The sequence below is a fragment of the Drosophila tropicalis genome, unplaced genomic scaffold, assembly GCF_018151085.1.
Source record: "Drosophila tropicalis isolate 14030-0801.00 unplaced genomic scaffold, ASM1815108v1 contig_632, whole genome shotgun sequence".
Lineage (NCBI taxonomy): Eukaryota > Metazoa > Arthropoda > Insecta > Diptera > Drosophilidae > Drosophila > Drosophila tropicalis.
Window position 1 is genome coordinate 102175 of NW_027173112.1, and position 72089 is coordinate 174263.

Below are 72089 nucleotides of genomic sequence, written 5' to 3' on the forward strand. Positions count from 1 at the left end.
CCCTACGTAATTTCTTTCGTTACAGTTCGTTCAGCTCGCCCCTTCATAGCGACATGGCCCCCACGCGTCTGCCGCACCACCGCAGCAAACGAGCTCCACAGGGCACGAACGTGTACTGATGCCGGGTCTGTCGGGGGGTTCATGCACTCCGGCAGTGTCAGCGCTTCCTGAACCTCCGAGGGGAAAAGCGGCTTCGGGCGGTGCTCATCAATAAGTATTGTCCCAATTGCTTGGCACACGAGCATTCATCCGACGCGTGCCGGACTCGCCATGGTTGCCGACGATGCGGGCAAAGGCACCATACCCTGCTCCACATGGCCGACCAACCGCCGAGACAACGTGCCTCCGCCCGGCGTCGCAGCCAATCACCCCCTACGGGCGTGCTGCACCCCCGCTACAACCCCGTTCCCGATCATCGTCCGACCGCTCCGCTTCCCCAGAAGGCGCACCCGAGATTTCTCTATCCTCCCTGCTCCACGCCAGGACGACGACTGTCCTGCCAACCGCAGTCCTCCGGTTGGGCAATGGCTCGAAATAATTCGAGACCCGCGTCCTTCTCGATGCGTGTGCGGCTGAGAGCCGCATCAATCTCTCCTTTGCCCGGTCCCTGGGGTTAGCTGTGACCAAGGTCGGGGCCGACCAAGCCTGTACGGCAGTCCTCGAGTCGAGGTCCGACAAGACGTTCCGACGGAACATTATATTCCGGGTCGAAGAGGACTTGTTCATCCGCACTCCCATCCGGGAAGTGGCGGCGCCGGTCCGGGAGAAGTTCGCCACCCTGATCCTGGCCGACCCCTATTTCTATCGGCCGGCGTCGGTATCCGTGGTGCTCGGGGCAGACCTCTATCCTGAGGTCATCCAACCAGGCTGTGTGCCCGGTCTTAGCGGTACTCCTGCAGCCCAGAGCACCGTGTTCGGATGGGTCGTCTCCGGCTCCTGTGGGATCCAGGCGCTCCAGGACGTTGCCGTCCCCCATCCTTTATATGTCCAGGGTGGCAATTGCATCATTTTGCAAGGGGGGGCGGTATGTTCACGCCACCGGGTGAACAGCAGTCAGCGGCGAAGAGCAGTGAGCGGTGAGGGAGTGAGGGGTTTTTTTAATCCTCGGCATCTACGGTCACACCAGGAGGAGTGACTTGGTTTTTCCAATGGGCATCACCATTTATTCTGAATCGAGCTTTTCACCCGAACACCCGTTCTTTTTCCTGATTCTTTTTCTTTTACGATTTGTCATTTTTTTTCAACCCGAACCATTTCGTGTGTGTCGGGCTCCCTGTGAATATTTAATAAAGCATAAGTTTTGTTTAACCGAAGTTATCGCGCGTTATTAATTCACCACTCGCTCACCATATCCAGAAGAAATTGGCACCCGCCAACTACTTGTATATTATTTGGGTCCTTCCGCGAACAATTACGAAGAAAATAGTGTAACATTATCAAATCACAAATTCTATTTCAAATACACCAATAAAGAAGAAAAAGAAGAATCAATACCTTATCCTCCCCCAGAGTTCGAATATGAAGCATTCGCACATGAAATAAATAACGGTATCGAGGTAAGAAACGAATTTAGACTTGATCATTTAAATTCAGAAGAAATAGAAATGTTAAAGAAATTATTGCATGAATTTAGCGATATCCAGTATAGGAAAGGTGAAAATTTGACCTTTACCAGTACAATAAAACACAACTGTAATACGTCCGCTGTTGTATCATTCAAGATGTAATATTTTGAGTTTGCAAAAGAAAGACACAAGCAGGTCTTTTCAGTTTGAGTATGGTTTATTGAATAATTCTTAATTCTATTACAATTGTTCTCTATAGCTAAAACCGCGTAGCTGCGCTGCTGGCAATGCAGGCAGAGGAGCGGTATGCTTATGTATAAACATATTTATGTATAAATGTATGATTGTATAAATGTATAATGTTTACATAAGAGCATGCATGTATATATGTCGCCGCAGCGAGAGAGTGAGGATGTATCATATTGCATATTGGGCCTGAGTGGCCGCGCGTGTTATATTTGCCGACGCAGCAATTGTCCAGCACCATGCACTCATGGGTGGTTATGTTGCTTAAGAGGCAAATGTACTTGAATGTTGCGCACATAAATATTCTTACTAATTGACACAATATATTTGTATACATTGTAGTGTTGTTATTCTAGAACATGCTAAATCCCCCTCTTTAGAAAAATAACGGAATTATATGGAGTTATTTTCTAATGGGAATTTATTTATGTATTAATGGTAAAAATTTTTTTTTTTTTTTTTTTTTTTTTTTTAGTTTCAATTTGAATGTTTGATTTTCTGTTGATGATATATATTTTGTATATAAAGGGTGTTTTTTTAAGCGTTTGGTTTTTAAAATTGAAATGAAACACACAAAATTTGAATATTACTGTTAAATTTTTATTTGAGATGATAAAACAATCTCTGACAATTACTTTTTAAAAATGACTTCATGTAAATGTTGGCCGCCACTGCGTTTCAAGTGATCAACACGGAAGGTCCAATTTTGCACCACTTTTTCCAGCATGTCTAAGGGAATTTCGCCAATAACACGACTGATATTGTCTTCCAATGCACCAATTGACGCTGGTTTGTCCTGGTAAACCAATGACTTTAAATATCCCCACAAAAAAAATTCCATCGATGGTTGAATGTCCAATAAAGTAAAATGTGTGCGAAATTTGTTCACAATTGCCTTTATGGCTTGCTCGGTTGGTCGGTTGTGTCGACCATAATATGGACGTAATTTGCGAAACTTTTCACAGAACACGAATTTTGATAATAAATTTCAATGATTTGTAAACGTTGTTCGGGCGTAAGTCTTTCCATGATGAAATGGCAAACTAAACTGAGCATTTTTCACTTTCACAGCTGTCATGAACATCATGCGGTATGTCAGTGTTGCCAACGTGAAAAACCAAACGCTTCAAAAAACACACTTTATGTATAGTGTCATTAAATGCAGATAAAAATGTTTGTTTTGTTTTATTATTATTTTGTTCTTTATGCACTAATTGTTTCTTATGCTTTGTATCCTTAATTGTCTGGACGTTGACGCGTACAATGCGAAGTACGTTCAAGTGGCCCATACGACACCAGGACATAGCCTGTTCGCGCGAGCCCAAACAGAGCGCTGTCCACCTCCCGCCCGACCGACCGTGGGGCGCAGCCGCATATCGGACGGCACGATCGCGTGGACAAATACAAATAAAACGGACAAACAATTAAAAATATGATTAACTACAGCTAATTACGAGCTAAATGTGCTAAAATAGAAGTTTTCACAAGGGAATGAGAGGCTTCTGATCTAATTACGGGATACAGAAGATTGTAATCAGAACATAGGACTCGAAAAGGTTCATGCAAAGAATAGTTAGAGCTACAGTGTTTTAAGGATAGAGGAATAAAATTTCTAGTAGGTCTACGGGGTACAGATAGGTTTAACTGGTTCAATAGCTCAGGACAGTCTATTTCACCTATTAAAAGTTTATGAATAAAGATAGCACCAAGCATTACTCTACGATTAATTAAATAAGGAAGATTGATTAAAAGAAGCCTGCTGGAGTATGATGGCAAATTGACATTGCGATCCCAATTTAGACCGCGAAGAGCAAAAAGCAGAAATTGCTTTTGAACAGATTCAATTTTACTTTGGTGCATCTCATATTGAGGTGACCATATGCAAGATCCGTACTCTAAGATAGGACGGATTAAAGAAGTATACAGAATTTTGGTTGTGTACAGATATGACTACCCTGAGGTACTCCAGAGGTCACTTGGATGGTCTTAGAAAATGAAGACTTAAAGAGGACCTTTTGTGTACGCTTAGAAAGATATTGAGGAATCCAATATAGCAAAAGGCTGGGGATGCCAAGTGCGTTTAATTTATATAGAAGCAGAGTATGATTAACGGAGTCAAAGGCCTTGCTGAAGTCAGTATAAATGACGTCAGTTTGCACGGCAGTCTTAAACCCTTTGATTGAGTGAGATGTGAATTCTAATAGGTTAGTAGTTGTCGATCTACGTTTTTAAACCCATGTTGGGATGACGAAATGATTGAACTACAGAAATGCTGCAATTGAGATGTTATTATTTTCTCAAATGCTTTGGGTATGGCAGACAATTTAGAAATACCCCTATAATTGGAGGCTTCGGACTTCTTCCCCTTTTTATGAAGAGGAATAATATATGATTCCTTCCAGATAGGCGGGAAGGCGGAAGATGTGACGGACAATGTAAACAACTTAAGTATTGGCTTACATAGGGCCTCCGCGCAGAACCTTAATACGCAGCCTGGTATTCCATCAGGGCCAGGTGCATATATTGGTTTGACGGAACTGAGCACGCTAAGAACCGAACTTTCATTAAACACAGGGTCTAAAATGCAATTAGACGATTGCAAGTGATGAGGATAAGGAGGATTTGCTTGATAAATCGAAGAACAATAAGTTGTTTTGAAAAAATCAGCAAACATGTCGGCAATTGCCTGATCATTGTCAGCTTTATTGTTTTCGAAAGACAAGTAAGACGGGTGCACCGATGTCTTACGTTTAACATTTACAAATTTATAAAATTGCTTAGGATCGCGAGAAAACCTGAGCTTACATCGCTGAAGATAATCCTTATAGCACTGTGAATTCAGCACCATAAAATATGATCGAGCAACTACATATAGGGAAAAATCCGATGCTTTACCGGATTTTTTAAATCTTTTATAACATCTCGATTTTACGTTCTTCAAGTTACATAACTCACGTGAGAACCAAGCAGGTCTATCAGACCATCCTAGAGTCACACGCGGGACACAAACATCAAAGAACGACTCAAGAGTTTTATAGAAGACAGAAATGGCCGAGTCCATATCCGTGCAAGTATACAGATATGTCCAATCATTAGTTAATAAAAGTTTTTTAAGTTTAGTAAAGTTTGTCTTTCGAAAACATCGGGTTGGAGGCATCGAGTTATTATGTCGAGACATAACACCAAAAGGAAGGTCAATGGTTATATCCAGAGTTGGATGAAAGTTGTCTTCGGGGATAACTAAGGGATCAGTCCTGGAAATATCGCAGTTGGAAGAATCCAACACAAATACCAGATCTAGTGATCTGTTACGACTATTCCGGACAGGATTTATTTGAGTTAGGGACAACTCAAGCAGACCATCTATGAAACAATGTGACAATGAGGGCAACAGTAATAAAGAATCAAATGAGAGGGTCCAGGCAATCTCAGGTAAATTAAAATCTCCCAGAACAACGAGCAAGTCTTTGTCAGAGAGATATGAGGATATAAGTTGAATAGCTTCCAAATGGTGAGTGTATACTGCCAAGTCGGACTGTGGTGGAATATACCAACAAGTAATATAGGCAGAAAAAGAATTAAACGAAATTTTAACACAAACAAATTCAATCTCCTGATTGGAGGACTGGACAATTTGAGACGAGAACGCCGAGTCAACAGCAATCAAAACGCCACCACCATTACGGATAGTCCGATCATGTCTATATATTAAATATTTTGAGGGGAAAATCGAAGCATCAGCAATATCAGGCTTCAGCCAAGTCTCAGTAAAGGCAAGAATATGAAAGTCAAAGGCTATACTATCTACATAGAGTCTAGACAGTTTAGACTTTAGTCCCCGTACGTTCTGATAGGCCAGAGTTAGGGACGAAATTAGTTTTTTGACTCGCCAACAGGTGCAGACGACCCGGAAGGAACATTATTCACAGAGGCAGGTAGCAAACTAATCGGAGGCCGATTCTTCTTTTTATTGTATACTCTTTTACAACAAGGTGTTCCGGCCAAAAATCTTTATGACATATTTGGCCAAAAAGATCTGGGGAGACACCTATTTTAAAGGACGAGATGTCCCGAGTATATGAGAAACGGAACTTTTCCACCGCAATGTTTGGTGCTTGAACTTTGCCCTGGATGTAGGCTATGACTTCTTCAGAAGTAGTATTGGGATCAAGCCTCGAAATAAAAATTTGCTTTTTGGGTGGAACTACAACAAGGGAACTAGTAATACTAGGCACAGCTGTAGCGGCTACAGCAGACGCGGCAGCAGCAGAAGCAGCCAGCACTTTACTAGCTCCTCTTGTAACTACTTTATTGGCAATATTCCTGGAAACGGATGTTTGCCCGGACGGTTCGGAAACTACAACCGATATCGTGTTAGTAGGTGGGATACTGTCTCCAGGGGAAATGGGAATAGACTCCACACCTGCCAAAGCCGGACTCCTAAACGACATCAGCTGCTGTACATTTGGTGACATAGGGTCAATGTCGAAAGCCGGAACTGGTAGAGACGAAAGTGCCGACGGACTGAGGGACGCGCCCTGAAACCTGGCCCTCTTGCGCGTCGGAGATTCAATCAAAAGTTTAGAACTTCTGAATTGATCCTCCATCGCCAAAAGCTCCTCTTGACGCCAGCTGACAGGGTTTTAAACGCTTCCCCAGTCCGTTTCATAAAACTTCGCATCTCGAGCTCCAAACCACGACACGAATCACAGCCCCATTTAAGGCCGCCACCCTGTGCAATACTGTCCCACACCTTGACTGTGTAACCAGCACATTTAAAGTGCATTACATTGTCACACAGCCAACAGTAAAGAAAGTCTTCACTGGTCTTGCTGGGATTATTGCAATTATATTTGCAACAGACAGACATTATTAAATAATTGATTTATACAAAAACAAATTATAAATCAATATGTAAATAAAAAGAAAACTGTATATGTATGTATGTAAAGAGAGACGTATACAAACCAAGGCAAAAGCTAACTGCAATATGCAAATTAGAAAGAGAAAACAAAAAGAGAGAATATTTGTACTTATCTGTATTAAAACACACAACAACAAAAACTTGTCACAAGCGCGAAGTTAACGGACGCGAGCGCGATCAAAAGAGAAAACAAAAGAAGAGAGCACCAACACCACACAAACAAAAGCAAACTATGAACTGTAAATTGAGAGCGCGGGTGGGAGCAAAAGATAGAACGAAATCAAAAACTAAGTAGCGCAACAGCGTTTGTTAAAGTTTTGATTATAAATTTATATAAATGTTTGTAAATTTAACGCAAACTTCGCGATGAGTATAGCGATTTATTAAGAATTAGTAAGGCAATGAATTTAAATTGAATATTATAAATTAGCTTCACGAAAGAATGAAAAACAAAAATTAAGCGAGAGCGCAAAAAAAAACACGACCGACTTCGATGAGTGACAATATTATAATATTATACAATATTATATATTAAAATGTTATCCCTATCTTTTATTTCTTCTATAATGTATGGGCCTAAATACTTAGGTTCTAACTTATAACCCGTATCATTACGTAATAAAACTTTACCTCTTATTTCTAATTCGATATCTTTTAACTTTCTATCATATATTTTCTTATTCTTTGCCTTATGCTGTTCTAACATAATTCTGGCTCTTTTATAAGCCTGTTCTAATATAAATTTTGATTCCTTAGCATAATCTTCTATGTTATATAGCGGATTTATATTATCAACACTATTAAAATGTTTGGGTAAGTTCGCAGTTTTACTAAATACCAACTCATGTGGACAATAATCATGTGCCATAGAGGGTGTTGTATTAAAACAATATGTGAAGTACCGTATCCATACATCCCAGTCAGTTTTGTCAACTGAAATGTATCATCGTAAATATTCATTGAGTGTTCGGTGGCTATGAAATGAAATGGTCAAAGATAGCTTTCGCTACTGCTTTTGCACTTTTGTCTTTTATTGGTATTATTACAAGGTATTTAGTTAGATCGCAGATTAAGGTTACTGCGTATTCATTTCCTTGTTCTGATTTTGGAAGTGGACCGATCGTATCCACAATTACCCTGTCGAAAGCCAGTTGCGGCGCACAGTGGGGCCTTCTGGCATTTAGCATTGCAAAAATCATAGCGTTTAAACCAATAAATCGATTTCAAAAATTTAAAAAGCATATGATAAAGAATACCTTAAGCTTCAAAATGAATGTTTGTCAAAAGTGCTGGGTGTTCGTGGTGCTGTAATATTCAAGGTCAAAGTCAGAAAATATTTCCAAGTATGTTTTTCCTTTAAAAATGGATCGAAACCCGATTTTTTTCAATCACAAATGGAATTTTTCATTGTTTTAGACGACTATGTAACATTTTTTAATGTTTTAATTTGATTTTTTAACATAATTACAAAAAGAAAAAAAAATTTTTTTGTATTTTTTTTTAGGTTAATTTTGAAAATTTGCTATTGATTTCTGATTTTCTTCAAAATAATTTTCAATATATACATCAGTATCTAATAAACTCAACATTTCGGGACTATAGTTGCTATTTTCCAAATCCTTTCGTGATCGCACGTGTCTCAGTGATGCAATAAGTGGGTCCGAAGAGGCTGCTAGCATGTTAAAAAGGTCTTCATTTTGTCTAACACGATAAGTTTTTAATGTATTAGTGTATCTGAACCTTTTGTAGTCCTTGTTTTTACATTCCTGTGCTTCTTCGGATAGCTCTCCAAGTGGTAAACACTGATATTCTATTAAATCCTTTCCGTGAGCCAAAATCCTATGTACCGTTGGGGTAAGTTTTTTTGCGGATACAATTCAGTCAAAAGATGAGCAGTCTTTGAAGTATATTCGGCAAATTTTTCACCATTTACCATTTCCTTGCAATTTATAACATTTAAGATAACAGCCAACCGTTTAATGATCTCTTGACTAACACCTGTTATAAAAGATGTCACTTCATCATTTTCAAAAAATCTCCTTGAAAGATTTCCATCATTCGTGTTTCGGTATTACCCTTTTTGTATTAATTAGGTAAACAACTTAATATTTACATCCAATTAGGTAAACGGAAATAAAAACGACCAACCCACAAATAGGACAAACTTTTCATCAACTTAAATAACAAGTCTTGTCAATAATAAGTCTTGTCATTTTTTCCAAAGCAGGTAATTAGCAATTTATCATTGTAGAAAGGCATATATGTAAGGTAGTATTTGCAAAACAGCATTACGCAATGTTATCATTTAAATACAAAGAAGCTACAGGCCAATACGCATGCGCTCTTCTTCTTCCTTAAACCTGCAGCGCATTTTTTAGGCGAGGTTGCCTTAGTTTTATGGCTTACGCATCGCTGTCGCAGGTCTCCGCATATTGGGACTATATACATCTGATAGGTAAATATTTCACCTACCTAGTGTATATAGTCCGGTAGTGATACTAGTTGAGTCTTGCTAGTTTTATTCCATCAAAGTTCAAAAAATGCCAATATTTAGTACATTTTTTAAACGCTTCTAATTCAATAACTATTTAAGTAATTATTAAAATTTATGAAACATGCTATTAATAAAGAACATACTTTTCAGATAAAACCAAAAAATCCAAGATCGATTGTTGAAATCGCCCAATATTCAGTTTTAAAGTTGCGATTTTTTTTAAAAATTATCATTTTTTCCTTTTCACTAAAAAAGTCTCAACTTTGGGCGCCTCTAGCACCCATGAATCTCAACCGATTTCAAAAATTTTTCGGATTCATAATCTCTGAAGTATTTCCTATCGATTGCATATATCATTTTTGCCAAACGCGATTATGAAAAAACGTATTTTTGCAACGCTATCCGAGCAGAGGCCCAACTGTGCGGCGTTTCAGTTATGATTAATGGAGTTTTTTGTGTGCTTTGTTATTTTTGCTTGTTGACACTTATTACATTTTTTTATATATTGAGATATATCTCGTGTCATATTCCTCCAATAGTAATGCCTTTTTATTTTGGCCATAGTTCTTAATATTCCAGTATGACCTCCTTGTATGGGGTCATCGTGGAACGTAAACAGTATTGCTTCTTTTTCTTTATCTTTATTTGATAATAGGGTCACCGGCTTGATTAGCGCTACTCTTAATGATTGTAAAATTTTATTGCCCATATTTTTAAAAGATTCTATTGAGATAGTTTCAAAGATCTTTTCGCTCGGTGCCACTTTGACTTGACTTATGTTGAGTATACCGGCTTCCTTTTCGAGCCTTTGAAAAAATTGACCTAAGTCGAGAATTCCATTGGTATACATATCGCAAATGTAAATTCTTGCTATAACTTTCTTGCCATGTTTGAACGTGGTTAAAGAATCGGTTATTCGCAAGGTCACTACTTTTTGTACTTCGTCGTTTACAATGACGTCATACACATTGGGCTTAGAAGCATTAAGAGATTGCTTTTGCAACTGTTTTATATTATTTTCTTTTTCTTTTCCTGCGCAGGAATTTGACTGTTTACTTTGATTTCTGGTAGTGACTCTCAGAATTTTGTGACTGTTTAGTATATTTTGTAAGTCCTGTATAGGTATTCTCGATAGCGCGGGAATTATCTTTTCCCTTTAGATATTCTACCGTAAAATTATATTCCTCTAATTCAAGTCGCATTCTGGTTAGCTTGGAACTTGGGTTTGCCATTGAAAACAAATAAGTTAATGCTCTGTGATCTGTTTTAACAGTAAAATGTCTATCATAGATGTATGGTCTGAAATGCGTGATTGCCCAGTGAATTGCAGCTAACTCTTGTTCAGTTGTACTCTTATTACTCTCACCTTAGTTGAAAGATCTAGACGCGTATGTAGTCCATTTTTGTTTTGCGTGAGGACTGCTCCACATGCATATTTACTTGCGTCTGTGATTATGCAAAATTCTTTGCTAAAATCTGGGTACTGTAACAGAGTTGGGTTCATTAATGCTGATTTTAAATGCTCGAACGCATTTTGACAATCACTAGTCCATTCGAATTCTTTAACATTTTTCTTACATAATCTTTTTATGTGACGAGAATATTCGGCGAAATATTGTATAAATCTTCGATAATAATTGCAAAATGCAATGAATCTTCTAGCGCTGTCCGCATCATGTGGGACTGGATAATTTTGAATGACATCATACTTTGTGTCATCAGGCAAGATTCCTTTATCTGTGCATTTATGTCCCAAAAAGGTGATTTCATGCATAAAGAATTAACATTTTTCAGGATGTAACTTAAGGTTGTGTTGCCTACACTTCTCAAAAACATCTGTTAAATTATTGAGCATATGTTTTTCGGAACAACCTATGACTATTAAGTCATCCATGTAAAGGAAAGCTTGCGAAGGTTCAAGGCCAGTGAATGCTATAGTCATCATTCTCTGGAACGAATTTGGCGCTATTTTCAAACCGAATGGTAATCGCGTGAAGCGATATGAGCCATTACATGTGGAAAAGGATGTTATGTCTAGTGACTTTTCTTCGAGTTCAATTTGATGAAAACCTGACATTAGGTCGAGGCATGAAAAATACTTTGCTCTACCTAGTTGATCTAAAATGTCATCAATTCTAGGTAACGGAAATTTATCGGACAACAATTTTTTATTAATTTGACGATTGTCAATTACTAATCGCCATTTTCTATTTTCGGAATTTGGATGATGATTTTTTCGATACTAATAAAATCGGGCTATTGTAAGGTGATACAGAGGGCTCGACTATTTCGTCTTTTATAAGTTTTTGGACTTGTTTTTGGATTTCGTCTTTCTGACTATGAGGATTTCTATAATTTTTGATATATATTGGTTCATCGTCCACCAGTCTTAATTTTTGTTTATAAAAGTTATTTGTTGTTATTGATTCGGTTTCTAGTCCGAATACATCACTATATTTCTTGCACAACTTCGTAAGTTGGCTGTGAAACTGTGGGGGAAATTTTTTGATAACGTAGTTAGTACTGCGTTTTCACGCTGTTCTTTATTTGTTTCTATTATTTCGTGCCCGGAAAGCGGTTCATATTTCAAACTTGATATGTTTACTATTTGGTCTATGTTTGTAGTGTTTAGCAATCGTATGACTGCGTTTTGGGGGTTAGTTATGTTATTTGCTAAATAAATACCATTATGAAATTCCTGATTTGGGATCAATACACTGTCTTCTTGTGAACTTATTTCGATTTTTCGGACAACTTGGGATCTTGCTGGCAATACTATTGAATCGTTACCAGAACTGTACGATATTGGTACATATATTGGATATTTTAGGTTGTTTGGTCTAATTATTAACCAGTCTTCGGACGGATTCAAATCTAATTGACAGTTGTATTTCCTTATGAAATCGATTCCTAGTATTCCATCACACGGAATAGCGAATTGGTTATTTACGATGTAAAAGTCGTGTGGGATTATATATTTTGAAAATTGGATTTTAACAGAAGTAAACCCTATGGATTTAGTTACTTCTTGACTGATTCCCTGTATGTTTATAATAATATTGGTTTGAATATTTCCGCTCCTGTGTCTATTAAGAATTAGTATTCTTGATTCCATTAATAATTGGATATGGACTTTTGGTGTGACCTACCATGGAATTTACTGCAACTTTGGTAGTATATTTTACTGCTTCCTCACTTGGAAGACCATCGGACATATATGCGCTTTTAAGGGCGTCAGTCAAGTCAGTATTTGGAATGGCTGGTTTTTTATGACTTATTATTGATTAATCAGAGCTCACTGATAGTTCCTCTTGACCTATTTCTTCATCAGCCATTGGTTTCGTTACTTCTTCCAGCGATATTGAAAAGTTAGTACTTTTTTCCCGTTGCCACATTCGTGAAGGTAACAAACGTATTTTGATTTAAACTGATGGCGTGAATCTTATTACTCATTACTGCTGAGTATCTAAAGGTGCCTGGGAGTTTCCCGAAGCATTCTGTGCTACCATAACATTATTATTGGTGTAACCGTTTTGTCGGTTATTTCCTCGGTTACCTCTATTATTCTTGTTGTAACCTCTGTTGTTTCCTCTGTTATTATTATTCCTGTTTTGCTGGGAATTTTGGCCATTATTGTTATTATTATAGTTGTTATAATAACCACGACCATTGGCTCTACCGCGATAATTATATTTGTTATTATAATTACCACGGTTTCTTTGAGCATAATAGATGGCATTATTTTGGAAGCTATCTGTGGATCCCGACTCTACTGAAAGAGTGGTAAATCTAGTGATTGCTTCTTTAGCTGATTGAAAGTGTCCTGATTCCATTAATAATTGGATATGGACTTTTGGTGTGACCTACCATGGAATTTACTGCCACTTTGGTAGTATATTTTACTGCTTTCTCACTTGGAAGACCATCGGACATATATGCGCTTTTAAGGGCGTCAGTCAAGTCAGTATTTGGAATGGCTGGTTTTTTATGACTTATTATTGATTAATCAGAGCTCACTGATAGTTCCTCTTGACCTATTTCTTCATCAGCCATTGGTTTCGTTACTTCTTCCAGCGATATTGAACCTTCCAAATCAATTGTTTGTTTATATTCAATATTGTATTTTTTCAATACGGACTTTGCCTTTTGTTTGCATTCATCATAGAATGCATCTGCGGCTGTTTTTCGTCCCGCACTTAGTTTACTGTAGTGTTCTTTTAACGCTGCCGTCCGTCCGTCTGGATCAACGCAAACTCCTCCTAGACCGTAAGAGCTACAGAGCTGAAATTTTCTCGGTTTCAGCCGGATCGCACCACTATATCATATAGCTCCCATACAGACCCCAAAGTCACGAACAGTGACTTTTCTCGATAACTTCGTTATTTTCTGTGTTATTATCGTGAAACTTAATATTAGAGAGTTTATTACGCTTATAAACGACTGTGCCAAATTTGATCAAGATCGGATGACTATATCATATAGCTTCCATAAGAACGATCAGTCGAAAACAGTGACTTTTGTAAATAACTTCGTTACTTTTACCGCGATTGCTTTCAAATTAAACATTTGTTAGTTTAATATATCTGTTAATGAATGTGTCGAATTTAATAAAGATCGACTATATCATATAGCTCCCATAGGAACGATCGGTGGAAAACAGTGACTTTGATCAATATCTTCGTTATTTCCTACGATTGTAGGCCATTCTTTCGCAAAAATAAATAGGTAAGGAAAGAGTTACCAAAAAGTTGCAAGGGTATACAAACTTTGACGCGGTCAAAGTTAGCCCCGGCCCTCTGGGTTTTACCTATTTCTACTACATCGAAGGGTCCTAAATACACTGAATCAAGCTTATGACTAGTTTCGTTTTTTAAGAAAACCTTGTCTCCTATTTCTATTTTAAAATCTGATACTTTTTTATCATTTATTTCTTTTTGCTTAATTTTATTGTTTTCTAAAAGTATTCTAGCTCTTTTATACGCGTTTTCTAATCTAAACTTAACTTCCTTAGAATAGTCTTCTATATTATATATTGGATCTATAGTATTAACGCTATTAAATTGAATTGGTAGGTTGCTTTGTCTACCAAATACAAGTTCATATGGACAATAATTATGTGTTACTGATGGTGTTGTGTTAAAACAATACACGAAATACTGTAACCATATGTCCCAATCAGTTTTATCTACGTACTAATATATGAACGAATGTACTCGTTGAAGGTCCTATGACTTCTTTCAACGGTACCTAATGTCTGGTGATGGTGTGCTGTAGATGCTATGTTATCTATTTCTTTTTCGAGCCTTTGAAAAAACTGACCTAAGTCGAGAATTTCATTGGTATACATATCGCAAATGTCAATTCTTGCTATAACTTTCTTGCCATGTTTGAATGTGGTCGAGGAATCAGTTATTCGCAAGGTCACTACTTTTCGTACTTCGTCATTTACAATAACGTGATATACGTTGGGCTCGGAAGCTTTTTTCAAGATTTTGCCTTGGCAATAGTTCTTGTTTATTTTCTGCGCAGAAATTGTTTTGTCTACTTTGGTACCTGGTAGTGACTTTCAGGATTTTTTTGTTCATGTCAATTAGATCGTATATTGTTATCCTTGATAGGGCGTCTGCCACAAAGTTATCTTTACCTCTCAAATACTCTACTGTAAAGTCGTACTCTTCCAATTCTAGCCGCATGCGTGTTAGTTTTGAACTCGGGTTGACCATGGAGAACAAATATGTTAATGGTCTATGGTCTGTTCGCACTGTGAAATGTTTTCCATATATAGTAATATATCCGCCACTCCATCCACTCACACCCCCCTTTAGTCTAGAAAACAGCGGATGTTTACTGCAACCGAGACTAAACAAAAATCCTATAAACAAATGTCCCCAAAAAATCTTCCAAGCGTGAGAACGCTTAGTTAGCAAAAATCAATAAGCCAATCAAAATCCAGATCCCTTGTCACCAGATAAAAAGCTCCCAATACTAATATCAAAAGCTTTTTAACCGAACTTTAATCATAAGTTAGTTCTTAAGACGCTTTGTTTGAAACAAGATCGTTTTTGAGTCTCACCAATCCAAATTTTTTTAATCAATGAAAGAATTGGATTTATAACTATATATATGGTCGAAAATATGTTATTGCCCAGTGTACTGCTTTAGTGAATGCTCTTGATGCATATGAAACTGGAAGCTGGAGTCCATTATAGTTTTGTGTTAAAGCTGCTGTGATTATGCAAAATTCTTTGCTAAAATCCGGGTACTGCAATAGATTAGGTTGAACGAGCTTTTCTTTTAAGTATTGGAATGCATTTTCGCATTCTGCTGTCCATTCGAATGGAACATTCTTTTTACATAATCTTGTTATGTGCCGGGAATATTCGGCGAAATTTTTTATGAAACGTCTATAGTAATTGCAAAATGCAACGAAACGTCTAGCACTATCTGCATCATGTGGAACTGGATAATTCTTGATGACGTCAAATTTTGTGTCGTCTGGCAAGATTCCTTTATCTGTGCATTTGTGACCTAGGAATGTCACCTCATGCATAATGAATGAGCATTTTTCTGGATGCAGTTTTAGATTATTTTTTCTGCAGAGTTTAAAAACATCTAAAGTTTTAATCATATGTTGTTCAGAACAACCAATAACGATTAAATCATCCATATAGATGAAAGCTTGACTTGGCTCAAGCCCCGAGAATGCTATTGTCATCATTCTCTGAAATGAATTAGGTGCTATTTTTAGACCGAAAGGTAATCGTGAAAAAGACGTTATATCTCTTGATTTTTCTTCTAGTTCAATTTGATGAAAACCTGACATTAAATCAAGGCAAGAAAAATATTTTGCTCTTCCCAATTGATCAAGAATATCATCAATTCTGGGGAGCGGAATCTTACCTGACAGCAATTTTTTGTTTATTTGACGATAGTCAATTACTAATCGAAAGTTTTTTTCTTTAGATCCCGAAAGTGTTTTCTTTGGGACTAGCAAGAATAGGCTATTATAAGGCGAAACAGACGGTTCAACAATACCCTGTTCGATTAACTTTCCAACTTGTCGCTGGATCTCGTTTATTTGGCTATGCGGACTCCGGTAATTTTTCACATATACCGGTTCATCATCCTTAAGTCTTAATTTTTGTTTATAAAAATTATTTGTTGTGATCGGTTCGGTGTCAAGTCCGAACACATCACTATACTCAGTGCATAACTTTTCGAGTTTGTCTTTGAATAGTATTGGGAAATTTTTCTTCAATTTATGAATTACAGATTCTTTTCTTATATCTTTGGTATTTTGAACTATATCGAAAGTGATTCAAATTTTATATTGTTAACGCCTACCATTTGGCATTTATGTGTGGTATTTAAGAATCGGACAAAAGTACTTTGGGCTGTTGCAATAGTGTTTGCAACATAAACGCCCGGTTTAATTTCCTGATTCGGAATTAAAATGTTATCCTCTGCTGAAGATAGTTCTATTTTGCGTACCACTTGGGATCTTGCTGGTAGAAGTGTTGAGTTATTACCAGAATTGAATGTTATTGGAACATAAATTGGGTACGTTAATTTTTGTGGTCTAAGTATAAACCAATCTTCTGAATTGCTGTAATCTAATTTGCAATTAAAAGTTATGAAATCTAATCCTATTATTCCATCGCATGGGATTGCGAAATCTGAATGAAGCATGTGAAATTCGTATGGAATAATATATTTATCTGTCTGCAATTCTATTGAGACTAGGCCTTTGGAGTTTATTACTTCTTCTCCTATACCTCGAATGTCTACAGTTTTGTTTACTTGGATGTCGTGAAATACATCAGAATTTTCTTTTATTATTGAAATGTCTGCACCGGTATCAATTAAGAATGTTATTTTCTTATTTGTTTTAACATTCTTAAATGTAACGAAATTATTAAGACTTAAGTTAATCGAATAGACTTTATTTTTTTAATTTTGAGCATTTGGAGGATCTTGTCCGTTTTGTGTTTTTTCTATTATTATTGTGTCCACCTCCACGGCCGCCTCTTCGGTAGCGTGAATAATTTCATCAAATTTATTAATGCTATTATCGAACATACGTATGGGATTTTTGTTTTTATTTATTACAAGTATACAAAAATATGAAATAAAGTTCATAAAGACAGGTTAAAAACTTTTGTTTAGCAATTACTTTAATTTTTTTTTTCATACATATTTGTATGAATTTGATTTCTATTTGAATTATTAATATTAAATTGTTATGGATTCATGCATATTTTTTTTATTTAAATTATTCGTGAAGAAAAAAAAAAGTAAGAGAGAAATAAAATTTATCTCAACTGTGTCTTGCACAGCAAGCCAGAGATGTGGAAAAATTATAGAAAATGTGGTTGGCTCACAATTCAGGTATACATTTCATTTGTTTTACTGTTTTAAAAAAAAAAAAATCTCCAACCACATTGTTAGTAAAAGCCTATCAGACAGTTAGTATATCGCAAGTTGCACTTTCGTGCTTCAGCTTGCTATTAAGGTTATAATTATAATTATTAAATTAAAGGCAAGTTAAGGCTTGCGCATTTCTGCGGCCCCCTTGCGTTTCTTCGCTCTTTGGCGAAGTTCAGCTTTCAGGATGTCAATACGCTCTATGCAGCGTTGTCGGTCTTCCTCCGTCTTCAGAGTGGCCAGTAGGTCTGCTTCCAGCCTCATCTGCTGGAGTAGCTTGCGTACTTGGTCTCCTCTTTTGGTCTTCTTTGGCTCTGTTGATTTGGTGTTGCGGGCCCGGTACTCAGCTATTGTGAGTGGGCGCGGTCCATCGTTGGGATACAACTCTAACGCTTCTTCTAGCGTCGGTGCATCCCTTTGCTCGATAGGAGCAGATTCCGCAAAGGGAATATCTTCACTGTTCATTCGTGTTCCTTGTTGGTTGATTGGTTGATTTTCTTTTGGTTCGCTTAATTTATCAGGTGGTTCCAACCGCTGCTTCTGCTTTCTTCTGGGCATTTATTCCAATTGATTTAAAATAAAATTTTCATTTAAATAAATAAAATGTTCATGTTTTGAGTTGTGGTTAATATTTGCAGTTGTTGTTCTTCTGACATTAACGTTGCAAGCAATTCCTTAAGTTTGCGCCACGCGGTCTAAATTGGGACCCGGATCTTCGCCTACCTTTTTATTCTGACAGACTTCTTCTTATTAATCTTCCTTCACTTTATAACCGTAGGCTTGTTTTTGGCATTCTCTTTCTTCATAAACTAGTCAACGGCGAAGTCATTTCTACCAATTTACTAGATACGCTGTATTTTTGTGTTCCGTCACATCGGACCAGAAACTTTTTTCCTATTCACCTTAGTAGATGTCTGACTAACTACTCTCTTCACGAACCTCTTCGTGTTCTTTGCCAATCTTTTAACAACCTTTCTCACCTTATCTCTCCTCATCTTTCTGTCACTTCTCTTCGCGCTATACTTTTTAATCATCTACAGCGAAACCAATGAAAATATTCTGGACTTGGATTGGCTGCAACTCATCCCTGGCCACATTGGCTGTGAATCGGGGCATAGCTGGCACCTTGTGCAAATAAAACACCTCCACCGGGTAGGGGATGTTTAGTTGTGTATAAAGCTAAGCTACCTTCTTCATTTAATTACTATCTGTCTTTAGCTTAAGCTTTTTCGTCGACTGTGTTAGTTGACGTAAATAAAATAAATAAATAAATAAATAAATTGCTCTTCTGCCGTTGGTTGTTGCTTTTGTTAGCAGATTGCAGGTTCGTGTCCTGTCACGGTCGCCATGTGATAAAAGCCAAGCCCGGGTTCCTTTTGTAAAAATAATATATCCAAGATGAACACGTCAGTGTCCATGCATCGTCGTTTTCAGAATGATTCTTTATTCCAAATTATTATTTTGCTTAAGCTAAGCTTACATATATATCTTATGCTGGGACTTATGCGATATCTACAAAAGAGAGGGAGAGTGTCAGTACATACATACATATTGTTGGAGCGCTTGCATCAAAGTGCTTGGTCAGCGTTCACACGCTAGCCTGGCTCTAGCTCATGTTACGCTTGTGCATACATTGCTTATGTGAATATATGTATGTATGTGCATATACAAATGTACATACATATATGATCATGCTTAGCTGTAGATTTATGGGAATATGTTTATGAACATACATCAATGTATATATATAAACATATTCAAGTGCACAATTATATTTTAATGCGTATATGTTTAATTGTTTATACTTGCAACAGAGTGTTACAAGTTGAGCTCATCGTACTGAATGATTATTTGTATGAATATACTACACCTCCCCTTTTTAGAGAATAACGTAATATTATGGAGTTATTAATAATCATTAGATAATTAGGTAAATGTAAAATAAGGGTAAGGTAAATGTGTATATTATGGAAAAAAATTTTTTTTTTGTGTTTTAGTTTGTGTCTGCTCAGACAAATTTTGTTTCTCTCTTTTTTTTTTGCGAAATCATATGAATAATAATAGATGAATCCATAAAAAATTTTTATAAATATATATATATATTTTTTTTTAATTACCTTTTGATATTATATATTTATTTTATTATTTTTTTTTTTTTAATCTATCTTTATGTACTTTTTGTATCCTACCTTTATTGTTTCTAATTTTTATATTGTTATTTTTACCTATTTCTACAACATCGAAATACACCTAATAAAGCTTATGACCAGTTTCGTTTTTTAAGAAAACCTTGTCTCCTATTTCTATTTTAAAATCTAATACTTTTTATCATTTATTTCTTTTTGATTAATTTTATTGTTTTCTAAAAGTATTCTAGCTCTTTTATACGCGTTTTCTAATCTAAACTTAACTTCCTTAGAATAGTCTTCTATATTATATATTGGATCTATAGTATTAACGCTATTAAATTGAAATGGTAGGTTACTTTGTCTACCAAATATTAGTTCAAGAATTATGTGTTACTGATGGTGATGTGTTAAAACAATACACGAAATACTGTAATCATATGTCCCAATCAGTTTTATCTACTGAAATATACGAACGAATGTACTCGTTGAAGGTCCTATGACTTCTTTCAACGGTACTTAATGTCTGGTGATGGTGTGCTGTAGATGTTATGTTATCTATTTTCAAATATTTGCACAGCTCAGTAATAATGGAATTTTTATATTCTGTTCCCATGTCCGTAATGAACGTCTTCATTGGACCGTACTTCAGAATAAAAGATTCGAATATGGCTTTTGCTACAGTTGTTGCACTTTTGTTTGCAACAGGAACTGCTACTAAATACTTTGTCAAAAGCATATAGTGGTGTTTCGGTTATAATCATAGGTGATCTTGTATGTTTTGTCGTTTTCGACGTCAGGCATTTTGGACATTTATTAATGTACTTTTTTACACATTTAGTCATGTTTTTCCAATAATATCGTCTCTTTATTTTTGTAATTGTTTTATTTATGCCTGTATGACCTCCTTGAATTGGATCGTCATGGAATGTAGACAATATAGCTTCTTTTTCTTGTTTTTCGGATATTGTTATCCTTGATAGGGCGTCTGCCACAAAGTTATCAAATACTCTACTGTAAAGTCGTACTCTTCCAATTCTAGCCGCATGCGTGATAGTTTTGAACTCAGGTTGACCATGGAGAACAAATATGTTAATGGTCTATGGTCTGTTCGCACTGTGAAATGTTTTCCATATATATATGGTCGAAAATATGTTTTTACCCAGTGTATTGCTGCTAGCTCTTGTTCTGTAGTACTCTTGTTGCTTTCACCTTTAGTGAATGCTCTTAATGCATATGAAACTGGAAGCTGGAGTCCATTAAAGTTTTGTGTTAAAACTGCTCCACATGCTTGTTTGCTTGCATCTGTTATTATGCAACATTCTTTGCTAAAATCCGGGTACTGCAATAGATTAGGTTGAACGAGCCTTTCTTTTAAGTATTGGAATGCATTTTCGCATTCTGCTGTCCATTCGAATGGAACATTCTTTTTACATAATCTTGTTATGTGCCGGAAATATTCGGCGAAATTTTTTATGAAACGTCTATAGTAATTGCAAAATGCAACGATGCGTCTACCACTATCTGCATAATGTGGGACTGGATAATTCTTGATGACGTCAAATTTTGTGTCGTCTGGCAAGATTCCTTTATCTGTGCATTTGTGACCTAGAAATGACACCTCATGCATAAAGAATGAGCATTTTTCTAGATGACGGTAGCACCTCCACAATCATGGAAATGAGCTTGGCAAGAGAAGTTGGCATAAATTGTGACTTAATATAAGTGGAAAAAACGGTCCGAAACACCAGCTAAATGTAGTTTTGTTAGTCAACGATCTTAAAATACCAACACAACAAGTTGCAAGATAGGCAACCCATGGTATTAATAGGACAACGCCATGCTAAATTATTTACCGCACGAGCTATTATAGATGGCAATGAGCATCGGCCAATGTTAGCTAAAACCAAATTAGGCTGGGTATACATGGACCAGCACAAACCAATCTACAAGCATCACATTTTAAAATGATTAAGCAACAATTCAGTACTGAAAACATCGGTGCCTGCACAATAAAGATCGACCAAAACACGGACTGTGGATGAGCGGTAAGTAATAGCAAAGGCCGAAAGCTCAATTAACCAAAAGGGTAATTTCTACGAAATTGCCATGGAAATCAGATGACATAAAACTAACGGAAAGCAATTCAATGACTTTTCAACGACCCAATGCCTTGAGCGAAAGCTTTTGAGAGACAAGGATAGCGCAGAAGCATATAAGAACGAAATAACAAAACTTTTGGCCCAGACTGGACAACGTCTATAATAGGAATTTTGATACGATTTCGGCTATATGCGGTAGCAGTCGTAGCAGACATTCGCGAAATGTTCAATCAGGTGAGCATTACAGTATGTGATACTGCAGCACAGTGTTTCTTTTAGAGAGATACTGACCAAAAAAGAGAGATCTTGACCAAAAAAGAGAGCTATCAATACTTCAAATGAAAGCAATGTTGTTTGAACCTACTTGCCCACCATTTCTGGCTCAATTTGTTAAAAATTACAATGCTAGCAAATTTAAAGGTGAACAACCCGACGCAGTAAAAGCTATATTGAAAAATCATTATCTCGATTCCAAACCTAGTGCGTATGAAGTCATCAACAACATTAGTATCGAATATGGTTTCCATAGGCTGACTCAAGCACTTGTAGTATATCCATACCAAAAATCAACCAATACAAAGAGCTCAACTTGTAACATTTTGTTGCAAGTGTAAACAGTTAAACATGTATGTAATAAAACATAAGTGTGCACTTGCAACGTATATACATTATTGTATGCACATAAACATAGTCACATAAATATACAGCTAAGCTTGTTCATATATGTATGTACATTTATATATGCACATATGTACACAAAAGGAACAAGCGTGTGAACGCTGACCCCGCACTTCGATGAAATCGCTCCATAAAATATGTATTTATGTACTGACACTCTGCCTCTCTTTTGTAGCTGTGACATAAGTCGCAGCATAGGAATATATATGTAAACATAGGTTAAGCATAAGAATTTCTTGGAATAAAAAATCAATCTAAAAAATAGAACGAATGGACATTAACGTGTCCGTCTTGAAAATTAATTTAAATACAAAGGAACCTGGTCTTTAAGTCCTTACATGGTGACCGTGACAATAGGTCGATCATAGACCTAAGAACATCGAGAAGGACCAAGTCAAAAACCAGAGGGCCGGGGCTAACTTCCACCGCGTCAAAGTTTGTATACCGTTGCAACTTTTTTGGTAACTCTTTAATTTCCTACAGCCATAAAAGTGGAAAAACGTTTTTTATAAAAAAGGCTAAAGTTTGCAAAAGAACGGCCTACAATCAAAGTCACTGTTTTCGACCGATCGTTCATATAGCAGCTTTATGATATAGTCATCCTATCTTGATAAAATTTGGCACAGTCGTATAAAATTTTAATTAACTCACTAATATTAATTACTTTTAAGACAATAGCTCAGAAAATAACGGACCGACGTGGAAAAACGTTTTTTCTAAAAAGGCTAAAGCTTTCAAAAGAACGGCCTACAATCCTAGCATGGAAAACAACTAAGATATTGATCAAAGTCACTGTTTTCGACCAATCGTTCCTATAGGAGCTATATGATATAGTCATCCTATCTTGATCAAATTTGGCACAGTCATTAACAGGTATACTAAACTAACAAATGTTTAATTTGAAAACAATCGCGTTAAAAGTAACGAAGTTATTTACAAAAGTCACTGTTTTCGACCGATCGTTCCTATGGGAGCTATATGATATAGTCATCCGATCTTGATCAAATTTGGCATAGTCGTTTATAAGCGTAATAAACTTTCTAATATAAAGTTTCACGATCATAACACAGAAAATAACGAAGTTATTGAGAAAAGTCACTGTTCGTGACTTTGGGGTTTGTATGGGAGCTATATGATATAGTGGTCCGATCCGGCTGAATCCTAGATATACAACGCCTGCAGTATATACAAGCCTACGTGCAAAATTTCAGCTTTGTAGCTCTTACGGTCTAGGAGGAGTTTGCGTTGATCCAGACGGACATGGCTAGTTGAACTCGTCTCGTCGTGCTGATCAAGAATATATATACTTTGTATGGTCGGAGATGCTTCGTTCTATGCGTTGCACACTTCTGACCAAAATTAATATACCCTTTTTGCAAGGGTATAAAAATAATAAAATAAATATATAAGACTCTCTTTGCTAAAAAGAGAAAACGACCGAAGAGAGAGAGAGATCAAGAACAGAACAAGTTACTTTAAAGAGACAAACTTGAGGATCCGTTACTTCAATTCTGTACAGCGTGGTTTGCTTTACTTGAATTTTACTTTTAAAATTAATATCGTTCGATGCGGTTGCACCTTCTGTGCCCGCCGACAATTGTACTATATTTTATGTTAAGAAAATGCATCTGGATTGAAGTCATCCTGGTCGACTGCATTTGATGAGTCTTGTTTGTATCAGACGGTGCATGAACAAATGGAACCAAGTTTGGTACAAATGTTTGATATTTTGCTGGGAAATGACATCTACGATGAGCTGATGTTAAAAGTGCATCGAGGACTACGTGGTATGCCTCTGGCGCAAAATATACATTTGGGATACATTGTATCAGGAAAAACGAATCAAGAAGCTGCTAGGAGATCGTCTTACACCATAACGGTACGAAAGAAGGAAGCTGATGAGATACTTGAACAATTGTTATGTAAGTTTTGGGAGCTAGAACAATTCGACGAGGAGCCACATGGTGTTTTAGTAGAGAATAACTGGTGCGAAGATTTCTTCGTTAAGACACATAGCCGAATGCCGTCTGGAAAATATGTTGTTCGTCTTCCTTTTCTTACTTACTTGGACGAATCAATGGTAATAGGAGAATCATATAAGGGCGCGTTAAAACGATTACATTCTCTGGACAGACGGTTCCGTACCGATGCGAGTTTGAAGAACGCTTATGTTGGCACGATAAATGAGTATCTGGAGCTGGGTCAAATGGAACGTGTAACGTCACGGGTTAGTAAGACGGGCAATCCTGCATTGGGGGAAGTCGATCATTGTTACCTACCGCATCACCCAGTCATAAAGGAATCGTCATCAACTACAAAGGTACGAGTTGTGTTCGATGGATCGAGCAAAACGAGTAACGGAAAATTTTTTAATGAGATTCTAGCAATAGGTCCAAAATTGCACGTACATCTTCAAGGAATCATTCTCAATTGGCGAGGGCTAAAATGGGTACAGGGCTAAAATGTACAGATGTATTAATATTCCACCCGACGACGCGCAGTACCAACGTATTCTATGGAATCCGGACACTAGTGATTATGTGGCAAAAAATACCTGCACAACGGTAATGTTTGGAACGAGCTCCGCACCTTATTTAGCCATGATATTTATGAAACAATTAGCTATGGATGAATGCGAGAAGTATCCACTGGCGGTGGATGTTATAAATCATCAAATGTATGTAGATGACATAGCGACAGTATTGCAGAAACGGAGGATGTCAAGAACCAAGTGATTGGAATGCTTCGTAGTGGTACATTCGAACTACGGAAGTGGTCGAGTAATTACCCAAAGCTATTAGAGAACATACCAGTTGAGCATCGAAAATCAAGCGGATTGTTACACATGCCAAATAAGAAGTTCGTTGAGAGGCAAAACAGGGTACCCAAGGACTCGATGTTCCAAAATTGTAATTCGAGAAATCATTCTGCGAAGGGTTGCCTAAAACCTTTACGTGTTCGTGGATCTTGTTATGGGTGTGATGCCAAGGAGCACCTCATAGCGCAGTGCCCGCAAAGGAAGAAGCCAAAGGACGAAGTAAACAATTATGTAAGATATATTAAATTGTTTTTAAGAGACTATATTCATAAACTAATAACTACAGAGTGCCTCATAGATTCGGACAGCGCCATTTCGTTTATTAAAACATCAAAAGTGCCTAAGGATGTGCAGCTAAATGATAATTTTGAAAACTTTTGCGGGCTAAATAAAAGTCCATTACAAATTTTTGGAAAAATGCAATGTTATGTTTTAAAAATTCAATAAAAATGTATTTTGATGAGCTTGATTGTGATTAGCGACTTAGTACTGGGTGGAGATTTTATGAAAAAATGTAATTTAGAAATTAATCGAGACGCATTGAAAATGATTACGTTGGAAAAAAACGAACGAAATTTGTTAGAAAATCAGGATAATAATTTAGATAAAATGCTGAAAAATGAAAACGGAATGGAAAGTATTCACAAAATGCACCGCATGTGTTTCAACAGCATTTTTGATGACATGATTAGGGAAAACAAAATTATTTTATACATGGATAATATAATGATTGATAGCAAAAATATTGACGAACATTTAGAAACGTTAAAAGAAGTATTCAAGAGATTAGTGCAGAACAAATTAGAGCTCAGAATGGACAAATGCGAGTTTATGCAAGCTAGTGTAAAATATTAGGGATATTTAATCACAGAAGAGGGTTTAGAAGCAATAAAAAATTATCCAGTGCCAGACAAGAGACAAGCAGTTCACAGCTTTTTAGGCTTGTGTTCCTATTTTGGGACATTCATTAAAAATTTTTCAATAGTAATGGCAATAATATATGCGTAACGCAGGTTCAGAATTTATGTCCAAGGAAAACGTTTTAAAATACTAACAGATTGTAGTTCTTTGACTTTGACTTTGAATAAAGTAGAGCTCAATCCAAGAATTGCTAGATGGGCGTTAGAATTACAGGAATACTGTTACGAGCTAGTGCATAGATCTGGCAAACAAATGCAACATGATTACAACATGATTATGATTACAGAAGCTAATTGTTTTGAAACAAATTTAGTTATTCGCCAATCAAAAGATGAGAAGATTCAGAGTATAAAAAATTATTTAGAAGAAAGGGAAAACAAACTGTTCGAATTTCGAAATGCGGAATGGTATATTATATAGGAAAACAAATGATAGAAGGGTTGTATTTTATGTACCGGAAGATATGGAAGAGCATGTATTATATAAATATCACGACGAATTAGGGCAATGTATAGCGTATTCTCCGAAAACAGGAAAATGAGATGGTCTTTTGCATAGTATACCGAAAGGAAATAAGACCGGTAGATTCAGGAACATTAATGAAGCATATTTTAGCTGTTGTAGATGCATTTACAAAATTTGTTAGATTATACACCAGGAAAACTACAAGCACTAAAGAAGTCATTAAAGCATTAGGAGATTATTTTCGATTATATAGTAGACCGAAATGTATAATATCGGATCGAGGCAGTTGTTTTACATCGGGAGAATTTGAAAATTTCATGAAAGAAGCGAATATAAAACATATAAAAATAGCTACGGGGTCGCCACAAGCAAATGGACAAGTGGAAAGGATTAATAGAAGTTTACGTCCTATGATTGCAAAACTCACCGAACCTGAGCATGGATTGTATTGGTCATTGAAAAAGTCGAATTTTCGTTAAACAATACACAACATCGTAGCATCAAAAATTACCTGCAGAGATGCATTTTGATTTAGCACAAAAAGGAAAGGTTATTTATGATTTGAAAGAAAAGTTAGAAGAAGTGACAAAATTAGATTAAGTCAGGACAGAAATGTAGAAAATATTAGAAAACAGGCAGAATTAAGTCAACGGTTAGCACAGGCCGATAATGAAAAAATACTACAACAATAAAAAGAAAGTTACAAATTAAAAATTTTGATAGTACCGCAGGAACACAGAGGAAGTTAATGCCGAAAATTAAAAAGCCGTATATGATAGATAAAATTTTGAAAAATGACAGGTTTTTAATAAAAGATGTGGATGGATTTCAATTATCGCGCAATCGTTATCAAGGCGTGTGGAGTGCTCAGCATATAAGACATTGGATAAAGAGGTAAATGGTGGAAATTGTTAGCAAACTATATATTTATATAAATATCGGTACAAGGTTTAAGAATATAATTAAATTGTATATATTTCACTACAGAATAAAAAAAATAATCAAATTGTAAATTTATGTTAACATTACATGACAAAGTTCGTCAAAATAATAAAGTAGAGCAGAGATTGAGGACCATCTTAAAGTCAATACGGCAGAGTTGTAGTAGGCCCAGTGTCCAAATCATAAGTGGTACTGCAACCACTGTTAAAGCACTGTTATAACTATTGATATAAATTCCTCACTTTTTAATTTTATAAATCGTCTCTAGCTTTGCCTTGCAAGCGATGATGCTCTCTATATTGTTGAATATCTAACTCTCTAACTACTCTGTCTGCGAGCAGAGAGTCAGTTCGTAAGCAGTATCCAAAGTGATCAGATCAAATAAATAGAGCAACGAGCAATTATTAAGTGACACAACCATATTATTTATACTGCAATAGTATATTTCATATCTATTGAAACATCAACAGAAATAAAACACACACACACACAAAAGAAGAAAAAAGAAGGCAGCAAAAGAATTAAATAAATAATTAAACCAAAAAGAAATATACAAAACATAAAACAAAACCAGAGGGCCGGGCTTGCAACTTTTTTGGTAACTCTTTCCTTACGTATTAGCCATCAATGTGGAAGAACGTTTTATCTAAAAAGGCTTACAATCATAGGAAATAAAGATATTGATCATAGTCACTGTTTTCGACCGATCGTTCCTATGGAAGCTATATGATATAGTCGCCCGATCTTGATCAAATTTGGCACAGTCATTAAGAGACATATTAAACAAACAAATGTTTAATTCGAAAGCAATCGCTTAAAAGTAACGAAGTTATTTACAAAAGTCGCTGTTTTCGACCGATCGTTCCTATGGGAGCTATAACAGATACATATATTAAACTAACAAATGTTTAATTTGAAAGCAATCGCGTTAAAAGTAACGAAGTTATTTACAAAAGTCACTGTTTTCGACCTATCGTTCCTATGGGAGCTATATGATATAGTCACCCTATCTTGATAAAATTTGGCACAGTCATTAACAGATATATTAAACTAACAAATGTTTAATTTGAAAGCAATCGCGGTAAAAGTAACGAAGTTATTTACAAAAGTCACTGTTTTCGACCGATCGTTCTTATGGGAGCTATATCATATAGTCATCCGATCTTGATCAAATTTGGCAGATACAGATTCATATATCAAGTATGGCTCAAAAACCAAACAAAACATGCGTCCAAACTGTGCTTTTCCACAGCACCTAAGGTGCAATATCAAGTCGCCAACGCTGTGCATGAAATGTAAACATTAGAAAAAGCATTTTTATGAACAATTGTCGCCCCTTAGAGTCCAAGAATTCATTTATATACACAAGACGTTTGTTAATAAAATCAGTTCATATTTTGAATTCAACAGATGAAGATAGTGCTGAAATCCTATTCATTTTGGACCTTCGATAAAAAGGAACTCTGTAGTTTCCCCCACCAGTGTTAAGAGACTCAGAGAATAAATCAGTTCCTTAAAGTCTGAATTCTTTTGATAAGATCAGCTAAAGGTAGCAAAATAAAAAACTCTTGTTTTCCCCACCAGTGGTAAGAGACAGAGTATAATATAAAAGCAAACTATTGCTTAATAAAGAAAAGTGCTGGCGACCGAGTATAAAAGGCAGTCGAGCAACTGCAATAATTTCGGCGGCGGTAAAAAAAAAGAACTTTATAAAGTTGGTGTGCAGCGTATTCGCAGCCCTAATATCTAAAAAAACAAGTTAACTAGGGTATATGTATATACACTATATGTAGTTGCAAGTCGGCAACTACCAACAAGAAAAAAGAACAAAAAAATATATATACATAAAAAAGTAACAATTATCCATATAAACAAATACATATAATTTATATACACATACATACATAAACTATACAAAATGTTCACTAATAAGGCTGCAAAAGTGTTGGAGAAGCAGGCAGAGTTGCATACCAGGTTAAGGCAGTTAGAAGCACAAGATATACAAACATAACTTGCAAAGTTGTAAAGGAAGTAAAAGAGATAAGGAATCAATGGTTACCTAATAACAAAAATTGATCCAGTCTGCTCCAAATTTCGATCATGATTATTTTAGAAATAAAATACATGAAGAAGCGTTAACAATAGTTGCCAATATTAAAGCCACAGGAGAGTCAGAAAAGCCAGGCACTAGTAAGTCTGTGTGCGGTGAAGCAAAGGCAAACTTATCAGAGAAAGTTGATGATAGCATAGGAGAAGTGCTTTTTCAATCTGATACGTTGCGATCATCTGAGTGATCGAGCACGTACAATCCATGACAATTTGGACACCGATGTCTGTGCCATAGAACGCATCAAATTGATCCTCACGTATGTATTATACATTGGCGAGCACATGTGGATACATGTTTTGATACTGTGACTTTGAGTGGCTGTAAAACCCACATAAACGAATATTCAACCAAAATTCATTAATAATATATAAAACAAAAACAAGAATTTTTTTTTATTGTCCTTTCTTTAGCTCAAATAATCCTGAAAAAACTTAATGAGCATGTATCCACTTTTGCTCGTATAACAAAATTTATAGGTTTATGAATTTTTTTTAATACTAATCAAAAAGCCTTTGCCTTTAATCACGCTATTATTGCTCCTGGGCGTACTCTCCACCAATTTTTCTATCAATCCGTGCGATAGAGTTCTCAGCTTGAACTCGACTCCAAGGCTCGCCCATTGTCCTAGGCGGATTTTCGTCGCGCGACAGTTGCTTCTTTAGCAGAACCCACGATTTTCGATCGGATTTAGATCTTGGCTTTGAGCCGGCCACTGCATCTTCAGAAAACTTTGATTTTCGAGCCATTCCTTTACACATTTGGCCATGTGACCCGGATCACCGATAGAGATGCTCGAGCTATGGAACCGATAATGATCAACCAACCGTAGACAACGCTAAAACAAGGATCAGTTTCATTGAATAAAGGAGTTAGTGAGTGGACAGCACGCCGGGCACTTCGCAGGATTGGCCTAACAGCTGCTATTAAGCAGCATACTCACTCTTCTGCCATCGGTTGATCAGCAACATAGGCTCGACCAGAATCTCCGGTTCCGCAATGGATAAGAGAGGTTCTCCAATCAGGAAATGTCCCGGGCTTAGAGCCAGCAGGTCCTCTGGATCCTCGCTCATGGGAGAAATTGGCCTGGAGTTCAGGCATGCTTCGATCCTACACATGAGAGTGCAACGTGTACTTGACAGTAGAAGGGGACTTGTAAAACAGGGTCTTAAAACTTTTGACCCCTGCTTCCCACGGTTCTCGCATATGCTGGGGAAACGCCTTCATTATATCAAGCTTGGTGGCGTTCAGGAAGTCTTTTTCGAGCGCCTTTGAGGCCCCTACGAAGGTTTTGCCATTGTCGGAGTAAATGCGCTGTGGGCAATGTCTCCGTGCGACAAACCGAGAGAAGGCTGCAAGAAATCGTTCAGTGGTGAGGTCGGAGGTAGCCTCGAGATGGATCGCCTTCGTGCTGAAGCACACAAAGACGCAGACATAACCCTTAGTAGTGAGACACGCACGCCCGGTGTAATTCTTGATCTCGAACGGCCCTGCGAAGTCAATGCCCGTGTGGGTGAAGGGCCTGGAGTACGTGATGCGTTCTCGAGGGAGATCACCCATCATCTGAGTCTGTAGTCGTCGACGATGAACGATGCAGACTTTACACCCCTTGATGTGGGACTTCACCAGGTTCGCCATGCAACGTGATGCGGTGGGCGAATTCGACAAGCAGGCGAATGAAATGAGTATTATAGGAGAGGAGAATAGGGTGACGTTCGTCATACCGCAGGGACTCAGCGGCCCGGAGTCGTCCGCAGGAGCGGAGTATCCCATGTTGGTCGAGAATTGGATTCAGATTGAGTAGCGTGCTGGATGGTAGTGCTATGTAATCCCGATAACTCGGCCGCGGAGACTCCACGGCCACCTGTGCTTTTGGAGATGCTGGATACCCGATTGGCCACGAAGGTGGACCAACTACACGGGGGGTTTATTGAGCCAAGCCAACACGACGGTAGAGTCGGTCCAAAACTGGGAAGTTGCAGGTGGGATTGGGAGTTCAGGAACAATCGACTCCCAGAGATCGGCTAGCAAAACAGCTCCGCACAACTCCAGCCGAGGCAGCGAGACTGTTTTGACTGGAGCCACACGGGTCTTCGCCGTTAATAAATGGACTCTTACTTGATCGCCGTACCGAACCCGCACATATAGGGCTGCTCCACAGAAGCCATGAAGCTCTCTCGGATAAAAAAATGGGGCTAGCCAGCCAGTGGGTTCAAAGAGTTTACGGTTCACCGCTACGGTGAAGAAGAAGACGTCCTCGGCGGCTTGCCAGCGGATGACCAAGGTTTTTGCAGTGCTCGCGTCTTCCAGCTCGAGAAAGTCCTCTCGCAGGTGCTCTCTCGGAACCGCCATTTCAGTACCTGAAGCGTGAGATCGGCCTGAAGAATAGGCCCGGTGTGCAAGACATCGTTAAGGCTGACGCCTCGTGTGGAGGGGCTCGACGCGTTAAATACCACGCGTACCTTGGTGGTGGTGCTATCAGGCTTAAACACCGCCTGGTGGGGGGAGATAGAAGTTTTTTCCATCTTAAGGCGGCGTCAGCCGAATCATATGACCCAATTCCTCGTCCTCTTGAATAATAGCATCGTACTGCGTTTTTAGGACGGGATCCTTGAGAAGGCGTGCTTCATTCCGCAGGAATTGAGCCAGCGCGATCGGTCTTGAGTGGCCCAAGTCGACGCTATTCGGACCTTTGAAGGGACACAACATATCGGCCGTCCTTCCCTCTTTGTGTAGTCTCCTGGAAGTTCCGCTCGCAGAATACGTCATCCTCCTTTTCCGGCTTTGCGGGAAGGTCTTCCACCTCCCAAAACTACACACAGAACCCATCCAAAGATGGTTTCTAGCCCGACGAACTCACCAATGTCCTTTTTGATCCGCTCTCCGAAGATGTGGGGAAATAGGTCTACACCGATAATCATATCAATAGCCGCGGGCTTGTTGTAGTATGGGTCAGCCAGGGGGCGATCGAGGCACTGCGTGTTAAGGAATGGAGCCGTTGGAATGGCCCCTGACAACTTGGATACGACCAGGGCGGAGACCTCAATCTTGTTCAGTCTGTCACACGGAGGAGACAGGATCAGCAGACACACCTTGTCGGCGCAGCCTCAATCACTCTGGCCCATGCCAGGAACCGCGGCGTCTACTGGGTAAAAGGGGGCTAGACCATGTTGAAGACACGCTCGGCCAGAGTCGATCAACGCACGAATATGATGATCCACACCACGATGGTGCAGAGTGACAATCGCAGTGCCTAAAAGGCCTCTGCCTGGGGTAGATGCAGAATAACTTTGAGCATTTGTGAGCTGGTTGCTCGTGGACGCACGCTCTGTGGCGCTGGATGGTGGGACTTGCGCAGCGGACGGCGAGGACACGGACACATCACTAGGATGCAACAGAGTATGATGACGTTCCTTGCAGGTACGGGTATTATGCGCGCTGGAGCAGCCCTTCACTTGATGACCGCGGGCAAAACAGATCAGACAGAGTCCCTGATGTCGAATGGTTTCCAAACGCTTTTGAACAGGCATATCAAGAAAACTAGGGCAGAGCCGTATTGGGTGATTCTCCCGATGGCACAGCTTGCAAGACGCCGGTTTGAGCTGAGCTTTCGCGGGAAACGCTTGGACCTTCATCATTGAAACGCAGTCTGCAGCTCTCGCAAAGGATTTGCCCGACTCTTGTGCCACCGCGGGAATCTGAAGGAGTTGTCTGGCTTGAGCACCGGTTTTCGGATGCGCGCGTGAGGAAATTAATTTCACAACCAATTCGAACGCAAATGTGCGAATGAATTACGTGTATATGGATATGTACATATGGGCGTACATCAACAGATGACGATGTATGTATGTAGGTGGATACGCGCGTGAGGAAATTAATTTTGCAATTGAACCAATTCGAACACACAGGAATTCGAGGTGCATACGTTAATTGCTATTTAAAATTTTTTTTTTTTGTTTTGGTGGTAAATGTGCAATGGAATTATATGTACATATATGGATATGTACATATGCGCGTACATCAATTGATGACGATGTATGTATGTAAGTAGATACGCGCGTGATGAAATTAGTTTGGCATGGAAATAATTCGAACCCATAAGAGATCGCGGTGAACACTTTGATTACTATTTTTTCTTACTATAACACTTTAATAACACAGGCCGACATTTTTGAGGTCATGAAAAAGTGTTTGAAGTTCAATAGGTCTCCTATAGTAATTGGGGGCTGCTAATCACGTCAGGATTTCGAAAAAAATGAGTTCAAATTATTCAAAATGACCTAATTTGCAATATATTTTTCCATGATATAAGCATAATATTGTACTAAAAACATTATTATTATTATTATTATTATAAGTATAGGATATAGTTTTAAACTATCAACCTAACTATATTTTACAAGCACTGGCAACTAAGGCCTTCGGCTTAGACGAAAACTACATCCATACACTAGCCTGGGATTCGAACCCGGATCCTCGTTGTTCAGTTGCTCAAATGACTGGGTCACTTAGACAACTCGTCTACCGAGGACTGCTAAAGACATTATTATTTTATCCTTTTAATATATTAGGCTTGATTGAAAATGAATTTACAAAATATCAAAGAGTTATTTCTTTGTTATAATGGATAATATCTTACACTCCGGATATAGTTCTATAATAAGTAAAATTTCAACCAAAAAGTATGCTATAGAGATTTCAAGAATTGTCTGCTTTTAAATTTTAAAGAATTGTGGGAATTTGCTGCGTCTTACAAATTGTATATTAGTTATATGTGCAAACAAGAACTAATTTTCTTACACAAAATATTCTAAAATCCGTAAAAAAAGTTGAAAATTTTTGTTTCAAACTTTCTATAGTATACTTTTGGGTGTCTATTTTTCAACCCCAGATCTCCAGATTTCACAAAATCTAGACGTGATGGACAAAAACCAAGTATGCAGTTAGAATCAGCGTACCCGAATTAGTTAAGAACACCTCCCAAGTTAACGTCAGCAAAAATCATGTCGGCCTGTGTAATTTTTTTCCTTTTTTTAAACCTTTACGCGGACTTGGCAAACAGCTGTGGAAACACATGTACATGTACATGTGAATGCAAACGAGTTTTACATATGTAAAAAAAAGTGGAATTGGACAAATGTGAGGAAAAGAAAATGAATAGAAAGGGGTAATCGTGGAATGGAAAACAAAAACGTTGGACAAACACGCTAAGGATTGGGAACTACCATGTAACCTTGGAGCAGGTTAGGTATGTACATACAATATATACAAGTGTGTAGGTCGCTATGGAAAAGGGGGAAAATCTCACACTTTCATTAATATGTAGGATCAAATGAAATGAATAATGAAATCTTGCCAATTTCTTCCGGGGTCTGGTGCGTGAGTAATGTAATTAAAACGCGTGAGAACTTCGTTTTAAATTAATTGAGATTTATTTGTTTTAAGTTACAAGATGTCCCGACACACACGTGAATGCTTCGGGTTGGAAAATTTACAATCGAAAAAAAGCAAATCAAAGGAAAGAACGGGTGTTCGTGAACATTCTTGATGATTCGTTCCCCAAGGATAGTGGGAAGGAGCTCGGCTCCAAGCACCAAATCCACAGGAGCTCTTTGGTGAAATTGCGGACCAGCGAGCGGAAGGTCAAGCGAATCCTGCTTCACCTTATTCGGAACGGCGCGGGACGGAAGTGCTTCAGCTACACTAGGCAGCACCACGGCGACTGCTTGGAACTGTCGCAGCGGTTCGTCAGGAAGAGAAATCTGTAAGCGGCACACTTTGTCGCCGAATCCAGCATCGCATTGCCCAGGCGAAGTAACTTCCCACGTTTACATGAGGGCTGCTGGAAGAATCGGAGGACGCAGGATTCGGAATTATACAAGCATCAGGTGCTGAGCTCGCTTGCACTTGAGCGGAAAAGCCTGAGCTCGTGCCGTAGGTTTTCGGCTTACGGATGGAAAGGTCTGACCGCTAGAGCTTGGTTGAAGGACATCTGTGGCCTCTAGTACACGGTGGCGATCAGTTAGGAATCGATTCAGGTCGTCCCAGGATGAGACGGCGATCTTATTTGGAACGGATTGTTCCCACAACAGAAGGGTGGATTTGGGCATTTTGCTTTGCCCAGTTACAGCTGGGATCTGTAGAAGCTGCTTGGCTTGGCTCATAATCAATAATCGATTATTTTCGTATCGCGCAGTGAGGTTATCCCACGCGGACTGGAACCCTTCATTGGTCAAGGGTGACCTAGAAACAATGGATCTGGCTTCACCGCGCGTTTTGCAACTTAAGTGGTAAAGTTTCTCCACTTGTGTTAGGCTTGGATTATGGATAAAAATCGCGGTAAACATAACACGGAAGGCAGGCCAAGCCAGGCTGTCTCCGTTGAAGATTTCGACTTCGCACGGGGGAACTGTGTGGCTTTGATGGGTGGAATCGACGAAGAGCCTGACTGGTGGGGGAGCCATTTTCGCGGACAACTGCTCGATTCGCTCTCCAAACAAAGTCCCGCCTCGCACATATATCATATAACAATATTCATGTTTAGCTTTAATTGTAGCTAGGTGCTTCGGACTACCTTCGTTCTTTTGAGCCGTCAAGGCTTTATAGCATCGTGAAAACTCTGCCTCGACTTAGCTGGTCTAAGTGTATTTTAATAGAGACGAGAGCATAGATAGCATAAATGAAATTAGAAGGATTTATAATTTTCCTCGCAGTTGTGTGAATAATTATAACGATATATAATTACTTGGATATTATTATTATTATTATTTATTATTAATTATTATACAAAATAATATAATAACTAACGGGTTAAGAGTGCTAGCTGCTAAGGCCATCGACTCGACTTGAATATTAAAATTTATACAATGTGGAAAGATGTTGAAATTTTTAAGAGTATTTCAAAATATGGAAAAATTGAGATCAGTAGGATTGGGAGTGCCGATAACTTTTCAATGAAGAAAAAAAACTCGGAATTAGTTTTCATTAAACGGACAAGATCAATTTCATGGATCTGTAAGGAAAAGATCAAAATGCACCAAGAGAAGCCAAAATATTAATTCCATATAAATAAAATTGTATTTATTTTGCTTTAGAAAATATTTTGCGAATTAAATTCCAATTTCTTCAGGGGGCAGGTGCGTGAGTAATGTAATTAAAGCGCGCGAGAGCTTCCGTTTAAATTAATTGTGATTTATTTACTTTAAGTGATAAGGTAAACATGAATATTGTTATATGATCACACACGCAGATGATTCGGGTTGGAAACATTTACAATCGAAAAAGAAAATGCAATGCACGAACGGGTTAGATGCTCGTACTGGATCAAAATGGCGATTTTCCGGAGAACCCTTCGTCACCCTCCTCAGTGTGACCGAATTCGGTTTTGGGAAAAAACCCTACCCCTCACTCTCTGCTGTTCACCCGGTGGCGTGAACAGTTAGGTATAAATCGTCTATACCATCCGACTACTCCCATAAACGATCTTACTTGTTTAACTGTTTTCGGAATTGGCCATGACTGAATCGCGTCTGTTTTTGATGAGTCAGTTGAAATGCCTCTATACTATATATCCTAAAAATGCAACTTTTAATTCAGGGGGTATTATTTCATCCATTAGTCTACACATTGTTTGCGCTGCATTACACAAACCTAATGGCATGACCACAAAATGATACAATGGACGACCTGGTACTGTAAATGCTGTGATTGCTTTTGATTCGCCAAAATGATTTGCCAAAAAGCATCCTTCAAATCTATCTTCGAGATGAGGTTAGCTTTTGGTAGTCTTGCGAAAATTCCGTTGATGCTGGGTAGTGGGTATGCGTCTTTCTTGGTAACCTCGTTAATACGTCGTGCATCTAAGCATAAACGAACTTTTCCGGGTTTAATAACCAAACGCATGGGCGAACTCCAAGGACTAGTTCGAACATTCTATCGATCTCCTGAAACATAACTTTTTCAACTGCCGGTGAAACTGGATAAAATCGCTGTTTAATTGGGGTGGCATTGCCTATCTCTATATGATGTTGCAGAAGCTTTGATCTTCCGAGGCCTTGCCTTTCAAGGTCTGGAAATAAACTAATGATTCCGCCTAAACGTTTTTCTTCTTCTGCTGTCACCGGAAACTTTTCCTCAGACAGTGAGGAAATCTAGGTAATCTAGGCACGTTGCTATTTGAAGTTTCAATCGAGGAAATTACAAACGGGGCCAATTTAAAAGCTTTCCAAAAATCTGTTCCTAATACTACCCTATGCATAATCGAAGGGATTATAAAGAAATTAATGTCCTTCATCTGCTCCTTATATTTTACGATCAGTTGTATATATCCAATAACTGCTTGTGGCTGTCCATCAGCCGTTTTTACTGAAGAACTAATTTTGCGAAATTTTGAATTGTTCGACCAGCCTAATTTAGCCAGGTCTGCTCCAATGCAACTAATATTTGCCCCTGTGTCTAATAAGCCTAATTCTAAAAATTGTAAAAATGAATTGAGCATAAAATCGGCCATCTACGGCTTCATTAATTACTCAACAAATTAACCTTCTTTTGGTATTCCGTACCGATTTCCAAAAGTTACGCATACGCAAGCTTGAGCGTTTTGGTGCTCTCTTGACGCATGCGAAATTACTACCATCAGAAAATATTCTTTCGCGGTCCTTTGTATATTCTTTTAAACGTATGTGATTTGGTTTTCTTGGATGTAAATCTGAAATGTTTTCTTGCTTTTCTTTTTCAGTGAAATTAGGATTTTATCTTTTTTGAGCAACAGTTACTAAGGGTCTGTCCGCTTGTTGCCATACGGTGGTCAATTCCGATAGTTTTCCGTCCGATTTGATCATCTTATGCACTTACATATATATTCTTATGCTGCGACTTATGCGACAGCTACAAAAGAGAGGGAGAGTGCCAGTACATACATACATATTGTTGGAGCGCTTGCATCAAAGTGCTTGGTCAGCGTTCACACGCTGGCCTGGCTCTAGCTCATGTTACGCTTGTGCATACATTGCTTATGTGAATATATGTATGAATGTGCATATACAAATGTACATACATACATATATGATCATGCTTAGCTGTAGATTTATGTGAATATGCTTATGTACATACATCAATGTATATATAAAAAAGCGTTTGGTTTTTAAAATTGAAATGAAACACACAAAATTTTAATATTATTGTTAAATTTTTATTTGAGATGATAAAACAATCTCTGCCAATTACTTTTTAAAAATGACTTCATGTAAATGTTGGCCGCGACTGCGTTTCAAGTGATCAACACGGAAGGTCCAATTTTGCACCACTTTTTCCAGCATGTCTAAGGGAATTTCGCCAATAACACGACTGATATTGTCTTCCAATGCACCAATTGATGCTGGTTTGTCCTGGTAAACCAATGACTTTACATATCCCCACAAAAAATAATCCAGTGGTGTAAAGTCATATTACCGCGGTGGCCAACTGACGGGTCCAAAACGAGAGATTAATTGTTCACCGAACTCATCTTTCTCTGTTGGTCGGTTGTGCCGACCATAATATGGACGTAATTTGCGAAACACATTTTTCACACAACACGAATTTTAATAATAAATTTCAATGATTTGTAAACGTAGTTCGGGCGTAAGTCTTTCCATGATGAAATGGCAAACTAAACTGAGCATTTTTCACTTTCACGGCTGTCATGAACATCATGCGGTATGTCAGTGTTGCCAACGTGATAAACCAAAAGCGTAAAAAAACACGCGTTATAAACATATTCAGGTGCTCAATTATATTTTAATGCGTATATGTTTAATTGTTTACAGCAGAGTGTTACAAGTTGAGCTCATCGTACTGAATGATTATTTGTATGAATATACTACACCTCCCCTTTTTAGAGAATAACGTAATATTATGGAGTTATTAATAATCATTAGATAATTAGATACAAGAATTCTTGAACGGTACTGCCTTTTTGTGATCCGTCGAACTTTATACCTTTTCGCTCCTGATAATTGATGTAGAAATCGCTAAATTTCTGGGTGAAGATTGTGCTCTAGCCTGCGTATTTAATTCTTGTTGCTGGCTGCTGCTTCATTTGTGTAAACTCTCAAACTTCTGATTTATAAGATTTTCTATTCTTTCAAACAATCTTTCGTAGTCTATCGCTGGTGCCGATGTACTAGCTGCTGTGTTGACTCTTGCCTGATGTCTCTCGAAATTCTCTGGTTGAGCACATTGTACTCTTCGCTTAGGTGGTCTTCCTTGTCGTTTCGCTGTTCGTAGAGTTTCTACCTCTTCTGATGAGTTCATCACCGTATTTTGCGGACTAGTGTCATCAGGTATTATGAACTTTAGCAACTGATCCTTGTTTTTGACTGGCTGATAACTCAGTTCTAGCTTGTACATCTCTAAGGTGGCATAAATACTTGCATACCGGACATTCTTGATTTGCCGAAACGTTGCCTTAGTAACAGGAAATCGAAATTTACATTGGTACACTCATATAATGGTAGTCTCTTTCTTTCGAGCGGTTGGGTTGGGAAATCTTGCCTTTCAATTCCATAGTTCCATTTTCTATAAATGCAAGAAAAAATCATCTTCTTTTCTTTTTTTTGAGTTGCACCTATATAAATGAATTTTAAAAAAAAGCGATTCCTAAACTGTTACAATATAGTCTCTTGCTATACCAATTATGATCTGGGGTTGGCTGATTAAACCACTAATGTTCTCAACAATGTCCTGCCCACTCACAATTCAGCTGCTATTGGCTATACTATAAGAGATAACAAAACTGGACTGACTTGTATACATACTCTCTACGATACTACTAGCGGTTGCATTACACTTGGATGATGTTTCAGCCTTGTGTCTCAATCATAATTCCAGGGGATACGCATCCTATAGCTAAGAAAGAGATACAGAGTCTAGACGGTAGTCTTTTATGGTGGTAACCACGCCTTCGTTTACTCAACACTTTTCAAACCAGAGTCTAGCTCTCAGTCACTTGCCAAAAGTTAGTTGTTTCTGCTGTTTTGACTGTTATTGTTAGACTTGAGTGGCAGTTAGCTTTAAAATATCTGAAACAATTTGTAAGCTATTTGAATATCCTGACCAGATCTCTGGGCATTGCCGGAGGCTGTAATTCCAAAGATATTTAACTTTCACGACTTTAAATTGTTGATAGTATAGAATAAAATATTAGAATGCACAAAGAAATTAAAAGAAGAAAAGGGGTCACTCTACCAAATAAATTGTCTACCTCAAAAAAAACTTAACAGGTAATTAGAATAAGCCCCTACGTTGGGCGCCAAAATTACTGTAACGTACAAAGTAACGTAAATATCGATAAATAGAAAACCACAAAGGCTCACCAACCATTGCAATTGGCAACTATACGTTATTGTGTGAGGCCTTGATGTTAACGCGATTCATTTGTGGGACTCTTAATGCGGCTAGCAAGACAATCGACTGGGGTGGTTCTTTGATGAATGTGTTTCACCCACCCACACGTCAGCAATTAAAATAAAGTCCCTGTGCTGAAACTTAGAATAGAATAGAAGAATAGTCCTAGTGTTGGCTGCATAGGTGATTTTACAGCCGCGCTCTCTGCCCACCCTACCATGGTTTTCCTTTCAGCGCTAGTGGAAAATCCCAAAACAAACGTCCTTATTCACATTAGATTGCCCAAAAAGAAAAATCAGAAAATTACCTCATTATAAATATCCACATATAAATACACAATATAAATTTCCACAATCATTCATTTCTTAAAATATAGTTTTATTTCACTAGTTTTATTTCTCTAAGAGCAAAGTTAATTAAAATTAAAAAAAAAACCATTCTAGAATATATGTATGTAAGTAAAGTTGCAATCTCATAAACGACAATTAAAATCGTTTTATAATTACTATAAAAAAAAACCAAGACCTACTGTTCAAAAGCAAAACGTCACCCCTACATATGCAGCATATAAAAATCAAGTGTTCAATTCTTTTCAATTATTCGCATACAAAACGTCATAAAGAAACAAAATTATGCATATGATTATGATTATGATTCTTTTCACTTTTTTAGTTCATTTTTATTTCTTTTCTTTTGGCATGATTTTATTTGAAACAACATTAGAAGTATACAAAATATAAAGTGGGGCAAACGACTTCGCTTTATATAGAATTTGGTAACAAAATAATGTAGTAGAAAAACTCACCCTTGTAGCGTCCGACGAAGGCCTTCGAGGAATTGCTGTAGACATTTTTTCAGTTCTCTTATGCACTTGTTTTTGGAGAATTCTTTTGATTTCATTTTGTTTTCTCTGTTTATAGCAATTTCGTTGAGCAGATAGATATCTATTGAATGGTTGGCGAATTCGTAAAGATACATATATGTATATTATATTTTGGAATGTTCCCCAGATGAGACTCATATGCGGCGATTCATCATAATCATTTTGTGGCATGGAGTCATCGTGGCAAAGAGTAGACCACCTGGCAGCAACTTAACTTCACTAGATTTTGGGATATCACTTCACCCCTTTTTGTGGTGTAGGCTGTTTACTTGACTAAAAACTAAAACTTGACTAAAAACATATTATTATATACATAACATATTTAGCGCATGCGTTTATAAACAAAATGCATAAGCAGAAGATTTGTATATTTAATACAGTGGGTGGAGGTAGAATACAGTAGCTTGACTGCCAGAGGGGATAAAGTGTCAGAGTGGGTGAGAGGCGGGAAGGCAGAACGATGTGGCACGATGGACATATTACTCATACGGCGCTAGCAGATTGCCAGCTGTTTTTGTGTTTGAATCGATGCGACAGATTCGAAAACAGCAACAACCAAAAGAAATTAAGAAAGAATTGTAATTACATGGATGGAGTAAGACTTTTGTATAGGAGCATTGATTATACCGATAGTTAAGACTCAATTAGTTAAACTATAATTTGAATCCCTAAGTGAACTGCAAAAGATGAATTTGTAAGTCATTACATTACTACGCCCCTGAAACAGAATGATAAATTAACAATAATTTTCTATTTCTTCAAATAAACAATAGTAGTAATAGGAGATACATTTTCATTTAGCGTCGACTTTTGTCGAACGCTAAATCTTTTGTTGAAATCTAAATCTAGCTGCAAAATCATTTGAATTATTTACTTACAGCTGTGACACATCAGAAAGTATATACACATATACAGACATGCATCTGGGCATATCTCTTTGATTCGAGGAATTAAGCACTTGGTTTTGTTCAACGAATCAAAAATATACTTTATAATTAAAATATACTAAGCTCTTGCAGTAGAACAAGTTAGTTAATATAAGTATTTATATCCTTAGACAACATAAAATTCCACAATTTTTACTAAGAATCTGTTTATATACTCTGGAGTGACTGGAGAACTTTACATCGGCTAATATTCTAGAGTTAGAAAAGGACAAATTTACAAATTTTCTTGTTTGTTAATCATCAAGCGTTTCAAAGGGTATAGGGTATGGCGCAGTCCACATAATCACATAAAGCAAAGCTTTTTAAAAGTCGCAAAATCGCATGAATTCCAGAAATAAAAGGAACCGCACACATTAAACCTTGAACTCTGGAGTCTTTTTGGATTTTGACTTTCAACAAAATTATGTGCAAATAGATATGACCATACACAAATGCAAGAATATGTTGTAAATATTTAGTGGGCCAAGTCTATTCCTAACTTTCACTCGTTGCAGAGAACGGACGTGTTTTTTTTGCGCTTATCAATTTTTATTTTTTTCTCGCGATTAAATACTTTTACAAATTTCTTAAATTCATTATCGGTTTAATTAATAATAATTTCAACATCCGAATTTTATTTTCATTTCGCGAATTCTTGCTGTCGCTTTTGTTTAAATTTAAATAAAATCAAAACTTACAACAATACTTGCGTTAGCGGTGTTGTTGTTTTGCTTATCTCTTTTGCGTTTGTGTCTTTACCGTTTTAACTAACTCTCGCGCTCTTGCGTACAAATTGTTGTTGCATGTGTTCAATTTGACGCGAACTCCCGCTCTTTCCTATTCTTGATTGATTTGCGCTCTCGTCTTTTGCCTACCCGCGACTCTGTGATACGTATTTTTGTTTTTGTGCTTTCATCTCTTTTTATTCTTTAGTTGTGAAGGCTTACTCTGCACATTAACCCTTGTGTCAGAACTGGTCAGTATATTCTTATACACAGAATTTTTACCCTTAGAATTTTTATTTTTTATTTTTTGTATTTCCTTTTTAATTAAATTAAACTTTTTGATAAAATGGTTGTCTGCTCAAAAAATAATTGCATAGTTGCCACTAATGCGGTTGACTCCCATGATTATATTGTGTTGGTTGTGTGACAATGCGGTTCACGTTAAGTGTGCAGGTTACACAGGCAGAATCAAGGAGTCTATTGCTAAAGGTGGTGGCTTAAAATATGGATGTGATGCTTGCCGAGAGGTCGAGAATGAGATGCGCTCTTTCATGAGGCGGACTAGAGATAGTTTTGACACTTTAAGGGCAGGTTTTAATAAACTCCAAGCGGAGTTTACTGCGGTGGAGACTCAGTTCAGAAGTTTATCGCTTATGAATGAGTCTCCGAAACGTAAAAGGACCAGTCCTTGGGGTGTTTCTGCATCTGTAGACCCGCCAGCGTCTCTTATCGTCCCCGACCGGTCTCATTAACCGTCCACTCCAAATGTACAGCAATTGATTTCGTTTAAGAGCCCGGTTTAAGGAATTACCGGTATCACCTGGGAATGATCTCTTAAAAACGACGCCTATTGTAGTGTCTGATGTGTCCGGGCAATTACCCATTCCAATGGAAATTGCCGATAGTTCTAAAAGTATCGAGGACCCCGTAAACAAGTTAACTGCTGCAATGGGTGACTTGTCCAACGTTACTGCTGTGGCTGACGCTTCGGGACCGCGGCCTCTCGTTGGCATACCACCAAAGAAACATATATTTGTTTCTAGGCTAGACCCTGTTGTCACATCTGATGATGTAATAGCCTATATTCGGAAGAAAGTTAACGTCTCGAATATTGCGGTGGAGAAGTTTAAATTTTCTTATTCTCGGGACATTTCGTCCTTTAAAATTAGTGTTTCTGCCAATATCTTCGACACTAGTGAAGACTTTCTTTACTGTTGGCTGTGTGACAATGTAATGCACTTTAAATGTGCTGGTTACACAGTCAAGGTGAGGGACAGTATTGCACAGGGTGGCGGCCTTAAATGGGGCTGTGATTCGTGTCGTGGTTTGGAGCTCGAGATGCGAAGTTTTATGAAACGGACTGGGGAAGCGTTTAAAACCCTGTCAGCTGGCGTTCATAAGCTCCAAGAGGAGCTTTTGGCGATGGAGGTTCAATTCAGAAGTTCTAAACTTTTGATTGAATCTCCGACGCGCAAGAGGGCCAGGTTTCAGGGCGCGTCCCTCAGTCCGTCGGCACTTTCGTCTCTACCAGTTCCGGCTTTCGACATTGACCCTATGTCACCAAATGTACAGCAGCTGATGTCGTTTAGGAGTCCGGCTTTGGCAGGTGTGGAGTCTCTTCCCATTTCCCCTGGAGACAGTATCCCACCTACTAACACGATATCGGTTGTAGTTTCCGAACCGTCCGGGCAAACATCCGTTTCCAGGAATATTGCCAATAAAGTAGTTACAAGAGGAGCTAGTAAAGTGCTGTGCTAGCCGCTACAGCTGTGCCTAGTATTCCTAGTTCCCTTGTTGTAGTTCCACCCAAAAAGCAAATTTTTATTTCGAGGCTTGATTCCAATACTACTTCTGAAGAAGTCATAGCCTATATCCAGGGCAAAGTTCAAGCACCAAACATTGCGGTGGAAAAGTTCCGTTTCTCATATACTCGGGACATTTCGTCCTTTAAAATAGGTGTCTCCCCAGATCTTTTTGGCCAAATATGTCATAAAGATTTTTGGCCGGAACACCTTGTTGTAAAAGAGTATACAATAAAAAAGAAGAATCTGCCTCCGATTAGTTTGCTACCTGCCTCTGTGAATAACGTCCCTTCCGGCTCGTCTGCACCTGTTGGCGAGTCAAAAAACTAATTTCGTCCCTAACTCTGGCCTATCAGAACGTACGGGGACTAAAGTCTAAACTGTCTAGACTCTATGTAGATAGTATAGCCTTTGACTTTCATATTCTTGCCTTTACTGAGACTTGGCTAAAGCCTGATATTGCTGATGCTTCAATTTTCCCCTCTAAATATTTAATATACAGACATGATCGGACTATCCGTAATGGTGGTGGCGTTTTAATCGCTGTTGACTTGGCGTTCTCGTCTCAAATTGTCCAGTCTGTGTAGTGTAGCTGAAGCACTTCCGTCCCGCGCCGTACCGAATAAGGTGAAGCAGGATTAGCTTGACCTTCCGCTCGCTGATCCGCAATTTCACAAAAGATCTCCTGTGGATTTGGTGCTTGGAGCCGAGCTCCTTCCCACTATCCTTGGGGAACGAATCATCAAGAATGTTGGTGATGCTTTTGTGGGGATCGAGACGATGTTCGGATGGGTACTCTATCGATCCGTTACTGGAAAAACCAGAAGGTCTCGGTCCACCTCCTCCAGCAGTCCGAAAATGATTTTTCGGGGCCATCCGAGCTTTCACTGATGGACCCTTCACTAAGTTTTTCGCTTTCTCGATGCTTTCTAGTGCGAGGTTCTAAGCAGTTGTCCCAGCCATGTCCCTTTGCATCACAATTCCAACACCGAAATACTTTAACTGGGGCTTGCACTGCTTCAACCTTGTACACATTTAAAGCCATCTTTTGTTGTTCTTCGTCTATGCTTTTCGACATACGTGACATCTGAGTCATAATCTCATCGTAAAAGTTCTCAAAGGTTTCTCCTACTTTTCGCTTACGCCCACAAATATCTTCTAGCATATCTGTTGTATCTGGTATATCCTCAGCTAACGTTTGGATTCGATAAAGAAACTTTTCGACCGTAACTCCTTTTGACGAACCGTCAAATTTTACATTCCAACTATGAATTAGCTGTGTAATTTTGTCTGGGTTATGACCTGTTCTGCTTGGTCTGACTGGAGTTCATCCTAGGAATGCTAATTCTGTCATAATCAATTTCTATCGAGTCTCATCCTGGGACGACCTGAATCGATTCCTAACTGATCGCCACCGTGTCATAGAGATGTCCTTCAACCAAGCTCTAGCGGTCAGACCTTTCCATCCGTAAGCCGAAAACCTACGGCACGAGCTCAGGCCTTTTCCGCTCAAGTGCAAGAGAGCTCAGTACCTGATGCTTGTATAATTCCGAATCCTGCGTCCTCCGATTCTTCCGGCAGCCCTCATGTAAACGTGGGAAGTTACTGGCCTCCTGGGTACTGCGAGGGTAACTATTCATGATATGGGATCCGAAGCTTCCTTTATTTCCCAAAGAATGTTTGAATTGATTAATCCTCCAAGCTGCAAAGTATCAACTAGCATTCGCGGCATTGCGCAATGCGATGCTGGTAGCGGCGACAAAGTGTGCCGCTTACAGATTTCTCCTCCTGACGAACTGCTGCGACAGTTCCAAGCAGTCGCCGTGGTGCTGCCTAGTGTAGCTGAAGCACTTCCGTCCCGCGCCGTACCGAATAAGGTGAAGCAGGATTAGCTTGACCTTCCGCTCGCTGATCCGCAATTTCACAAAAGATCTCCTGTGGATTTGGTGCTTGGAGCCGAGCTCCTTCCCACTATCCTTGGGGAACGAATCATCAAGAATGTTGGTGATGCTTTTGTGGGGATCGAGACGATGTTCGGATGGGTACTCTGTCGATCCGTTACTGGAAAAACCAGAAGGTCTCGGTGCACCTTCTCCAGCAGTCCGAAGATGTCTCTAAGAACAGCAGCACCATCCGATTTAGAACGCAGTTCCAATTGCTTCAGGTGCCGCGTTTGTCAAGGGGTACATGCGCTCCGTCAGTGCCGACAGTTTCGAGGATTACTAGCTGACGACAGGCTACGGGTAGTCTTGAGCAACGTATACTGACAAATGTGTGTGTGTTGCTGTGTGGTGTGTGTGCAAACAAAAATTATTCAAGAGCCTCGCACGAGCTATCATTGGAATTTGATTTTTACTCTTGTTGCATCGGGTGAGTATTGGAACATTGCCTGGTCATTATATACATAAATAAACATAATAATTGTATACGTATAATGCATTTTGCTATTGCTATTGGTTAATATAATTCAAATAAATATATAAAAGTTGACAAGAAAACAAATGATCCGCCAAGAAACTAAAGTTTTTTTTTACATAAAAATTCAATTTTCAGTTATGTTTATCAAACTACTGCTCTAGTTTCATATATTCGATTCGTATTTCTCTTCTAGTTTTATATATCTAATCTAAAAGCAATCGTTGCTTGAAGTTCTCATTTTTTTTTATTATTAAGATCCTTTTGGCTAGAAAATAAAAACAATCAAGCAAATTTTCTGTCTGGTCCGCACTATCGTCCCAATGATCGGACGTGCCCCGACCGAGCGGGGGAAGCCAGACCAAGATAAAGGACGAAGTGCGTAAAGGATTAATGGCCACTAGTCAGTTTTCGTACATGGACGTTTCCAAAGTCAAGGTGATAAATCATATCGCTTAATAAAAAAGCAAAATATTATTGTCTTATTTCAGATGAACGCTCAGCGTCCCTTCTATCGCTTTTCCAACTCTCAAGATTAAACAGTTTCCATTCCCTACCAAAATTGGAAAGATGTGATGAAAAAAATTTTCTATATTATCAAATCGCGGAATTGGCTATAATATTTGTAGGAATTATTTATGGGATTGGACTTTTGAATATTCCTTATTCAAAAGTGGACTGAAAACGTTTTCCATAATTCAAAATATAAATTTCTAACTATATTGTGCGGCGATTTTCTTTGATTGTTTTTTCTTTCTATATGTAAAAACGTAGTCCTTTCTATCTTTATAAGCCGTTATCAGCTATTCTTCATGAAGTTTCAAGACTCAATGTGCCGTAATATATGAAATCAAGTTGGATTAAGCAATCTTCTTTTAGACGATACTAAAGGGAAACTAATTTGTTATCTGTGCTACTGATAAATTTACTATTCCAATTGGATGATTAATTAAATTTTCAAATCCATTTCTGGTTTGATATTTCATTCACATTTTTTCAGTTCTCTTATGCACTTTTTTTTGGAGAATCCTTTTGATTTCATTTTTTTTTCTGTTTATATATGAATGGTATATTATATTTTGGAATGTTCCCAGATGAGATATATCGATTCATTCGATAAACATTTTAATTGTTTGAGGACATTTTTGTTTAAACCTGGAGCAACTTAACTTACTAGATTTTGGCGATATGCACACTTATATCTTTTTGATTCAGATCAGTTGTGAAGCTTGATCCATCTCACTTCTTTGTGGGCTGTTCACTTGACTAAAAACAAAAAATTGACTAAAAACATATTCTTTAATTACATTTTGGTTGGAATTAAGCGCTTTTATAAACTAAATGTTATTTAAGGTATAGGGGCATTGATTATACCGATAGTTAAGACTCAATTAGTTAAACAAACTAGAATTTGAATCCCTAAGTGAACTGCAAAAGATGAATTTATAAGTCATTACATTAGCCCCGTGCTACGCCCCTGAAACATAATGATAAATTAACAATACTTTTCTATTTTTTTCAAATTAACAATAGTACCTAAGTATATATACTCAATTTGGTTTTAATTTTTGTGAAAATTCCCAAAGACATAATAAATGCTGAAAATTTTTCCCAATTTATGACATCCCAAGACTATTTTCCACATAAATGATGACTAAATGACCGACTGTGCTTAGATTCCCTTGCATGCAGATATAAATACAAATATACATATGTGTACATATATGCAGATACACACAAACTAACATATACGCGGAGATACATTTTCATTTAGCGTCGACAAAAGACATGAAATCTAAACCTAGTTGCAAAATCATTTGAATTATTTACTGACAGCCGTGACACATCAGTCAACACACAAAAAAATAAAAATTAAACAAAGTATATACACATATACAAACACATGCATCTGAGCATATCTATTTGATTCGAGGAATTAAGAACTTGGTTTTGTTCAACGAATCAAAAATACACTTTATAATTAAAATATACTAAGCTCTCTCTAGAACAAGTTAGTCAATATAAGTATTTATATCCTTACCTAAATCTCGAGTATAGAAGGGGTTAGTGCCCTTGCCCTAGTCTCAAAGATCTTTGGAAGCAGGCCAGTTACAGACCTCTACTCTCTTCTCTCAAATAAGTTTTCATGTTAGCCAACATAAAATTCCTTAATTTTTACTAAGAATCTGTTTATATACTAAGGAGTGACTGGAGAACTTTATATCGGCTAATATTCTAGGAGTTAGAAAAGGACAAATTTACAAATTTTCTTGTTTGTTAATCATCAAGCGTTTCAAAGGGTATATATAATTGGGAAATTTCATGCCTAATTTATGTAGCGCGTTCGAAAACTTAATACTTAAAATGAATTCCAGAAATAAAAGGAAGACCGCACACATTAACCCTTGAACTCTAGAATCTTTTTCTGATTTTGACTTTCAACAAAATTATGTGCAAAGAGATATGACCATACACAAATGCAAAAATATGTTGTAAATATTTAGTGGGCCGAGTCTATGCTAATTTAGTTAAACATTTAAAAATTGCAGATTTAACACTGTTTACGATGTGTCTTTTACGCAAACGCTGCTTTGCTTTTTGAAATATTTCCTGATTTGTAATCGATAGAAACTTGATTTTTTGGAATGCTTTCCAATCGATATTTGTCCTGATTTCTTTTTGGACTATTTCGTCGGTTAGTTCCTTGTTACTTCTTCTTTTAGTCACTTTGTTTCTTTGTTCATGTGAAAGGGCAATCGAAAAGAAATTTTTTTATAAACGGTCGAAAAAACAAATTCTTTTATGGCAAGAAGAGTTAATGTTAAGAGTTAATCATCAAATTCAAAATGATGATTAAAAAAAACTTTTTTTTGACAGGAAATTCACATAAGCTACTTGTTAAGTCAAAAAACCTCAAAAAAGTACTTATGCGTTTTACGCAAGGTCTTAAAAGTTTAAATAAATAGTTAAACAAAATACTATTAAGATTTTCCAAATCAATCTAACAAAGCAGTCAATAGCCAATTTCATAAAGTGCAAAGTTGTTAATATTTCAAATTGAATTGGATAATACAATACAAATAAAATTATGAAGAACTGAACTTAGGCTAGAACTATCAATTGTCCTCTTCGTGATCACTCTTAACAGGACTGAAAATGTCTAAACTTGGCAGACTTTTTTCCATGACTTGCGAAAGATAGCTACACGTTACTTGCTCAGTATATTTTATAGTTTCAATTCGAACACAACCAAAAAATTTCTCTATTCTCACAACAAAATTGAATTTTATTTTTTGAGATTTTTTTTTAGAGAAATTATTAAGATCCTTTGGGCTAGAAAAAAAAAACAATCAACGAAATTTTCTATCTACACAATGGCTTATGTTCCACTACGGGGTTTTATACCTGTGCTGGTGCGCACTATCGTCCCAATGATCGGGCGTGCCCTGACCCAGCGTGGAAGCCAGACTAAGACAAAGGACGAAGTGCGTAAAGGATTGATGGCCACTCGTCAGTTTTCGTACATGGACGTTTCCGAAGTCAAGGTGATAAATCATATCGATTAATAAAGAAGCAAAATATTATTGTCTTATTTCAGATTAACACTCCGCGTCCCTTCTAGCGCTTTTCCAACTTTCAAGATTAATAGCATAAAGATAAAATATAAAAACAGACGTTTCCATTCCCAACCAAAATTGGAAAGATGTGAAGAAAAAATTGCATAATTTTCACTCTGTTTTGCAGAGAAGCAAGAAAACTGCTCAAGACTGCTTCTAGTATTGTATGATTCAAGCAGAGAGATAAGAAATTGTTTATCAATCATTCTATTCTATGGAAACGAGATGATTGACCAATTTGGGAAACCAAACAATTGTTTAAGCTTTAATATATATATACATTAATTCATTAAAATTCTTATAAATTTTTTGGACTAAAATAAATAGAAGAACACTTTTTGTATAAATGTATACATATAATGCATAACAAATGATCCGCCAAGAAACTAAAGTTTTATTGTACATAAAATTTGATTTTCAGTTATGTTTATCAAACTACTGCTCTAGTTTTATATATTCAATTCGTATTTCTCTTCTATATCAATCAACCAAATTTTCTATCTACACAATGGCTTATGTTCCACTCAATGATCGGACGTGCCCTGACCCAGCGTGGAATCCAGACCAAAATAAAGGACGAAGTGCGTAAAGGATTGATGGCCACTCGTCAGTTTTCGTACATGGACGTTTCCAAAGTCAAGGTGATAAATCATATCGCTTAATAAAGAAGCAAAATATTGTTGTATTCTTATTTCAGATGAACGCTCAGCGTCCCTTCTATCGTTTTTCCAACTTTCAAGATTAATAGCATAAAGATAAAATATATAAACAGACGTTTCCATTCCCAATCAAAATTGGAAAGATGTGAAGAAAAATGTTCTATGTTATCATATCGCGGAATTGGCTATAATATTTGTGGGAATTACTTATGGGAGAAGACTTTTTAATATTCTTTATTCAAAGAGTGGACTGAAAACGTTCCAAAGCATATTTCCATAATTCAAAATATAAATGTATAACTAAATTGTGCGGCGATTTTCTTTGATCTTTTTCTCTTTTTATATATAGAAACGTAGTCCTTTCTATCTTTATCAGCTATTCTTCAGGAAGTTTCAAGACTCAATGTGCCTTAACATATTCATTTAGATGAATGAAAAATCAAACCAGAATCGATTTGAAAATTTGATTAATCATCCAATTGGAATAGTAAAGTTATCAGTAGCACAGATAATAAATTAGTTTCCCTTCAGTATTATCTGTGCTATTGATAAATTTACTATTCCAATTGATGTTATTAATATTTTCAAATCGATTCTCGTTTGATTTTTCATTTACATTTTTTCAGTTCTCTTATGCACTTGTTTTTGGAGAATTCTTTTGATTTCATTTTCTATTCTCTGTTTATAGCTATTTCCTTATGCATATAGATATCTATTGAATGGTTGGCGAATTCGTAATAATATTTGTAGGAATTACTTATGGGAGAAGACTTTTTAATATTCCTTATTCAAAAGTGGATTGAAAACGTTCCAAAGAATATTTCCATACTTCAAAATATAAATGTATAATAAATTGTGCGGCGATTTTCTTTGATATTTTTCTCTTTTTTATATGTAGAAACGCAGTCCTTTCCATCTTTATCAGCTATTCTTCAGGAAGTTTCAAGACTCAATGTGCCTTAACATATGAAATCAAGTTGGATTAAGCATTCTTCATTTAGATGATACTAAAGGGAAACTAATTTATTATCTGTGCTACTGATAAATTTACTATTCCAATTGGATGATTAATAAAATTTTCAAATCGATTCTGGTTTGATTTTTCATTCACATTTTTTCAGTTCTCTTATGCACTTGTTTTTGGATAATTCTTTTGATTTCATTTTGTTTTCTCTGTTTATAGCAATTTCGTTGAGCAGATAGATATCTATTGAATGGTTGGCGAATTCGTAAAGATACATATATGTATATTATATTTTGGAATGTTCCCCAGATGAGACTCATATGCGGCGATTCATCATAATCATTTTGTGGCATGGAGTCATCGTGGCAAAGAGTAGACCACCTGGCAGCAACTTAACTTCACTAGATTTTGGGATATCACTTCACCCCTTTTTGTGGTGTGGGCTGTTCACTTGACTAAAAACTAAAACTTGACTAAATACATATTATTATATATATAACATATTTAGCGCATGCGTTTATAAACAAAATGCATAAGCAGAAGATTTGTATATTTAATACAGTGGGTGGAGGTAGAATACAGTAGCTTGACTGCCAGAGGGGATAAAGTGTCAGAGAGGGTGAGAGGCGGGAAGGCAGAACGATGTGGCACGATGGACATATTACTCATACGGCGCTAGCAGCTTGCCAGCTGTTTTTGTGTTTGAATCGATGCGACAGATTCGAAAACAGCAACAACCAAAAGAAATTAAGAAAGAATTGTAATTACATGGATAGAGTAAGACTTTTGTATAGGGGCATTGATTATACCGATAGTTAAGACTCAATTAGTTAAACTATAATTTGAATCCCTAAGTGAACTGCAAAAGATGAATTTGTAAGTCATTACATTACTACGCCCCTGAAACAGAATGATAAATTAACAATAATTTTCTATTTCTTCAAATAAACAATAGTAGTAATAGGATATACATTTTCATTTAGCGTCGACTTTTGTCGAACGCTAAATCTTTTGTTGAAATCTAAATCTAGCTGCAAAATCATTTGAATTATTTACTTACAGCTGTGACACATCAGAAAGTATATACACATATACAGACATGCATCTGGGCATATCTCTTTGATTCGAGGAATTAAGCACTTGGTTTTGTTCAACGAATCAAAAATATACTTTATAATTAAAATATACAAAGCTCTTGCAGTAGAACAAGTTAGTTAATATAAGTATTTATATCCTAAGACAACATAAAATTCCACAATTTTTACTAATAATCTGTTTATATACTCAGGAGTGACTGGAGAACTTTACATCGGCTAATATTCTAGAGTTAGAAAAGGACAAATTTACAAATTTTCTTGTTTGTTAATCATCAAGCGTTTCAAAGAGTATAGGGTATGGCGCAGTGCACATAATCACATAAAGCAAAGCTTTTTAAAAGTCGCAAAATCGCATGAATTCCAGAAATAAAAGGAACCGCACACATTAAACCTTGAACTCTGGAGTCTTTTTGGATTTTGACTTTCAACAAAATTATGTGCAAATAGATATGACCATACACAAATGCAAGAATATGTTGTAAATATTTAGTGGGCCGAGTCTATGCTTATTTAGTAAAATACTTAAAAATTGCAGAGTTAACACTATTTACGATATGTCTTTTATGTTTTGTAATCGATAGAAAGTTGATTTTTTGGAATGCTTCCCAATCGATATTTGTCCTGTTTTCTTTTTGGACTATTTCGTCGGTTAGTTCCTTGTTACTTCTTTTTTAGTCACTTTGTTTCTTTGTTCATGTGAAAGGGCAATCGAAAAGAAATTGTTTTATAAACGGTCGAAAAAACATATTTTTTTTATGGCAAGAAGAGTTAATGTTAATAGTTAATCATCAAATTCAAAGTGATGATTAAAAAAAACTTTTTTTTTTGACAGGAAATTCACATAAACTACTTGTTAAGTCAAAAAACCTACGTTTTACGCTAGGTCTTAAAAGTTTAAATAAATAGTTAAAGAAACAAATTACAATTGAGATTTTTCAAATCAATCTAGCAAAGCAGTCAATATCCATTTCCATAAAGTGCAAAGTTGTTAATAATTTAAATTGAATCAGATAATACAATACAGATAAAATTTTGAAGAACTTAACTTAGGCTAGAACTATCAATTGTCGTCTTCATGATCACTCTTAACAAGACTGAAAATGTTTAAACTTGGCAGACTTTTTTCCATGACTTGCGAAAGAAAAGATTCATCATTTTCAGTCTGTTTTGCACAAAAGCAAGAAAACTGCTCAAGACTGCTTCTAGTCTTGCATGATTCAAGCAGAGAGACAAGAAATTGTTTATCAATCATTCTATTCTATATTATTGTATTCTTATTTCAGATGAACGCTCAGCGTCTCTTCTATCGTTTTTTCAACTTTCAAGATTAATAGCATAAAGATAAAATATATAAACAGACGTTTCCATTCGCAAAAAAAAATTGGAAAGATGTGAAGAAAAAATTTTCTACATTATAATATCGCGGAATTGGCTATAATATTTTTAGAAATTACTTATGGGAGAAGACTTTAATATTCCTTATTCAAAAATGGACTGAAAACGTTCCACAGCATATTCTCCATAATTCAAAATATAAATGTATAACTGAATTGTGCGGCGATTTTCTTTGATCTTTCTCCCTTTCTACATCAGCCTTTATCAGCTATTCCTTATGAAGTTTTAAGACTCAATGTGCCTTAACATATGAAATCAAGTTGATTAATAAAATTTTCAAATCGATTCTGGTTTGATTTTTCATTCACAATTTTTCAGTTCTCTTATGCACTTGTTTTTGGAGAATTCTTTTGATTTCATTTTGTTTTCTCTGTTTATAGCAATTTCGTTGAGCAGATAGATATCTATTGAATGATTGGCGAATTCGTAAAGATACATATATGTATATTAAATTTTGGAATGTTCCCCAGATGAGACTCATATGCGGCGATTCATCATAATCATTTTGTGGCATATGTTTGGTGGAGTCATCGTGGCAAAGAGTAGACCACCTGGCAGCAACTTAACTTCACTAGATTTTGGGATATGCACTTTGGGATATCACTTCACCACTTTTTGTGGTGTGGGCTGTTCACTTGACTAAAAACTAAAACTTGACTAAAAACATATTCTTTTTTGATAAACAAATTGAGAACATTTTTGTTTAAATTTAGCGCATGCGTTTATAAACAAAATGCAAAAGCAGAAGATTTGTATATTTAATACAGTGGGTGGAGGTAGAATACAGTAGCTTGACTGCCAGTGGGGATAAATTGTCAGAGTGGGTGAGAGGCGGGAAGGCAGAGCGATGTGGCACGATGGACATATTACTCATACGACGCTAGCAGCTGGCCAGCTGCTTTTGTGTGCGACAGATTCGAAAACAGCAACAACCGAAAAAATTAAGAAAGAATTGTAATTACATGGATGGAGTAAGACTTTTGTATAGGGGCATTGATTATACCGATAGTTAAGACTCAATTAGTTAAACTATAATTTGAGTCCCTAAGTAAACTGCAAAAGATGAATTTGTAAGTCATTACATTACTACGCCCCTGAAACAGAATGATAAATTAACAATACTTTTCTATTATTTCAAATAAACAATAGTAGTAATAGGAGATACAATATTCGGTAACTTGGTGGTCCATTTCGGGCGCTGTTGTAGCGATGTCAAATATTCTTGATGCCAACGCTTCCAAAATCCTTGAAGCATTGCCTAAATATGCTGCCGGTAACTCAATCGATTGGTCGGATTCTGTAAAAAGCTGTCTTCAGGAACTGCTGTATAAGTTCTGCCAATTAAGAAATGTGCATGTGACAGGTAGGCAATTTCAGTATCCGATGCTGTGCAAAATGGTCGCGAATTAACGACAGATTCTATTTGCGAAAGCAGTGTGTGCACCTCCTCAAAGGGGAGGAAAATTGGTCCCTTTCCCCCCAAAAACAAAAAAAACCAACCGACCCCCCCCCCCCCCCCCAACCCCCCCCGGTGGAGAAAAGAAGGAAAAAAAAAATAAAAAAAAAACCCAAACCCCAAGGGCTTACAAAAAAACCTCATTGTGCGCGCGAGGAGAGAAAAAATAAAATAATACATCTAGTGCGCCTCCCGCAACAAAAATAAGAAAACAAAAAATATAAAAATAAGAAAAAAGAAAAAAAAAACAAAAAAAAAAAACCAAGAATGTGTCTGTGCTGAGATCAGTGGCTAGCTCCAGATGAAGAGCTGAAGTAACCATACATACATTTTTTGCCTGTTGCAAATGTAGCTCTTTTCTTTTCTAGGATTTCGTCCCTTGTGAACCTTTAGCAACATAGGTGCAGCATAATCGCATCCAGTATCGCATCGCTGTCTAAAACAGTTTAAACCATCATGTGTGATACGTCGAATAAGATTTCGTGCGCCAATATTTCTGGCGAATTATTACAAACATTGCTGAAACTCCTGGATGAAGATTGACCTTATGCTCATGTCTCAGCAGCAATTCCACAAGGCGATGGTGTTTCGGTAAAACTACTGGATGCTTGGCATCTGCAGGCAATTGCGACCTTTCCAAACCTCCACCCACACGTATAATTCCATCTTCGTCAACGAAGGGAGATGGTTTGCTTAAAGTTGATCGTCGCTCCAAAGACTGATTCCTCAAAAGCAGCTGTCTATCATCATTGAATTGATTTTGTGCCTATCTTAGGCAAAACTTCCTTGCTCTGGTGATATCATCGAACTTTAGAGAATATTCAGACTTGCTTGATTTGATTCGATGGACAAAGCGGAGTACATATGCGACGACTCGAACCAGTCTGATCCAAGATGATGTTCTTTCGAGTAGTACATCAAATGGGGAATCCTCAATATCCTTGGAAATAGTTGTCAAGACTTTGGTTTTGAACTCAAGTTCTGCTGCTGGCTTGAGAATTGAGCAGCAAGTTGATGGTCTATTCATTGTCTCTGAGTATAGTGTACAGTCGTGCAGCCAAGATGGTCCTTTCCACCATAGATCAAAGTTAATTAACTCACTCGCTAGCATGAGTGTATTTCTGCCGTTCGGTTGACAACAAATGTTTTAAGTTTACAGGGCTGATGCGAAAGCCATGACAAAACGATTGTTGAATCGGTCCATGCGTGTATCTTAACATCCTTCTGGCGCAGACCAGACCTTGGAACAAACGAGCTAGTAGTAGAGCTCCGCAAAGTTCCAATCGTGGCAACGACTTCTGCTTTAATGGTGAAACTCTTGTTTTAGCTGCAATGAGTGCCACTCCGATGCTTCCATCTAAGTGTGTCACACGGTTGTAAATAACGGCAGAGTAAGCCTTTAACGAAGCATCTGAAAATCCATGCAGTTCGATGTCATCGATTGTCTACAAATCGTGGTATCTTCAGATTCCTTAACGTGAAAATGTCCTTTCTGAATTTTTGCCATAAGTGCGCTTGCTTCGTTGGCAGTTCCGAGTCCCAATCCAAATTAAGCAGCCATAATTCTTGCAGCAAAATTTTAAATTTGATCACCACTGGCGCCAAAATGGCAAGTGGGTCAAAGATGCGTGCCGTGTCAGACAGCACTTGTCGTTTCGTACAAGTCATGTGTTCGGATAATGAAACCTTTGCTGCCATCCTTGAGAAATCAATTTCATTTCCCTCGTTGCTGGCAATTCGTTTACTATTCGAGACCTATTTGGTTAACTCCAATTGTGCCCGTGACATAAGGAGTACCAGCTCTTCCTTAATGTCGAGCAGTTCCTGTTCATTCATGGCTCCTGTCAGTACGTCATCGACGTAGAAATCATCCAAAAGTATTTTAACAGCTCTTGGAAACTCGTATTCATGATCAGCTGCCAGTTGTTCCAGCACTCTGACTGCCAGAAACGGTGCACATGCCGTGCCATAGGTAACTGTGGTCAACTTGTAATGCTTCAATGGTTCCTCAGGGTCCTCTCTCCAAAGTATTTGTTGGAAATTCTGATGTTCAGGGGTTACCGAAATCTGTCTAAACATTTTGACGATGTGCGCAGAAAATACGAATCTGTGCATTCGAAAACGGAGACAAACGTTAAAAAGGTTGCGTTGTATGCATGGGCCAATGTGAAGTGCGTCGTTAAGAGATCGTCCATCCCGATCTTGAAATGATCCGTCGAACACCACCCGCAGCTTGGCACCTGTGACTGGATGGTTTGGCAAATAGAATGACATCTTGCAACATTTGTGGCTTCGTCCGCAACTACTTCCTTCTTGTGACCCAGCTGGATATACTCTCTCATAAACTGAGTATATTTTAACTTCAAGCTGGCATCGTTCATTAGACGACGCTCAACTGCGAGAAAGCGTGATCTCGCTCCTTGAAATGTATCCGCAAATTGTGGAATTGTTCCTTGAACGGCAAATTGGCTATGTATCTTCCATTCGAGTTGCGGTTGTGCGTACATCGGAAGTGCGTTGCGACCTTTTCATCGTCTTCGTTTACAGTTGTATGTGATTAAATTCCCTCTAGTTCCCAAAATCCTTGCAGTAGATGGTGGTTGCATTTTTGAAGTGTACACCGATGTGACTACCCATCCAAATATGGTATTAATTGCAATAGGGTGCCCTTGACCATCGCATAACTTTTCCCCGGTGAGAACTAACCAGATGTACTCATTGCCCAGCAAAATGTCGATTGAAGCGTTAGTTCTGAAGTCAGGGTCAGCCATTTGGTATCCATTAAATACCGACAGTGATGAAGCATCAATATTTTCACGTGCCAATGGTGAGGTGATCTTTCCTAAAATGTGCGCATTAATATCGATGCAATGACTCGTCACACGAGACATCATCTGAAGAGAGCAGAAACCTCTAGTTATTCCCGCCTTGACGTCTGAGATGCCCGATGTGGCAAATGTTTCGAAATGAAAGACAAGTCTGAGCCGCTATCCAATAAAATACGGACCGTAAGCAAGGCTTCTTGAGAATTTCGCACGTGTACAGTAGAGTACTTCTTCGTTGACCATTTGGCTTGCTGGGTCTGGTAACATTCATCATTGCTACCGCTGATGCCGCTCGTGCTTCCTCAGAAGCCTGGCCTGAGTTGCCTTGATGCTGCTTATTACTAAAATTTCCTTTCTAACTTAACTACGTAGGCCATATAGGTTTATAAAGAGCGACATAGACAGAGTATACCAGACTGACGCCAGTATATTCCAGAAAACTTAAGAAAATACAAAAACAAAAGCGTTGTGAGATGTGCAAGATCATTTATGAGACTTTGCTTTGCTGCCTATAGCAGTGTATAACAATTGGTTCCTCAACAATAAGTTAGCGTTAGAAGGCAATGCAGCCAATACCAATTTAATACACAAATGCCATGAATAACACAGTCAAAGAAGTCATTATTAAAAGATTACCAGACAAGCTTTGTATGACATTAGCGAAGTTTCATATTTCAACAGTGTCTAATTTGAAACAAGTAGCCCAGAGAGAGGGTCAATATGAAAACAGCTCCACAGAGAAACCCAAAACTAACAATCAAAGTAATTCAAGAAATTCGAATTAGAAATCAAACCAAAACAATTCAGGGCATAACTATTATAAGCAAAACCATCAATACAATAATTCAAATCATACCAATTCCCAAAATAACCAACAGCTTCGAGAAGAATTAACAAAATCTTAATCAGGGCAGACAAGAAAATCCCCTTAATTATCAGATTCAGAATCAACCTCAGAATCAAAACCCTATGGTAAATCGACCCACTAAAAGGCAAAGAGAGAGTACCAGTAGTCAGAAGTTATACACTTCAGTACATAGTGCTTAAGAAGATAACGAAAACCTAATAGCCATTTCAGAAAAACCCCTGAATTTCTACAATCGACAAATAGAATTCAATAAATGCAACGAAAATAAAGTCAACGTTACTCACTATTTTCACAAAACGAAGATAGAAATATCATATTTAGAAATGACCAATCAGTTTTCTAAAAAATTATTAAGGAATATTTATGCTCAAAAAATAACGCACTTTATATTCAAATCGACACAGATTTTCAAACACTTCAAGAAGCTTATCTTGAAATAATTAGCCCAGACAGCCAAAACATTGAGAACCACTTACAAATTAAAAGACATTCCCACTTATGCAGAATTCAAAGAAATTATTCTTAAAAACCATAAATCATTACTTTATCACTAAAACTCAAAACTGGTTTAAAGAAAAACACTATTATCCAGACTATGAAAAATTAATTCAAAACTTCATTAATGAATGCCATATTTGCAATTTATCAAAATCAGAAAACCGAAATACCAAATTATCTTTTGAAACCACCCCAGAGATATTTAACGCTAGAGAAAAATACGGTATGGATTTCTATACATATAACCATAAAACTAAACATCTAACGACAAACACAACACCAGCAGATATCTTTATTTACGCAGGCACACCTCTTTATAATACACAAGCTAACAAAGCAAAACAAATTGATAAATTAAATGAAAATGGTAACGATTTTAAAATGAATACACAGTATAAACAAGCCCCTTTAGTTAGATCGAAAACGACAACACCCTTTAAGAAAACAGGTGAAATTACCCAAGTTGACGACAAACATTATATTGAAACAAACCGAGGTAAACAAACAACACACTACAAATCGACATTCAAAAAGAAAAAGAAAACTCATCAAAGTAAATATACTAATTAATTCTACCCTTATCAATGGTACACTCGACGCATAATCAAAGCATTGAAATTAATCCCATAAAAGCACCTAATGGATATCTTGAATTCAAAACAGGAACCATGGATTTACCCTCAGATTTCGAATATTATTATTTAACTGTAAATTTAACCAACATAAAAAACCACTTACAACAACTTGGTTGAGCAGTCAAAACAGCACATAAATATCTTTTCGGCACCTTAGACCAATACGATAAAGAAGAACTTGAACAAAAAATTGATAGTCTATCAGCAAATAGCGCCCAAAATAATGAACTTAATCATATCATTGAGGCAGACAACAAAAATATAGAACTCCTAAAAAATCTTACTATTCAACAGGATGCAGACAAAAATTAAGTATACTAATGTTCAACTAAGACCATTTTACAGAATACATAGAAGACATAGAGTTAGGGATGCAGTTGACAAGACTAGGAATATTTAATTCAAAACTTTTAAACCATCAATAAATATTTAACATAAATATAGAAAAACTTTTTAACATAAAAACACCTACTTGGTTAAAATCAGAAATATTAATAACTTTGCATATACCTAGACAAATATCTAAAACATCGCTATTCAAAATTATACCCTATCCAGATGAAAATAATAACACTTCAACAGAAAATATTCAAGAAACTTACTATATTCAAAATACACAAAAACCAGCAGAATGCAAATACACAAAGATGTTCAAAACCAATTCAATTAGTTATGTAGAACCCAATATTAGCGTAACTTGGAACTTGCCCAAAACAAATTTAAAACAGAGGGCCGGGGCTAACTTCGACCGCGTCAAAGTTTGTATACCCTTGCAACTTTTTCGGTAACTCTTTCCTTACCTATTAGCCATCAATGTGGAAGAACGTTTTATCTAAAAAGGCTTATGTTTGCGAAAGAATGTCCTACAATCATAGGAAATAACGAAGATATTGATCAAAGTCACTGTTGTCGCCCGATCGCTCCTATGGAAGCTATATGATATAGTCACCCGATCTTTATCAAACTTGGCACAGTCATTAACAGATATACTAAACTAACAAATGTTTAATTTGAAAGCAATCGCGGTAAAAGTAACGAAGTTATTTACAAAAGTCACTGTTTTCGACCGATCGTTCCTATAAGAGCTATATGATATAGTCATCCGATCTTGATCAAATTTGGCACAGTCGTTTAAAAGCGTAATAAACTCTCTTACATTAAGTTTCACGATAATAACATAGAAAATAACAAAGTTATTGAGAAAAGTCACTGTTCGTGACTTAGGGGTTTGTATGGGAGCTATATGATATAGTGGTCCGATCCGGCTGAATCCGAGATATACAACCCCTGTTTGCGTTGATCCAGACGGACGGACGGACGGACGGACGGACGGATACCCTTTTTTCAAGGGTATAAAAAACAAAATTGTAACCAAAATAAAATATTCATAGAAGGAAATAATATAATAAAAATATACGACTGTGCTGTGCAGTTAAATGAAATATCAATAGGAAATACATTACAAGATTATACCCAAAATTTTTATGTAACCAACAATGTAACAAAACTAGAACCAATCTCTTATATCCAAGCTAAACAAGTCATTTCCCAAAAAACTGCGTATAACAAAATATTTAATATTACAACTACCACAACATTTATAATTACACTAATATGTTTAAACCTATATCTTATCTGTAAATTTAAGTCAATATCAAAAAAAATAATTAATACATAAATTAAGAATGTGTAGTATGTTCATACAACTAATAACTCAACACAATGAGCTCAACTTGTAACACTTTGTTGCAAGTATAAACAATTAAACATATACGCATTAAAATATAATTGTGCACTTGAATATGTTCATATGTATACATTGAAGTATTCACATAAACATATTCAAGTAAACATACAATTAAGCATGAACATATATGTATGTACATTTGTATATGCACATACATATATTCACATAAGCACTGTATGCACAAGCGTAACATGAGCTAGAGCCAGGCCAGCGTGTGACCGCTGACCAAGCACTTTGATGCATGCGCTCCAACAGTATGTATGTATGTATGTACTGACACTCTCCCTCTCTTTTGTAGCTGTCGCATAAATCGCAGCATAAGAATATATATGTAAAATTAGCCTAAGCAAAAGAATAATTTGGAATAAAGAAGGCAATCAAAAAACTCCAGTCAACCGACACAGACGTGTCTCTGATTATTATTTTTCAACCCAACGGAACCCGGTCAAAGGAGTTTTTACATGGCGACCGTGACAGGACCTGAGCTGCACACAACATATATATAAATTATAATAACATAATTTTATATTGAAAAGCGATGACATCTAAATGATGCCGCGACAACTAATATATGGAAAAGCGACAACAACTAAATGATGCTGCAACTTATTGGCAAGAAAAGAAACAACTGACAGAGATTGTAGCAACAACAACAGCATAAACAACAGAGACATTAAACATTTAAAGCTAAAGAACAGCTATCAACATCAGCTTCAACACCATAATACTGAAGATATCTAGTGAATATATTTGAGTCTCGTTCGTTATCCCAACGATGAACATCAGCATCAACACATAAGTTTGACTAAAAAAAAAAAAAATACATGAACAACAGTGAAGATATTCCCTTTGCGGAATCTGCTCCTGTCGAGCAAAGGGATGCACTGACGCTAAAAGAAGCGCTAGAGCTGTATCCCAACGATGGACCGCGGCCACTAACAATAGAGGAGTACAGAGCCCGGCAGCAGACGAGAATCCCCAAAAAGACGAAACGGGGCGGTGAGGGTGAGACGCCTGCTCACCCAGAAAAGACTGCAGCAGGATTTACTAAAGGCCAGCACCAACGAAGAAGACCGACAACGCTGCATAGAGCGTATCGAGAACCTAAAAACTGAACTTCGCCAAAGAGCGAAGAAACGCAAGGGGGCCGCAGAAATGCGCAAGCCTTAACTTGCCTTTAATTTAATAATAATAATTATAAGCCTAATAGCAAGTTGAAGCACGAAAGTGCAACTTGCGAACTTACTAACTTTCTGTAGGCTATTACTAACAATGTGGTTGGAGAATTTTTTTTTTTTTTTTTTCATATAAATTTTTTTTTTTATTTCTAAATAACAATAACGAATGAAATATAAATCTGAATTGTGAGCCAACCACATGCTCTATAATTTTTTCCACGTCTCTGGCTCGCTGTGCAAGACACAGTTGAGATAAAATTTTTTTTTCTTTTGTCGTATAAAAAAAAAAAAAATTTAATAATTTTTTTTTTTAAATAAAATTTCATAAAAATTCATGAATCCATAACAATTTTTCAAATAATTCAAATATAAATTTTTATAATTATAATTCGTATTCAAGCAAATAAGAACGAAGCTTGAAATACCTAAAAAAAAAAAAAAAAATTTTTTTAGTAACTTTTAAACAAAAGGTTTTGAGATGTTTTTATGGGCTTTTGTTCCCTATTTTTTTTTCCCGTATTTGTCATATTCATTTTCATCCTGCTAAATTAAAATAGTCTCATATAGGATCGTTAGTCAGTGAGATTATTATTAGAATTATACACAAAAAAAAAAAAAAATTTTTTTTTATATAAACTCCATATGTTCGATAATTCCATAAGTAAATTTGATGATATATCTCTTATACCCACAATGGGGTTAATAGAAACAAAATCAGTGGACTCCACTGCTAATGTAATAAATAAAATCGAATCATCAAATACTGACTTGAGATTAACGAACATATTGTTATTAATAATCGTCGTAATAATGTGCGCATATATTTTATATAAAGCTTATCTATTACACAATAAATGTGTAACCAAAAGAGCCATAAGCCAAGCTAATGACCTAGATAAGGTCTAAGAATACATATGCACACACGCGAATAACAATAAAAAAAAAAAATAATAATAATTCTGGAAAACAATGGCCACTCTTGATAATTATTTTGGAAAAATAAACGCTAGGCATCCCAGTATTGTCCAAGATTTAATTGAGGTTTTTAGAAATGAGCATATCAATTCACCACAGAACTCAATAAACTTGGTACAAATTAGGTCAGCTTACCTAAATATAACGGGAGAAGAATTCCCAGTTCAAGGAAGCACTAGGGTACAGATGAGTTTCATCCTCACAGTACCATATGTATGTTGCTTTTCCAACGCAGCAGGCACATATCGTTTCTACCGAATGGAGGAACCGAGGCAGTAAGCCTCCATGATTTTTTTTATATACGTACATCCATATTAATAGGCCTAACAAGTTAGTGTAGAATATGGATAAGATAGAAACAAAAAGGCTACAAAAATACTTACCTTTCCTCGATTTCCTGATACAATCAGGCGAAACAAATCACAAATACAAGGAAATAAGGTATTGGATAGCCCACAACTACAAATTTACAAAAAAAAATTGTAGATCTTATGGAAAAATCCATAAAAGTAGCTTATAGTAGATTGTTAGCTAAGACTCCTTTACATAAAGACGTGCCCGGATGGGTCCACGAACTTTTTAAGGACTCGACCGCGCTGATAGACATATCAGAATCGAGTACAGACTCAGATGTAGAAATAATAGATACAGAATAAAAAAAAAAAATAAATAAACATAAACATTTTCGAAAATTTTGTTATTTTTAACAAACTATGGTTACTTGGGATGATATAATTGGAAAAGCTAGAATACACGCACAAGAATTAACTAAATCTTGTAAGTGCCTCTCGCAAAACAGAGAAACATCCCAAGACACAGTAACCAAACACACGAAAATAATAACCGAGAAGCTCCAAGCTATTAGGGCAGTATTAACTGAGCACTATAGCAAACTAAAGGAAGGGCAAAAAACAGCCGCAAATGCGTTCTACAGTGATTGCAAACAAAAAGCAATAGCTGTGCTAAACAGACACAATATTGAATTTAAACAAACAACTGATTTGGAAACTTCAATAGTGCTGGAAGAAGAAACGCAACTAATGGCCGATGATGAAAGAGGTCAAGAAAAACCACCAGTGAGCTCTGATCAGTCAATTATAAGTCATAATAAACCAGCAATTCCAAAAGGAAGCAACAAAATGACTCAAACAGTGGTAGAATTCATAAACACAGCCACAAGGCTGCTACCATTCTTCGATGGTGACATTAAAAACCTACAAGGTTTCATTGGGGCACTTCGCGTACTTGATACCATAAAAGAAACGCATGAAGCAGTAGCCATCGAAATAATAAAATCAAAATTGAAAGGTCAAGCGGGTAATACGCTAAGCTCGGAAACAACGATTGACGAAGTTATACAAAAACTGTCAACAATCTTTAAGGGTGAATCAGTGGATCTTTTAACAGCAAAAATTAAAAATCTGCAGAGAAACCCTAATAACTGTGTTTCATACACAAAAGAGATTACTGAGTTGACCGACGCCCTAAAAGGCGCGTATATTTCGGATGGTCTTCCAAATGAACAGGCTATAAAATACACTACCAAAGTGGCAGTAAATGCTATGGTAAGTCATACCAAAAGTCAAAGAGTCCAGCTACTAATGGAATCGGGAAACTTTGATTCAGCCAAAGAAGCCATCACTAGATTTACCACTCTTTCAGTAGAGTCGGGCTCCACGGGAAGTTCCCAAAATAATACCATTTTTTATGCCCAGCATAATGACCGCGGTAGACGCCGCTACAATAATAATGGTAACTGGAGAAACAACTCGAATTGGAACAACAACAATTCGAGCTGGAGCAATAACGATGCCCACAGAGCCCAACGAGGCCGAAATAATTCACGCTACCGAAGAGGCGGCCGTGGAGGTGGACAACAAAATAATAATAGACAAAACACAAATAACCAACAAAATGGTTATAACAATACAAATGTCCGAATTACCCAAAGCGACCAGGGAAACGGACAAGCTCCTCCAAATGCTCAGAGTTAAAAAATAAAGTATACTCTATCAACCTAAGTCTTAATAATTTCGTATCATTTAAGAATGTTGAAACCAATAAGAAAATAACATTCTTAATTGACACCGGTGCAGATATTTCAATAATAAAAGAAAATTCTGATGTATTTCATGACATCAAAGTAAACAAAACTGTAGACATTCGAGGCATAGGAGAAGGAGTAATAAATTCCAAAGGCCTAGTCTCAATAGAATTGCAGACAAGTAAATATATTATTCCATACGAATTTCATCTGCTTCATGCAGATTTCGCAATCCCATGCGATGGAATAATAGGATTAGATTTCATAAAAACTTTTAATTGCAAAATAGATTACAGCAATTCAGAAGATTGGTTTATACTTAGACCACAAACATTAAAGTACCCAATTTACGTTCCAATAACATTCAATTCTGGTAATAACTCAGCACTTCTACCAGCAAGATCCCAAGTGGTACGCAAAATAGAACTATCTTCAGCAGAAGGTAACATTTTAATTCCGAATCAGGAAATTAAACCGGGCGTTTATGTTGCAAACACTATTGCAACAGCCCAAAGTACTTATGTCCGATTTTTAAATACCACAGATAACTGCCAACTAGTAGGCTTTAACAATTTAAAATTTGAATCACTTTCGAACTACGATATAGTTCAAAATACCAAAGATTTAAGAAAAGAATCTGTAATTCATAAATTGAAGAAAAATTTCCCAACACTATTCAAAGACAAACTCGAAAAATTATGCACTGAGTATAGTGATGTGTTCGGACTTGACACCGAACCGATCACAACAAATAATTTTTATAAACAAAAATTAAGACTTAAGGATGATGAACCGGTATATGTGAAAAATTACCGGAGCCCGCATAGCCAAATAGACGAGATCCAGCGACAAGTTGGAAAGTTAATTGAACAGGGTATTGTTGAACCGTCTGTTTCGCCTTATAATAGCCCACTCTTACTAGTCCCAAAGAAAACACTTTCGGGATCTAAAGAAAAAAACTGGCGATTAGTAATTGACTATCGTCAAATAAACAAAAAATTGCTGTCAGACAAGTTTCCGCTCCCCAGAATTGATGATATTCTTGATCAATTGGGAAGAGCAAAATATTTTTCTTGCCTTGATTTAATGTCAGGTTTTCATCAAATAGAACTAGAAGAAAAATCAAGAGATATAACGTCTTTTTCAACGAGCAATGGCTCATATCGCTTCACGCGATTACCTTTCGGTCTAAAAATAGCACCTAATTCATTTCAAAGAATGATGACAATAGCATTCTCAGGGCTTGAGCCCAGCCAAGCTTTTCTCTATATGGATGATTTAATCGTTATTGGTTGTTCTGAACAACATATGATTAAAAATTTAGTAGATGTTTTTAAACTTTGCAGAAAAAACAATCTAAAACTGCATCCAGAAAAATGCTCATTTTTTATGCATGAGGTGACATTCCTAGGTCACAAATGCACAGACAAAGGAATCTTGCCAGACGACACAAAATTTGACGTCATCAAGAATTATCCAGTCCCACATGATGCAGATAGTGCTAGACGTTTCGTTGCATTTTGCAATTATTATAGACGTTTCATAAAAAATTTCGCCGAATACTCCCGGCACATAACAAGATTATGTAAAAAGAATGTTCCCTTCGAATGGACAGCAGAATGCGAAAATGCATTCCAATACTTAAAAGAAAAGCTCGTTCAACCTAATCTATTGCAGTACCCAGATTTCAGCAAAGAATTTTGCATAATCACGGATGCAAGCAAACAAGCATGTGGAGCAGTTTTAACACAAAACTATAATGGACTCCAGCTTCCAGTTTCATATGCATCAAGAGCGTTCACTAAAGGTGAAAGCAACAAGAGTACTACAGAACAAGAGCTAGCAGCAATACATTGGGCAATAACACATTTTCGACCATATATATATGGAAAACACTTCACAGTGCGAACAGACCATAGACCATTAACATATTTATTCTCCATGGTCAACCCGAGTTCAAAACTAACACGCATGCGGCTAGAATTGGAAGAGTACGACTTTACAGTAGAGTATTTGCGAGGTAAAGACAATTTTGTGGCAGACGCCTTATCGCGGATAACTATATCCGAATTAAAAGATATGAGTATAAAAGTCCTGAAAGTCACTACCAGGCAACAAAGTAGACAGAAAAACTGCGCAGTTAATAAAGAAGACCTTTTGCCAAGGCAAAAACTTCAAAATGCTTCTAGGCCCAACGTATACGAAGTCATCAATAATGACGAGGTACGAAAAGTAGTGACCTTGCGAATAACAGAATCTAAATGTTCACTGAAACATGGAAAGAAAGTTATGGCAAGAATTGAAGTTAGCGATTTGTATACCAATGGAATTCTCGACTTAGGTCAGTTCTTCCAAAGGCTTGAAATGCAAGCCGGTATACTTGAAATCAGCCAACTAAAACTGGCACCGAGCGAAAAGATCTTTGAAATTATTTCAATAGATTCTTTTAAAAATATGGGCAATACTATATTGAAAACATTAAGAGTAGCGCTACTCCAGCCGGTGACCCTAATAGAAAATGAAAAAGAAAAAGAAGCAATACTGTCTACATATCATGATGATCCAATTCAAGGAGGTCATACTGGCATTACCAGAACGCTGGCAAAAATCAAAAGACACTACTATTGGAAAAATATGGGACGCCATATCAAAGAGTACATAAGGAGATGTCATAAATGCCAGGTGTCAAAAACGACGAAACATACGAAGACTCCCATGATAATAACAGAAACACCAGCGAAGGCTTTTGATAAGGTTATAGTGGACACAATAGGTCCACTACCAAAATCAGATAATGAAAATGAGTATATTGTCACATTGATATGCGATCTGACAAAATACCTAATAGCCATTCCAGTTGCATCTAAGAGTGCAAGTAATGTAGCTAAAGCTATATTCGAAAATTGTATACTACAGTACGGTCCAATGAAAACACTCATTACGGACATGGGAACTGAGTATAAAAACCAAATTATAACAGATATATGCAAGTACATGAAGATTAAAAATCTGACATCTACAGCATACCACCACCAGACCTTAGGGACAATAGAACGAAGTCATAGAACATTCAATGAATATATTCGTTCATACATATCAGCAGATAAGTCCGATTGGGATGCTTGGATACAATATTTCACTTATTGTTACAACACAACACCCTCGGCAGTGCATGAATATTGTCCATACGAACTAGTATTTGGAAGACTACCAAATCAGTTCATAGATTTTAACAAAATCGATAGAATAGATCCAATATACAATTTAGACGACTACTCTAAGGAAATAAAGTTTAGAATAGAAATAGCATATAAAAGGGCTAGGATAATGTTAGAAAACCATAAGTTAAGTAATAAAAAATACTACGACAAACATATTGCCGATTTCAATTTAAACATAGGAGATAAAGTTTTATTAAGAAAAGAAATAGGTCATAAACTAGATGCTAAATATATAGGGCCTTATAAGGTAGTGAGTATAGAAGAAAATGACAATATATTAATAGCAGATAATAAGAATAAATACCAAAAGGTTCATAAAAACAGACTAAAACCATTTTCGGAATGATCAACCGAAAAAAATAATAATTATCATGATACTTAAGTAATTTTTACAAAAAAAAAAAAAAACAAAAATCTTTATGGATTCATCTATTATTGAAAACAAATTCACGCAATTTCGAAAAACAAGAGAAAGAAAATTTGCCTAAAGAGACACAAACAAAAAAAAAAAAAACTTTCCTAAGATACACCTTTACTTTACCTTTTATTTTACCTTTCTATATAAATAATCATTACAATAACTACATAATATTACGTTATTCTCTAAAAAGGGGAGGTGTAGTATGTTCATACAACTAATAACTCAACACAATGAGCTCAACTTGTAACACTTTGTTGCAAGTAAACATATACGCATTAAAATATAATTGTGCACTTGAATATGTTCATATGTATACATTGAAGTATTCACATAAACATATTCAAGTAAACATACAATTAAGCATGAACATATATGTATGTACATTTGTATATGCACATACATATATTCACATAAGCACTGTATGCACAAGCGTAACATGAGCTAGAGCCAGGCCAGCGTGTGACCGCTGACCAAGCACTTTGATGCATGCGCTCCAACAGTATGTATGTATGTATGTACTGACACTCTCCCTCTCTTTTGT